Source organism: Daucus carota, chromosome 4 (assembly GCF_001625215.2).
Source record: "Daucus carota subsp. sativus chromosome 4, DH1 v3.0, whole genome shotgun sequence".
Lineage (NCBI taxonomy): Eukaryota > Viridiplantae > Streptophyta > Magnoliopsida > Apiales > Apiaceae > Daucus > Daucus carota.
Genome location: NC_030384.2, coordinates 38,312,543 through 38,382,520, shown reverse-complemented (window position 1 = coordinate 38,382,520; position 69,978 = coordinate 38,312,543). Strand labels below are relative to the sequence as shown.

At 35.6% G+C, this 69,978-nt stretch overlaps 10 protein-coding genes across 13 annotated transcripts in view; 4 read left to right on the top strand and 6 right to left on the bottom strand.

The window, feature by feature from the left end:
* Positions 1-2,692, bottom strand: part of LOC108218840 (branched-chain amino acid aminotransferase 2, chloroplastic) — a 7,950-nt gene extending 5,258 nt beyond the window's left edge. The window contains exons 1-6 of the mRNA XM_017391963.2: positions 2,446-2,692; positions 2,286-2,350; positions 1,976-2,153; positions 778-954; positions 559-690; positions 298-396 (exon numbers count right to left, since the gene is read on the bottom strand). Coding sequence (XP_017247452.1) covers positions 298-396; positions 559-690; positions 778-954; positions 1,976-2,153; positions 2,286-2,350; positions 2,446-2,577 — 783 coding nt within the window. The 5' untranslated portion in view covers positions 2,578-2,692. The remainder of the gene's footprint in view (positions 1-297; positions 397-558; positions 691-777; positions 955-1,975; positions 2,154-2,285; positions 2,351-2,445) is intronic.
* A 2,151-nt stretch (positions 2,693-4,843) lies between these two features.
* LOC108218838 (pentatricopeptide repeat-containing protein At1g80550, mitochondrial) lies at positions 4,844-9,578 on the top strand. Of its 3 annotated transcripts, XM_017391962.2 has the most exons (3): positions 4,844-6,649; positions 6,903-7,251; positions 9,283-9,578. In XM_017391962.2, exon 1 carries the CDS (start codon positions 4,984-4,986, stop codon positions 6,421-6,423), a length of 1,440 nt encoding a protein of 479 aa, XP_017247451.1. In that variant the 5' UTR covers positions 4,844-4,983; the 3' UTR covers positions 6,424-6,649; positions 6,903-7,251; positions 9,283-9,578. The 3 variants fall into 3 exon arrangements, with proteins under 3 accessions (XP_017247451.1, XP_063947403.1, XP_017247450.1); XM_064091333.1 differs by lacking the exon at positions 6,903-7,251; XM_017391961.2 differs by lacking the exon at positions 9,283-9,578 and having other exon boundaries at positions 6,903-7,375.
* Positions 9,579-10,695: 1,117 nt separating this feature from the next.
* Positions 10,696-12,398, bottom strand: LOC108216735 (3-ketoacyl-CoA synthase 17). The gene has a single exon (XM_017389570.2). The coding sequence runs from the start codon at positions 12,226-12,228 to the stop codon at positions 10,798-10,800; it is 1,431 nt and encodes a 476-aa protein (XP_017245059.1). The 5' UTR covers positions 12,229-12,398; the 3' UTR covers positions 10,696-10,797.
* Positions 12,399-31,154: 18,756 nt separating this feature from the next.
* On the top strand, positions 31,155-37,946 carry LOC108215718 (protein PIGMENT DEFECTIVE 338, chloroplastic). The gene is made up of 8 exons (XM_017388270.2): positions 31,155-32,084; positions 33,884-33,958; positions 34,064-34,135; positions 34,382-34,462; positions 34,612-34,709; positions 35,952-36,077; positions 37,168-37,216; positions 37,433-37,946. Exons 1-8 carry the CDS (start codon positions 31,209-31,211, stop codon positions 37,610-37,612), a joined length of 1,557 nt encoding a protein of 518 aa, XP_017243759.1. The 5' UTR covers positions 31,155-31,208; the 3' UTR covers positions 37,613-37,946.
* A 981-nt stretch (positions 37,947-38,927) lies between these two features.
* On the top strand, positions 38,928-41,489 carry LOC108217936 (uncharacterized). Its single transcript, XM_017390849.2, has 4 exons — positions 38,928-39,080; positions 39,197-39,524; positions 39,599-39,763; positions 40,831-41,489. The coding sequence occupies exons 1-4, from the start codon at positions 39,027-39,029 to the stop codon at positions 41,274-41,276; spliced, it is 993 nt and encodes a 330-aa protein (XP_017246338.1). The 5' UTR covers positions 38,928-39,026; the 3' UTR covers positions 41,277-41,489.
* Positions 41,490-41,967: 478 nt separating this feature from the next.
* LOC108216302 (probable methyltransferase PMT26) lies at positions 41,968-47,299 on the bottom strand. The gene is made up of 9 exons (XM_017389029.2): positions 46,999-47,299; positions 45,560-46,518; positions 45,262-45,411; positions 44,005-44,275; positions 43,772-43,882; positions 43,511-43,685; positions 43,168-43,440; positions 42,649-42,843; positions 41,968-42,543 (listed from the first exon to the last, which is right to left on the bottom strand). Exons 2-9 carry the CDS (start codon positions 46,478-46,480, stop codon positions 42,315-42,317), a joined length of 2,325 nt encoding a protein of 774 aa, XP_017244518.1. The 5' UTR covers positions 46,481-46,518; positions 46,999-47,299; the 3' UTR covers positions 41,968-42,314.
* Positions 47,300-48,608: 1,309 nt separating this feature from the next.
* LOC108217958 (uncharacterized) lies at positions 48,609-55,223 on the top strand. Its single transcript, XM_064092395.1, has 8 exons — positions 48,609-48,689; positions 48,948-49,147; positions 50,740-50,851; positions 51,955-52,116; positions 53,136-53,182; positions 53,495-53,621; positions 54,709-54,781; positions 54,869-55,223. Exons 2-8 carry the CDS (start codon positions 48,953-48,955, stop codon positions 54,933-54,935), a joined length of 783 nt encoding a protein of 260 aa, XP_063948465.1. The 5' UTR covers positions 48,609-48,689; positions 48,948-48,952; the 3' UTR covers positions 54,936-55,223.
* Positions 55,224-55,704: 481 nt separating this feature from the next.
* On the bottom strand, positions 55,705-56,942 carry LOC108218058 (uncharacterized). Its single transcript, XM_017390982.2, has 2 exons — positions 56,145-56,942; positions 55,705-55,949 (listed from the first exon to the last, which is right to left on the bottom strand). The coding sequence occupies exons 1-2, from the start codon at positions 56,798-56,800 to the stop codon at positions 55,865-55,867; spliced, it is 741 nt and encodes a 246-aa protein (XP_017246471.1). The 5' UTR covers positions 56,801-56,942; the 3' UTR covers positions 55,705-55,864.
* A 2,309-nt stretch (positions 56,943-59,251) lies between these two features.
* On the bottom strand, positions 59,252-63,744 carry LOC108219048 (ABC transporter G family member 5). Its single transcript, XM_017392293.2, has 2 exons — positions 63,571-63,744; positions 59,252-62,928 (listed from the first exon to the last, which is right to left on the bottom strand). The coding sequence occupies exon 2, from the start codon at positions 61,326-61,328 to the stop codon at positions 59,337-59,339; it is 1,992 nt and encodes a 663-aa protein (XP_017247782.1). The 5' UTR covers positions 61,329-62,928; positions 63,571-63,744; the 3' UTR covers positions 59,252-59,336.
* LOC108219047 (nuclear intron maturase 4, mitochondrial) lies at positions 63,260-68,002 on the bottom strand. Of its 2 annotated transcripts, XM_017392292.2 has the most exons (4): positions 67,716-68,002; positions 67,418-67,618; positions 64,736-67,100; positions 63,260-63,622 (listed from the first exon to the last, which is right to left on the bottom strand). In XM_017392292.2, the coding sequence occupies exons 2-3, from the start codon at positions 67,521-67,523 to the stop codon at positions 64,789-64,791; spliced, it is 2,418 nt and encodes an 805-aa protein (XP_017247781.1). In that variant the 5' UTR covers positions 67,524-67,618; positions 67,716-68,002; the 3' UTR covers positions 63,260-63,622; positions 64,736-64,788. The 2 variants fall into 2 exon arrangements, with proteins under 2 accessions (XP_017247781.1, XP_017247780.1); XM_017392291.2 differs by having other exon boundaries at positions 67,418-68,002.
* Between the last annotated feature and the right edge of the window lie 1,976 nt (positions 68,003-69,978).

The window sequence follows — 69,978 nt, the reverse complement described above, 5'->3', positions numbered from 1 at the left end:
ATGAAGATGTGTAGAAATACAACAATCTGCTTAGTAACCTATTTTGAATTATTAAGCTCAAAAAGTTTTACTTCCAGGATATAGATCACAAATGTAATCAAGACAAAAAAATTATAGAAAGAAGAAAAAAACTAATATGAATTATCAAATATCATGTATAAATTAAAATGAGCACAACTAACACAACACCAACTATAGGATATAATAGCAAGAAACTGAAATAAAAAGGGAAAGAGAAGACAACAGTACATGTACACCCTAATGCATTAACCAAGAACAAAAGATAGCAAAGCTTACTGCAGCATAGTTTCCTATTGTCTTCACACCTCCAGTGCCACCAGGGGTTGCTCGATGCATTTCAGTTTCAATAATCAAATTAATTGGAGACAAGCCCTCCTGACATCATGTGAAAGATAGATAAGAGTAGAAAAATGAAGAATTTAGACCGACATATCCATTCAGAATAAGTCTTATATATAAATAAAGTATGAAAGTTAATAATTAGACTTTAAACCCAACATAAAAAAATGTAAAATACATCTGAATATCAATGTTTACCTTGAAATAGTTACCCACAGGAGAGACGTAAATCAGAAAGGTATACTCAGGGGCTGGTGCAAGACCAAGAACAGAACCACTCCCCATAAGCAATGGCCTTATATATAATGAACCTTTACCAGGAGGAGGTATCTGAGATAAGGTACAAAACATTTACAATTTAACAATTATTGTTCCTTGAGAAGATATGAGGCGACCACAGAGATAGAGTTGGATTACCCATCTTTCATTTGCTAAAACAGTCTCCTTTACAGCTTTCACAAATTGTTCAACACTTGGTGAAGGCATGCACATGCGCTCTGCACCCAAGCTCAGACGCTCACCATTCTCCTCCGGACGAAACAGTAAAACATTCCCATCTTCAGTCTTATAAGCTTTAAGACCTTCAAATAATCCCTACATATTATATTACTGTTGCTTAGACATGAAAGTCAAACAATGATCTTATTGAGAAAGAAACAGGAGAATTACAAAAAATGTTAGAGTCAATTTGATTTTATTAGGTGTAAAAAAAATGTGTCTGCCAAATGCATACACACCCACACACACACAAATGGTCTTAATAAATTAGAACTTCATAAATTCATTCAAGTAAAATCGAAGCACTTTCTTGTAAACTCTTTAGAAAAGCATCCATGAAACCAAAAACAAAAAGATCTCAAATTATTCTCATTATAACCCTGTGCAGAGAAGCCAGAGATAGTAGGGCCTCTTGAAAACTACAGAAACCAATTTGCAATGCTGTCACAAACACTTTTACAAGAATATGACAGTGTTAAGAACTTTATTTTAATTCAAAGAACTTTTATTATTCTTTTTGCTGTAAAATATACTCCCCAAAACCAAGAGTTCAAGCCAACAAACCATTTGTTACACTCTAATCTTGTGTTTCGTTGGGATGAAGGAAATGAGATAGAATGGAAAGAGATTTGAACTATAAAATGAGTAAAGTTTGAACTTTTCATTCCTTCCACCATTCCGGTTCTAATTACCTACTCTAGAGCTCAAACCCACCATTTTGAGAAGAAATTGCTCATTCTCCATTATACATTCATACCCATATTCTTCCCGAATCCTGTCATAAGAAATTTGCACTCGCTCACCCCCCCCCCCCAACCCCACCCCCAAAAAAAAAAAAAATTCTTCCCTTGTACCCCAATTATTTCCTTCTAGTTCTATTCGTTACACCCCATTTCATGTCACACCAGACTCCCCAACCAAACACAACATAACATGCAGACTAATTCCATTAAATATAGTAATCAGGACTTGAACGAGATTGCTAATAACCGACAAATACATTAGAAAATAGAATAAAAAAATATTATACCTAATGACAAGACTAACCCACTCAGTATTAAAAAAAAAACTGTACTTCCACAACATATCCTTCATAAAAGGGGGATAAGGAACTAACTTGTCCGTAATTAAGGATTCCAGCAGACGGGCTCAATTCAATGTTCCCAAACCGTTGTAATTCACCATCAGTGAATGTTTCGCCTTGGGCACATTTCATCATATACATATAATCAGTAGGCAAAAAGCCAAATCCAAGATTGTCCCAGTCAATGTCAGCTAATGGTGATGGACCATTGCTGTCATACATACAGTTATATAACTAAGTTAAACCAACCATCACAACCAGCAACCAGAAATAATTTAATAACAATATCACCTAACGAAGACATAAAAATCTAAATATAGAAATTCAAGAAGTCAACAATTACCTGACAGCAGAAGTGAATTGAACAGCACAAGTTCTAACTGAACCAAAATGAGATTGCTTCTGGAACTGTTGAAAACACATAAATTCATTATTCGTTTCATTTCTAGGATGAAATAGAGAAAATGCACAAATGGGCTGTGAATAAAAGTGAAATAACTTACCTTGAGAGATTGAGAAGAGAGAAAAGAGTGCTTTTTGTCAGTGAAGAGACAAGGGGGCAAAAGGGCTTGTGAAGGGGTGTGAATAATATTGGGGTTGTAAAGGTCTGCCAACAAAGCGCCGCCGCAACCCATTGTAAGTGGTATCTCTTTTTCAGATTCCGGGGGCTGTGGAAGTCTGCTTGCAGTGGCTCTCAGTGTGATGAAACTAATTATAGGCCGCTTCAAGTCAAAGACTCGATTAACTAATTCCACAAAATAAAATTAACCGATTCTATTGGGATTTTAATGGATCGTTTTATGGATTTTAATGGATTGTATCAGATTTTAATTTTGTGTGTATTCTTGATAAAATATCGCAGAGTTGATAGGATTTATGTACAATGCTTCAAAATCCCATTGATTTTGGTGGGATTTCAATAAACTTAAAATACAATGAAGAATGCCATAAAATCCATCATTTTATGAAATGAAAAAAAATCCATCAGCATTTGAATACCATCAGATTTTAATGGATTTTAAATAATCTCAATTGAATACCATCGGATTTTAAAGTATAATTTAAAATCCCAATTGAATACCACCAGATTTTGTAGCATAATTTAAAATCCCAATTGAATATCTCGAGATTTTAATGGATTTCAAACAATCCAAATCGAATACCCTCGAATTTCATGAATGCAAAAAAATGCTTTAAAATCTCAATCCAATACACCCCTCTAAAACGAACATTAGATTGAGATTTTAAATTATTTTTTTATTCATAAAATCTGCGGATATTTGATTGAGGTTGTTTAAAATCCATTGAAATCTTGTGATATCCGGTTGAGATTTTAAATTATGTTACAAAATCTGGTGATATTCAATCAGAATTTTAAATTGTGCTTTAAAATCTGATTGTATTCAACTGGGATTGTTTAAAATCCATTAAAATTCAACTGTATTTACGGGCTGATGGGTTTTTTTGGATTTCATAAAATGATAGATTTTTGTGGGATCTCTCTACGTATTTTAACTTTTTTGAAATCCAACCAAAATCCTTTAGATTTTGAAGCATTGTGCTTAAATCCGGGAAAAAAATATATCTAACTCCACAACATTTTATCAAAGAATCCGTACAAAATTAAAATCACACACAATCCATTAAAATCGGGTCGTGGTCTGCGGATGAGTTATATAACACATGATTCTTAGGGCATTGGTCAGGGTTATAAGTTATAACATACTCTTAATACGTATAATGTTTTTTTACTATTGTACGGGGAAAATGACCACATATAATAATTTTTAAGCGTTGAACGAGTCTCATGTAGCTGTTAAAAAGCATTGTACATGTTAGAAAAAATGTTATAATTCTTAACCGATCATATTTACGAGATCATTTTAGCAGTTATAAACCGATCTCGTGTATTAAAGATCCGGATTTGAAACTTATGAAATATACATGAAGATGATATGCATTATCACGGTGAGTAAATCACATTTTATAAAAATTTAAACTTAAATATAATCTTAAATTTTATAAATGATGATTATTTATTTACAGATGTAACGGGTTAAAGATATTTGTATATGAGTTCGAATCGGATATGAATCATGAACAGTGTTGGAAAAGCGCAAATCGGTTCTAAGCGGTAGGGGCACCTTCTAGCTGTTAAGCGGAATTTTAAGCGGGTTAATAAGTGGATTAATTAAATATAATCAATATTTAATTATAATATTAATATATTTAAAAATAATATTATGTTCTGTTAAGAATCTGCATTTTTAATATTTTTGATAATATATATATATTTTTAATTTTATAATATAATTATAGTTATATTATCAAAAAATTAATTTTTCAAATTAATTTTTTTTTAAAAAAAATTAGCACGTCAACATCATTTTGACCGCTTAATCCGCTTAATTGTCCGCTTAATTTTCAAAAACGCTTAATCTCCCGTTCAGTACAAAATCGAAGCGCTTTAGGGCCGATTCCACTTAATCGGCTGCTTAATGCGCTTTTTATAACACTGATCATGAATTATATTATAAAAAAATAATATAAAATCTAATCTAAGCAGGTATATAAAAATTCATATCCGGAATCATATTTTATTTAAACCTAATTTTTTTTTTGAGATCATAGTCATTTTCTAAACAAGACTTATACTCCATCCGTCCCATTTTAACTGATGTTTGACTTTTTGACACGTGGTGTAAAAAAAATAGTATCTATCTTCAATAAAAAAAATAATTCTTATATCAAATAAAAATTTAGATTCCAAACTTTAATTTGATATAAATTTTATAAAGATTAATTATATTTAGATATGATTTTTTTAACACCTTAAAATACGTGTAAAAAATTCGGAGGAAGTAATATTTTCTGACTCGAGTATAAGTCGTAAAATATCGTCTCCGAGGGCGAGCCCTACCAAAATGTCACTAAACACTCTTTTTGACCACAAAGCCCGCGGTCTGGGAGCGGCCAGAGAGTATTTGGTAGGTTCAACCGTTCAACTAAAAGGTCTGCCCAGTGTTTAAACTACACCAAAAATGAACAAATTGAAACTCCGTTCATTGTCAAACCACTCTCCGCGGTGGCGCCGCCTCTCCTCCGCCGTCTCCGGCGACCATCGATATCCTCGCTCTCACCTCCAAACCTCCCCACACACTTCCCAAACCGCAAAACCTAACTCCTCTACTCACCAAAACCCTAAATATCAAACACCTCAAACACACTCGTCCAACTCATCCAACTCAGTCAGCGAAATTTTCGATGAATCCTCCGTACTCGAATCACTCTCTGGTTACAACAACGACTACAAGCGCGCTCTCGAGTTCTTCAATTGGCTCGAAACAGGTTCCAAATTTAAGCACACTACGAAAACTTTTAATAAAATGATTGACATTTTAGGCAAATATTTCGAGTTTGATATTGCGTGGGAGTTGATTGATAAAATGTCGAAAACAAATAATGTGGACTCATTGCCTGATCATGTTACTTTTCGTGTTATGTTTAAACGTTATGTTTCTGCTCGTCTTGTTAAGGAGGCGTTTAACACGTATAGTAGGTTGGATGAGTTTGGTTTGAAGGACAAGACGTCGTTTAGGAATTTAGTTGATGCGTTGTGTGAGTACAAGCATGTGACTGAAGCCGAAGAGTTGTGTTTAGGGAAGAGGGATGAGGGAATAGGGGAGGTGTTTTTTGATGGAAAGGATACGAGGATTTTTAATATAATTTTACGCGGTTATTTTAAATTGAGTTGGTGGCGGAAATGTAGGGAGTTTTGGGAGGAGATGGATAAGAGAGGTGTGGAGAAGGATTTGTTTTCGTATTCGATTTATATGGATATACAGTGTAAGAGTGGGAAGCCGTGGAAGGCTGTGATGTTGTATAAAGAGATGAAGAGGAAAGGTATTAGGTTGGATGTCGTGGCTTATAATACGGTTTTTAGAGCTGTGGGTCAATGTGATGGTGTTGATGCAGCAATGAGGGTATACTGTGAGATGAGGGAATGTGGTCTTGAGGCTAGTGTTTCGTCTTTTAATGTAATTGTCAAGTTTTTGTGTGAAAATGGAAGGTATAAGGAGGCTTATGAAGTGCTACATAAAATGAGTGGATTAGGTTGTCCGCCCGATGTGGTTACTTATCATTGTCTTTTCACGTGTCTTGAAAAGCCTAGAGAGATTTTGGAGCTGTTTGATCGGATGTTTAAGAGCGGAGTTTTTCCAAAAATGGATACCTATGTATTGCTTATGAGGAAATTTGGGAGATGGGGATTTCTTCGACCAATTTTTGTTGTCTGGGAAAAAATGGAAGAACAAGGATTAAGTCCTGATGAATTTGCCTATAATGCATTGATTGATGCTTTATTGGAGAAAGGCATGGTTGATATGGCTCGAAAGTATGATCAGGAGATGTTAGCAAAAGGGCTTTCCGCTAAGCCAAGGGCAGAACTGGGTACAAAGTTGACACAGTCCCAAGATCAATAATCAAAATCTTTTGGGATTATCCAGAATCTGGATTGATCACAGAAGATGAAAGGCAAGCTAGCAATGTGTTGCGCCAAGCTCCTTGTAATTGGAAAAACTACCTTTAACAGACCACATTATAGACCTGGGAATAATAATTGGTAACACCAATATGCATGAATTATTGACTCACCTGAGAAGTTATACAACCTTGGTGCCAGGAAACCAAAATTGTGAAATGCAAACGGTACAAAGATATCTTGATTTTAAAGTTTTTGGCTCCTGGTTTTCTATTAGTGTTCCAGTTTAATATTTGTTGGTCAACCCTGTAACACCCATTTACTTATTGGCCTAGCCAAAATATGCAATCTTTTTTTGTTTGTTTGTTTGTTTTGCTATCTACCAAATATTTGACCTTTTATTATCTTCTGTTTCTTTATCTTTTGTTGTTGCTACTTTAGACTGGTATCTTAATAGTATTAATTTTACTTGCATTGCAGTGGTAGATACTAGGCTGGTCTCCAAGTTACAATGAACAAGATGAGGAAGCCCTTTCACTATATGGTTGTTTATAAGAATGCCAATATTCTTTGCATGAATTTCGTGCTGTCGACTTGATGCTAGGCAATATGAATATGCATTGATGCTCTACTATGTTGTGTAAACATTCGTTGGCAGCGCTTCCTTATTAAAATCGGTTACTAGTTTATTTGAAGTTGGGACGAGAATGTACAACTGCCTCATCAAAATTAGATACACTTTAATCCATATAAGGAAAAGAATGTGCGTTTATACGGAGTGTATATTCTTGTTTCGCAGAGGAGGACGAAGCAGCTGCTCCTTATGCTTGTAAGCTTGTAGTTTCTTAATATTCATTAAAGATGGCTAAATTTGATTGCGGATGCATTTATAGGCTCATTATGACATTTTGTAAGGCATCCCATTTCTTTGCTATGCAAATCAAATGAATAAATGATATATCTTCAAAACATTAATAACTTTTGTTAATAGTTCCACACTTTTAGTTATGCTACTTAAAAATGTGCTTCCGATTTTGGCAGGGTTATAAGCTTAGCAATTAATGTTAAGTACACATTAGTAAAGGACTAGAGGTAAGTTTACTCTTTTTGTATTTTGTGTTTTAAAATTTATAGAGACTATGTTTGAGCTTTGGGTTTCAAGCAGTAGAGAGCATAGAGTTATTTGAACGTTTCATATATGTCACGTGTCATAGTATAATTACCTTTTAGTATATGACTAGCGGCGAAGAGGATTTATCTTGTCAGTAAGGAACTAGGGGCCAACTTGTTGCTATCTAGTTTTATGGTGTAAGACTATTGAAATTCACTAATTTAAGATTCTTAGAAGAGTGAAACTGTGGTGATAAAAATAACCTCACTCCCTCATGCCATGACTCTCTTAAAAATTACATGGCTTACTTGTTCAGTGACTGCTGACAGTCTGACACTGTTATGCTAAGGGTATATACATTTTAGAAAAAATTCTGCTGTAATTGTCTTGTTATGTTATGTGTGGTTGGTGCTGAATCCGCTCTACTATCTTTAAACCTGCAATGCTTGTTACTCTAGTAATGCTTGACTATATAACGCCTCAGTTGTATATCTTCAGGTTTGTTATTTATTTGAAATTGAATACATAGTCATGTCCTTGTTCTTTTCATGCAGAATATCTTTGGGTTAGTATACTAATGATACTTGTATCATTGTGAACATATATAATTTTGTAGCATGTTATATGATGGGAGAGACATGGGAGGTTTTTTAAGACTATGCTTTCAAAGCTTTTTTGTTATATAGTTATCAAAGATATCACTTGCTCATTTTGTGTATCAACTGAAATCCTTTTGGCATTCCTTCCTGTTGAAGTCTTTAGGACAAATTAAATTCACATTAAGATCTACTTTTGCAAGTTTTGAATGTCCTGAACCTGAAACTTGTCTAGGCAGAGATGTTTGAGTAGTGAAGTTTTGATTCAAGATCTTATACTCACCCTTTTTCCCCCTCTCAAAATTACTGTGTATCTTTGTAATATTCGAGTTTGCATTTGATATCTATTTTCTTACATTTAATTTTGCAATACGAGATGCATATCAATCATGGATGAGGTTTATTGATGATAAAGGTGAAAGCTGAACTTGTTATTGGTATCAATATCCCAAAATATCTTTTTTCACAATTAAATTCTGCAATACGAACTTATTTCAGATAAGGATTAGGTTTGCCGAGGATAGAGGTGAAGTAGCTGATCTTGTTATAGGTATTGATTTCCAAAATATCCATCATGTATGACAATGACAGATACAGATCCTACTGCTGGTATAAAGATCTTAAATATCACTTATTTGCTTCTGCAATGCAATGTACAGTCAAAATTGGCGAGTCTTGTGAACTTCTACTTTTACAGCTTATCCTGACTTCTCATTCATGTATATATGTGTGTATTGGTTGCTACTTCTAACTATCCCAAAATGAAGATATCTTGCTCTATTCTGTGCCAACATCATGACATTGTGGTAGTTTCCATTTTTTTTATCTCTGGGAACTGGGTTATGTTACCAAAGTATGTACACTGTTTGTTTTTGTAGTATCCTAATTGTTTGGGGTGCAGTTGGCTGTTTTCTGGCATGGTTGCTGCTTACTATGCCGTTCTAGCATTTATATTGAAATTTTGAAGCCCAAGGTGTCATAATTGTATATATTAGTACATTGTTAGTACTCCATATGAATGTGCTTCCATTGCGATCCTTTCTCCCGTTAAGCCTTTATGATATCTAGCATTTGGTTGTGATGCTTTGCAACCCATATTGTGTCAATTTGGTACTTGTTATGATTAACTTAAGGATGGCCACTTAAATTGCAGGGCACATCTGCTAAATAGAGAATAGTGGTGTGGAACTGGCATGCCTTATTTTGAATGTGCTCATACTAGACTATAAGAAATAGTCACCACGGGTCAAGGCAAAAGAGAGAATAGTGGCATTTAACTTGAATTGCCTTCCTGTTCTGCAACCGCTGTTTTTTAGGGTTTTCAAATGGTTGTTTAGGCACTGTTACCTAATCTGCAGTTTAGAGTCCAAATCTGCAGGCGTTCATAAAAAAAAACCTTTCCCTGTTTTTTTTTTTTTTTTTTGTAAGGAACCTTTCCCTGCTTTAGTATTGTTTGGTCTGGTAAAATAGCTATAACTGAATGTAGTGCTAGAGGATATTTTTCATCCTATTTTCTTTTGGTGAAGTTATGCATTTAACATAGCACATGTAACCTTATATTGGTTTCGGGAGGTTAATAGAAATAAGAATGGTTTTCTTTGTCGTGCAATGTCATTCTCATTTCCCTCACCATTAACAAAATTAGAATCTGATGATGATCTCAACAGCACCTCAAACTGAAGCTTGACATGCTGCCTCTGTACCTGCAGCCTCCATGGATTGTCAGTTCATATTGGATGGTAACACTAGAAAATGCGTATAGCAAATTGAATCACTCCTGTAAAAATATTACTCCACTGTCAATTGTATACGTTTTTTTTTCACTGCTCGACACGTTTTTTAAACCTCTTATAAAACATAGTTCTACAACTTATTTTTAAAATTTTCTTTTTTTTTGTATAAAAATATAAATGTTATACTTTTATATATAAAAAAAGAAAATCTTAAAAATAATTTACAGAATTATACTATATTAAAATATTAAAATTTGTGCCTCGCTCCCGTCCTTCAATGTATGTTATTGACCGGGACGGAGGGAGTACTACGCAGAAAAAAAAAACTGTGTAAATTCATAAACATGACAGGTGAAGACTAATGAGATCAAAATTTCCACCTGTTTCTTACTCCCTCCGTCCCTTTTTACTTGTCCCTTTTGAAAAAATAACGTATCTTAAGAAAATGTTAGGTGGAGATCTTGTTTTCATACATATCCTTAATAAATGTAATGAATTAGATAGAGTTGTGTATATATATATGCTAGTCAAACATTGGAAGTTGTTACATTTTGAAAAAACATACAAAAAGTTGCTTTGAAAAGAGAAGTGGACAAATAATTTGGGACAAATTTTTTTTTCAAAAGGGACATGTAAAAGGGGACGGAGGGAGTATTGTTGGAGTGAAGATCCCAGCAGCAACAACCATTCAGAACCTTCCTCATACCTTACATTAATTAACTGTCAGCACACTTCATTGTCTACTTTCTTCAGTACTGCTTTCATGAAAATATAATTACCGTGATTTTTGTTTTTCGCTGAGCTAAACTACTTGTATAATACTCAAGGACAAATTTCTGACTGTAAAAACATAATTACATTTGTCTATAATCGTGAGGAAAATGTATTACATATTAAAATTTAAAACCCCAACTTAATTAATCAGCTAAAAACTTCTAAACCTTCAATGGATACTTGAATATAGAGTCATTCCATGGATTATCAATCTCATGTTTCGAATCTCCAAGACACTTCCACACCAAGCTTCCCACCTTGAACCCCGTCCCGAACGCAATCATCCACATTCTATCATTCTTCTTCACCCTCATCTTCGCTTCAAAATACGCCAACTCATAAAACACTAAACTGCTCGAGGTGTTCCCGAACCGGTGCAGACTCATCCGAGCCGGCTCGGTCACCGAGTCATCCAGCCTCAAAACCCTCCCCACCTGCTCAATCACCGCCTTCCCTCCCGTGTGTATGCACATGTGCTCAAACGCCGTCGTGAAGTCCGGCACCGCCGCCTTCGACTGCCCCCGCGACATCTTCGCCGCCACCGCCGCCGCCACGTACCGCACCAGCTGGCTCACCGGGAGGACTCGCGGAGCGAGGATCTTGATGTGTTCACGTAAGTTCACTCCCGCTACTCTCACCAAGTCTTTGGTGAGTGAAATCCCCGGAATGCCCTTCTCGTCTTCTTCTTGAAATGCTGCACGGTACGCCATGTCATCAGCGCCGTGATGAGTCCTGAGTGAGTGAACAAGCTCCATTTTGGCATCACGGCGGCGAGTCGGGTCGTTCGTGATCATCGCGGCGGCGCAACCGACCCGGAAAATGCAGTTCGTCACCAGCATGGACCGGCTGTCGCCGGAGTACCAGTTGAGAGTAATACTCTCCGTGATCACGACAAGCGCGTATTGAATTTTGTGACTGCCACGTAGGATATTCGAAGCTAGATCGATGCTCATGACTCCCGAGCTACACCCCATTCCGCTGAGATTATACGTTTTTATATCGTGTCTGAGATTAAATTTCTTTACGATGTGAGATGTGAGTGACGGAGCAGGGGAGAAGCACCCGCTCGTGACGATCAAAGCGTCGATGCGGAGAGGGTCGATTAGGGTTTTCGGTAAGAGATTCTCTATGGAAGTAAAGATGCTGTCGTGAGATTCTTGGAACGCGGATTCTAGGGTAGGGTTTTTGTCGTCCTCGAAAATGAACGGCGGTGCATAAGTCTCGTCCCCTAGGCCGGATTTAAGATAAATATTACGCATGAAGTCTATCGATTTTTCCGGGAAATTCGCAGAATTTTTGAGTACGAAATTTTCAGCAATTTCGTAGGAAACTTTGTGATGGAATGGTGGCTTGTAGCACGAGTAGTTGAGGAGGAAGACCGGGTAAGGGCGGCTGAGGCGGCGGTGGAGGAGCGCGAGGAGCACGCAGAGAGCGGTGGATAATGAGAGATGGAGGTGAGTTGAGAGTAGGGCAGTGTAAGATAAGGTGGTGTGGAGGAGGATAGTGAAGGACAGAAGAGCCAGAAAGGAGATTTGAAAGAGATGAATATGGCTTAAAAGTGAGTTCATGGTTTTAGTGAGAATGGGAGGCATAGTGTGAGATTAGTGTAGAGAAGGGTTGAATTGCATGGTTTAGCGAGGATGGGGAGAGGAGAGTTTATATAGGAGTGCATGCATGTCTAATAAGTGTAGTAGTAGTACGTTGAATGGGGAGAGTATTAAAGTTTGAAGGGAGGAGAATTTGGTTGACATTAAAATTATACAGCTAGGAGTTGGGAGACCTTGTTGACAAATCAATGTGCTTGTAAGTTGTAAAAAGGGAAGGCAGGGAGGGTGGTCTTTTGTGTTTGCAAGTGGCGTCCCAAATTAAGATAGGGTTTTCTTCTTTTTCTTTAAGAAGTCATAATTGTATATCGGTTTTTCTATGATGCGTCCATTGGCACAAACGAAGCATCAAAATTGATGAATTTGGATGATTTTTATTGGCTTAGCTTCTTTAATTATGATGGACCTCTTGCATTTACAACTAACCACACCAATCAAATCCCTACGATTATATAAATTTTAATGCTTAGCATGTGCTCATGGGCACATACAAGACAAACTCATCGTATATTTATAGGCATGCATGCTGCATTTAGAATGGTGGGAGTCAAAATAATTAAATTACACAGACATAGAAATAATTTAGACTGTTATATACGAATTATCTTAAAAGAATTGTTTATTACTGATATGTGAAAAGATACTAATAAATGAAAATAACTATATTCCTCTCTTTCGAGAAATTCTAAAATTCTCTCAACTCTTAAACTAGCCTTCCGTGTTATCTGGATTTTCATCCGGTTTCACCGGTAGGAAGTCCCCGTTTGTAAAATGTATTTCCCCAAATATTTCTAAATGATAATAAATTTAGAAAATATAACAAATTAGTATTTTTGATAAATTATCTATTAAAAAGAGAGAGTATTTAATAATAAGAATATGTGAGTAAGTTGGTCAATTTTTGACAATTGGCAGAGAGACAATAGTATCATGGGTAGATCAGCAGATTAATGATGTATATGAACATATCTTCGGAACGGCAGCTGGACATTTATGTTAATGGAGGAAGGTTGGTGACTCCCATTTCTGGTATTCCGGTATATGTATCTCGTACATGTGCGGCAGTCGTCTCAAGGACTAATAACTTAGACCACCTTGGGACCTGCGAACGCGGAGACCAAATCAAAGCTTCTTTGTTGCATCTTGCATGCAGTTTTAGAGCTGTAGCCTGTAAGCCTGCAAGTCTGTAACTCGATTTACGCGGCTACTGACTTGAACTCGTTTAACTAGACCCGCTCGGCTCGACTCTTTAAACAAACTGAATTTGGACAAAAAATTTTAGAATTATTATTTTCGAAAGTCTTATACAAAAACAAAATAGAAAAAGTAGATGAATCTTGGTTAATGTTATATCAATATTCGGATCAGAAATTTAACTACTCACACAGACAATTACTCTTCAATCTGGCTTTTGCTGAACCTGGCCAGCTCCTTAAATTTTGAAACTGTACCCTACACATAAGGTACTCGTTGCGATGGTATCAATACTGTAGGCTGCTCGAGGACAAGTTGTAAAGGAGGCGAAGCGAAACCGGGGGCCAAGGCCAACTTATCAACTCATGTGTGTTGCTTTTACTTGTTCAAGACTTCAAGTTTTTAAACATGAGATTCTGACCCAAAAAAAAAAAGTTTTTAAACATGAGATAAATATACCAAGGAATCTCGATCATGATCTCACTGTAGTACTTCAGCTTCACTGGCGTATTTGAATATTTATTTTGTTTGTATATATGAATATTATTGTGTTTGTATGTGAGCATTCTCCTGTAATTTTATAAATTTTTTAATTTTTTCTTTTTCTAGATAAAAATTTCATATTTAAACATATATATAAAGGCTTATGATCAAATAGAACTGTTAGGTCCTATAAAATCACTATATAATCTGATATAGTGATCACAATCTGTAACACAGTAAGACAATATAAGAGATTGAAAGCAGTAAACTCTTATATTCACAAAGCTTGAATGGTTACAAAAACTCTCTCAGTGATTTATAATGTATCACTAAGAGCTGCTAGGGTTCTGTAAAATATACTCGATAACTCAACTCATCTAGAGTAACCCTAATCTGTGTTTATATAGACACAGTTACAAAATCAATCTCTGATTTGATATCCTATAAATCTGCTATGAATTCTATCAATCAAAGATTGCTCCAGTTTTCTGTTTAGTTTCCATAGCCAGTAAATCACTCCTCCGCTTCTATCCTTCCTTGAAGTATATCCGCTTCTGAGCTCTTTCCACGTGTAAACTCTGACGAGTCTTGACTATGTAAACTCTGGTCAGACTTTATCAAACTCTGTCAGACTTTATCAAACTCTGTCAGACTTTACTAAACTCTGATCAGCTTCCAGATTAAACTATGATGATTCCTGTCTTAAAACAGACTTTAAGAATATTAGTAATCATCAATTATATCTAACAATCTCCCCCAACTTGTGCATAAACAAGTTATGTGCAAGATAACAGATAATTGATGATGTCAAAACATTTAAGTCAAATGCAACAGAGTTTAACTATATAACAGAAAACTTTTAAAACTTACAGATACTTTACTCTTTAGCTGCATAGACACCATTTGCTGTCTGTAGATACCCTCTGAGGAGTTCTCTCTCAGCTTCTTCAAGCACTGTAGTCATTTGTCTCTTGATCTCTCTCAGCTCTGGATCTGAAACTCCAGTTTGATAAATTGCAGCTCTGAGATCATAAATCTTGTTCTTCTTCAAGTCTCTATCCAGCCTGATATTGTAAGCTTTATCAGACTCTTCATTAAATGCAAGAGTTCTGATTCCACCTATTGTTTCAATTTTTGCTGAATTTTTCTTCATCTCCACCAGCTGTCCTTTATGATTGAGGTATTTAGGAATGAAAGGTCCAGCATTTTTATTTCCTGTAATCCCCATCTTTCTTCTGATTTGATCCTTGAGCAGGTTGGAGATGTGCTGGCATGACTTGTTCTTCACAAGAAATATGTGTGAGACATATCTCAATTCTTCCCAGTGTTTAGCATAGAGATCTGCTTCAAGTACTCTAAACACTGTTCCATCAGACATGAAGTAGATAAGAATATTATCTCCTCTGTCATTCTTCACCAGCTGGACTGAATCAAGCTTGTCCATTTTGTCTTGCAATACTCCAGTCTTGGGAGCACAGAGAGATGAGGGGTCATCTGGTCTTGATCCTATACTCTGATCAAATTTCTCATATTTGGATCCCAGCCCTCCTTTATCTCTTCCTGCCTTACGATGAGAGATTGGTTGAATTGAGCCCTTTTCAAAGCTTATCTCAGTCATCAGAGTAGGCTTTGAAAATCCAGCCAGTGGAGTAGTTGTTGGTTTAAACACAGCTTGAGCTTTGTCAGAGCTTGTGTCTGTCTTTGCATCCTTATTAACTTGAGCTTTGTCAGAGGTTAATATTTCTTTTTGAGGTTCTGCAACATGAGCTTTGTCAGAGATTGCAGCTTCTAATTTCTTTTCCTTTACAACTTGATCCTTGTCAGAGGTTGTAGACTTCTTCTTTTCCCAGCCTTTCTCCAGACGTTCATCTACTTTGCTTTTGCCCTTGGAAGTATATTCATCTTCAGAGTATACCTTTTTGACTGGTAAACTCTGATCAGCAACAGTAGGTTCCTTAATCAATATCCCTTTCTCTTTTGGCTTGGTAGTTGACTTTGCAGGCTTTTGGATCTTTCCAGAGTTTATAGCTTCAACATGTTCCTTTTTCAGCTCAGCTTCCTCTGCAGCAATCAACTCCAAATCCAAATTGGCTTCTGGATTTTCTTGTTCAAAAACCAATCTAGCAAGCTCTTCATCAGTCATTGGTTTGTCTGATCCAGTCACTGGTCTTTGCCTAGATCCAGATGTGAAGTTATGTGTTGGACCAGACTTTGTACTTTGCTTAGATTGTTTCTGACTGTCAGAGTTTGAAACTCTTCCACCAGTCCCTGCTTGAAATCTCTTGTGCTTGGTGAAATCATCAATATCATCATCATCATCCTTCTTCTTTCTCTTCAGAGTTTGAGTAGTAGACTTGCATTTGACTTGAGCTACTCTCTCCCCCTTTTTGACATCATCCTCATCAGGAATCAGTATGGATGTGATCAGAGAAAGTGAAGATTGGATGGCTTCAAGCTGTTTGGACATCTTCTCCTGAGTTGACTCAATGATAGTCATTCTCTTGTCCAGAGATTCATTTGCAGTCACCAGCTTCTTTACATTCTCTTTCAGAGGTAGCATGGTCCTTTTCTTTTCCAGATCATTTGTCTCCTTGATACTTGCCACCTCTGTTCTGAGACTATCTATGGATTTAGATGTCTGAGCATGAGCAGGATGAAATGTCTTCAGATAAAGAATTGTGCCTTTGAGGCTTGACATAACATCAGAGTTTGTGATTTTATTCTCTGCCATAGACAAAAATTCTTCAGCTTTAGTTGTCTCCAGAGAATGCTGATGGCTAAGCCAGAGTTTATCCCATACTTCATTTGGAGGATCAACTTGAAGATCCCTGGGAAGTGGCTCAGAGTCTGTGGTCAGAGTTTGTAGCCTGGCATTATACTGGCTAGTAGACTCCCACTTTCGTTGAGTCAGAGGAACTCCATCATTTTCATCCTTGCTGTCATCATCATCAGTATCAGAGTTTGCCTTTTCAGTTTCAGGAACAGGATCAGCAACTTTCTCCATAGTATCTTGAGCAGATTTTTCTTTAGCTTCAGACTGTGATTTAATAGGCTCTTCACCAGTCTGAGCAAGAGATTGTAGAGCTTCCATAGCTACCCTGTCAGATTCATCAACTACATCAGACCTGTAGTTGTCTGGAGCTGTATCATGAACTATGGCACCCTCTGGAATTTTCATTGGAGAAGTAGGAATTGGAGTAGAGGGTCCATGATCAGATACTGGAGTATGAAGATCAGACATATTTGCTCCAGCTTCAGTAGTGATAGGTTCCTTGCAAACAATTTCTTCATCTACCTCAGATGAAGTTGAAGATGCTGTAGGAGATGTCAGAGGAACAGCTGTGATAGGAAGCACCATCAGAGCTTGAGAATTTTCAGCTACTGTAGTTGATGGTGTTTGGTCTTCCTCAACTGTGAAATCTGTTATTTCAGTGATTGGAACTTTTGCCCTTGCAGGCTTTTGAGCCCTTCTTTTGAATCGAGCTGGCTTTTGAGGACTGGCTTGAACAGGTTCAGAGGCTGTTGTAGGAGTAGATTCAGAGTTTACAGCATGTACAGGTTCAAGATCATCATATTCATATGCTGCAACAAGTCTTCTTCTTTTCTTCTGCTTTTGAGGAGTAGCAGCTGCAGTGTTTTCTGGGATCTCAGAGTTTAGAGCTTCAGAGTTTAAGTGAGCCTCAGAGTTTACTTGAGCCTCAGAGTTTAAATGAGCCTCAGAGTTTAAATGAGCCTCAGAGTTTACTGGCTCATCAGTGTTTGTCTGCTCATCAGTGTTTGGTTTCAGAACATGTGTGGCAACAGAGGTTCTTGTTCTTTTTGCAGTAGAAGGGGCTGCATCAGACTTTGCACCCCTTTTGGACTTGGATGCAGAAGTTCTGGGTTGTTTGGGGTTTGTAGGAGAGACTGGAGGTTGAGGTTGGTGTGGTTGTGGTTGTTGGTGTACTGGTGGCATATTCATCCTAGCTCTTAATGGGGCTGGAATGTGTAGAGGCCTGAGTACTGGTCTTTTCTCATCTTTAGATATGAGATCTTTGAAAACCCTTTTATGAAGTTTAAAAGGTTTGATCTCATCTGCAGCATCAAAGGCCACTTCTCCAACAGTGGCATTAAACAACAATTGGCAAAATCTTGAAAAATATATAATCTGACGATTTTCATGCATTCTTTCACCAATATTTCTAATCACTAATCTACCAAAATCGAAATTAGTAGAATAGATCAGAGAATACCCAATCTGCAGCATGTCCATTGGAATAGCATCCCAGTTTGTAGATTTCTTCTGGAAAGCCCTGGTAATGCAATCAAAGAAAAAACTCCACTCCTTCCTGAGGCCTGGACGCTTTAATTGACCCAGTTTATCCAAAGAGTCGTAGTACCCCAAATCAATCATCATTGTTCTGAGATTAGCATCTCCATTTGTAATGTACGTAGCATGCTCTGGCAGGTTAAATGCTGTTCTGACTGTGGCTGGAGTAACAAAATACTCCTCCCCTTCATATGAAAATACAATTGATGGTGATCCATCAGCACCACCATTATCATATTTACCCGTCCTCCAAAAATTTATGATTTGGCTTCCTGAGAGTCTGGCAGGAGCGGTAAGGGCTGTGGCCAGGACACTTTGAGCTAAGAGTTGCTGAAAAGGATGATAGTCACTTGGAACATCAGTGATGTCAAGGATGGCAGCATGATTGTTGGGAACAAATTCAACACCTGCAAAGGTAAAAGCTGAGGTCGCCATTAGAACAGAGTTTGTGAGTAGCGGAAAGTGTTTGAGAGAATGTGTGTGAGAAGATTTGAATTTCGGAGAGAAGAGAATAAGAGTTTGTGAAGAGAGTGTGTGTAGGGATTGAGTGTATAAGAGAATAATGAGCAATAAAATCTGATGTGATAAACCCTTCAGATTTTGTGTAGCTGTACACGCATGTTCTCTTTGTTCACATGGACACCTGTCAGTTTTTAACTGGTGGACGAGAGTTAGTGGCATGGAGAAAAGAAAGTAATCATTATGAGCGCAGTAAAACAGTGCAGTTATAAATGCTGATTACACGTTCTCCTATTAAAATGTTTTTCATGTAAACCCACTAACAATACATCCGTTTGAAATACTCCCTTCATATTCTCTGAATATTTGTACTCCTGAAATGTACAAGATTTAAAAAAAAATCAAGATTAAATCTCTCGAATTTTAAACTCTGAGATTTACATCACATAAAAATAAATTTCTAAGTACCTCAGAATAAAGACATGATTTTTAGAAAATTCATCAGAAAATCAGAGTTTGTCATAAAATCTATAGCCCAATAATGTGCTTGTGAAATTATGTGTGTGATTGAACATATGAGATCAGAGACTAGGGAATTTCACAATTTCGTAGTTATAAGGTAGACAAGAATAATTTATTTAAACTCTCAAGACATAGACAATAGGCATACTCTGATGGAGAAATGTAAAATAAATTAACCCTTTTTTTTTTTTTTTTTTTTTTTTAAGGACGCTTTTCAGTGCAAATGAATCACGACCTTTAAATATTATTGTGCACCAGTATTTCTCCAGTAATCAGAGATTGTGACTAGTCACCATAGATTATAAAATCTTGGCAATTACTTAATACCAGTAAGTGTTTGGGTCTTCCCAGTCACTGTCATATAGACATCTAAGATCTCAAAGGAGTACCATGCTTTATTTGCAGGGGTGTATATATCATCAGAGTTTATAATCACTGTCTAATTTACTGAGAGAAAATGCAAATTAGTCAGTCTCACTTATAATTAAGATATGTGAAATAATAGAGTCTCAATGATATCAATGTGCATATAGTGTTAAGTAGTAGCACAAAATTGAGATCAAGATTAAGGAACTGAACTGAGATTTATGATTACTAATTCATATCATGCTTCATAATATCTTCACAGGTTTGTTTTCTCAGAGAAATAAAAATGAAATCATTAATCAAGATTCAGAGTTTACAAACATCAGAGAATATCGTCAGAGAATGACGATCAGAGAATGTCATCAGAGTATAGCACACAGAGTATATCATCAGAGAATGTCATCAGATTTTAACAATCAGAGTAAATCATGGCAAATTTGTGAGTAATACATATTGTAATTTGACAATTGAAATTTGAAAGATCTGACCAGTATGTTTACTCAGTTCCTGATATCATTCCTAGCTCATTCACCAGCCTAGTGAAGGTTGCTTCACTGAGTGGTTTGGTGAATATGTCTGCTAGCTGCTGTTCTGTGGGAACAAAGTGAAGTTCAATGGTTCCTTCCTCCACATGCTCCCTTATAAAATGATATCTTATACTGATGTGCTTTGTCAGAGAATGTTGAACTGGATTTCCTGTCATAGCAATAGCACTTTGGTTATCACAATAAATAGGAATTTTAGAAAAGGCTAACCCATAGTCCAACAGTTGATTCTTCATCCAAAGAATCTGAGCACAGCAGCTGCCTGCAGCTATATACTCTGACTCTGCTGTTGATGTTGAAATAGACTTCTGCTTCTTGCTGTACCAAGAAACTAGTCTTCCACCTAGAAATTGACAACTCCCACTTGTGCTTTTTCTGTCAATTTTGCAACCTGCAAAATCTGCATCAGAGTATCCAATTAGACTAAAATCTGATTCTCTAGGATACCATAATCCCAATGATGTGGTTCCCTTGAGATATCTGAATATCCTCTTTACTGCAATCAGATGAGGCTCTCTTGGATCTGCCTGAAATCTTGCACATAGACATGTGGCATACATGATGTCTGGTCTACTTGCAGTCAGATAAAGCAGAGATCCAATCATGCCTCTATAGTTTGTGATATCCACTGATGCACCAGTATCTTTGTCTAGTTTGGTTGCTGTTGCCATAGGAGTAGTTGCAGCTGAACTGTCTTGCATACCAAATTTCTTTAAGAGATTTCTGGTATACTTGGCTTGATTTATAAAAATCCCATCTTCAGTCTGTTGAACTTGTAAACCCAGAAAATAACTGAGTTCCCCCATCATGCTCATTTGATACCTGGACTGCATGAGCTTGGCAAATCTTTGACAGAGTTTAGCATTAGTGGAGCCAAAAATAATGTCATCAACATAGATTTGAACTAAAAGCAGATCATTACCATGATTCAAATAAAATAGAGTTTTATCTATGGTACCTCTGGTAAATCCATTCTCAAGAAGAAATTGAGCCAGAGTTTCATACCATGCTCTTGGAGCCTGCTTTAGTCCATAAAGTGCCTTGTCCAATCTATAGACATAGTCTGGATGCTTTGGATCCACAAAGCCTGGAGGTTGTTCAACATATACCTCTTCATCCAGTTTCCCATTTAGAAAAGCACTTTTGACATCCATCTGAAATACCTTGAATTTCTTGTGAGCAGCATAGGCCAGAAAGATTCTGATTGCCTCCAATCTTGCAACTGGAGCAAATGTCTCATCATAATCAATACCTTCCTGTTGTGAATACCCTTTTGCCACAAGCCTTGCTTTATTCCTTGTAATGACACCCTCACTGTCAGTTTTGTTTCTGAACACCCATTTTGTACCAACTATGGATCTGTCTTTAGGTCTTGGTACTAGGGTCCATACTTTGTTTCTCTCAAACTCATTTAGCTCCTCTTGCATGGCTTGAATCCAGTCAGCATCTTGAAGAGCTTCCTCCACTTTCTTTGGTTCAGTTTGAGACAGAAAGCAATGATGTAAACACTCATTTGCTGTAGCTGTCCTTGTTTGCACACCTGCTTCTGGATTTCCAATTATTAAATCAGGTGTGTGAGATTTTGTCCACTTCCTAGCATGTGGAAGTTGACCATTTTCATCATTGGATCCTCCCCCTTGATCCATGCTCTCTTGATTCTGTTGATTATTCTCTGTAGCTCCCCCTAAGTTTGTGCTATCAGAGTTTGAATCAGTATTCTCTGATGAGTTTGAGTCAGCATTCTCTGATGAATCTTGGGTAGAGTCTGAAACATTCTGATGCTCCCCCTCAGCAAGTGCTTCATCATCATGAACTTGTAAATTTTCATCAGAGTTTGTTGTATCTTGTTCACAGTCAGAGTTTGACTGTTCATCAGAGTTTATCGAATCAGAGAATATTTCTTCATTTTCAAAATGCAGTTTTTCATGATCATCCATATCTGTTAAGCCCATGATTTTCTTGTCATCAAATGACACATGTATGGATTCCATGATCACCTTGGTTCTTAGATTGTAGACTCTGAAGGCCTTTGTTATCAGAGGATAACCTACAAAGATGCCTTCATCAGCTTTTAAATCAAACTTGGTAAGCTGTTCTGGATGAGTCTTCAAGACAAAGCATTTGCACCCAAATATATGAAAATACTTCAGATTTGGCTTCTTTTTCTTCACCATCTCATATGGGGTCTTGCCATGCTTATTAATCAAGGTTGCATTTTGAGTGAAACAAGCTGTTTGAACAGCTTCTGCCCAGAAATAAGTAGGCAATTTAGCCTCATCAAGCATAGTTCTGGCAGCTTCTATAAGAGTCCTGTTTTTTCTTTCAACTACACCATTTTGCTGTGGTGTACCAGGTGCAGAGAATTGTTGCACTACACCTCTTTCTTTGCAGAACTCTTCCATTGTTGAATTTCTGAACTCAGTTCCATTATCACTTCTAATGATTTTCACTTTGTCTTCAGATCCATGGTCCAGTTGTGTCACATGATCCATCAGATGCAAGGCTGTTTCATCTTTAGAGTGAAGAAAATATACCCAAGTGTATCTGGTATACTCATCAACAATGACAAGAGCATATTTCTTCCTTGCAATGGATGGTACATTAACTGGTCCAAATAGATCAACATGTAGAAGATGATATGGTTTCTTTATTGAGAATTCAGTCTTACTCTTGAAGGATGTCTTTCTCTGCTTGGCCTTTTGACATGAATCACATAATCCATCAGATGTGAGTAGTGATTCAGGGAGTCCTCTCACAAGCTTTTTCTTTATAAGCTCATTTATAGAGTTGAAATTCAGATGTGAGAGCTTCTTATGCCACTTCCAACTTTCTTCTGCAGAGATCCTTGTAGACAAGCAGATTGCTTTTCCTTCAGAGTTTGTAGGCAAGTGGATTTCATAAATATTCCCATGTCTGTGAGCGATCACTGCCACTTTGCCTGTTGACTTGCTTACTATCTCACTGTGTTCTTCATAGAAATCAACATGATATCCTCTGTCACAGATTTGACTGACAGAGAGTAAATTGTGTTTTAGCCCTTGAACAAGAGCTACATTTGATATGATGACATTTCCAAGATTGATGTTGCCATATCCCAGAGTCCTTCCTATGTTGCCATCTCCATAAGAAACACTTGGGCCAGCCTTCTCCACAAACTCTGACAGCAGGGACTTATTTCCAGTCATGTGTCCTGAACATCCACTGTCCAAGACTAGAATATTCTTCCTGTTGCCCTGCAATCACAAAGACCACTAATTGTTAGTTTTAAGGACCCAGACTTGCTTGGATCCCTTGGCCTTATTAAGTTTGTTAGCTTTTGCAGCGGTATTATTATCAGAGTTTGAGCTAACAGACTTTGCAACAGAGTTTGTACTAGAAACAGATTTTGTACTTGCAGAGCTTTTATTAAACTTCTTCAAAGAAGGTTTCAATTGATAATAATCATAATACAAACTATGATATTCTTTGCAAGTATAAATAGAATGCCATAAACTACCACAATGAAAACATGGATCTTGTGGTTTATATCTAATACTACTTTTTCTAACTCCAGACTTTGTAGGTAAAGAGTTAATGTCCTTGTTCTTCCTGCAAAAATTAGCAAGATGATTAGTATTACCACAGTTATGGCATGTCTTCCTAGGTGCATTTGGAACAGGCATGTAGTTATTACTCTTGTCTATTCCAATCTTGCCATTTCTGTTGTTCCTAGGCTCCTTGTTTTTGTCATCAGACTTTACTTCTTTAAGCTTGTTTTTAAGCTGTTTCTGAGTCATCAGTCCTATGTTAACCTGTTTGGGCTTATCAGATTTTAAATTTTTGTTAATCTCTGATTTTGGTTTACTCTGTTTAGACTTAGAGGATTCAACAACAAATTTGACAGGTTTAACCTTAGGTTTTTGAGTTTTAACAAACTCTGTTTTTGATGACTCAGCTTCAGAGTTATCAGTGTAACCTAGTCCCTTCTTCCAGTTTCCACTACCTAAGATATCCTGAGTAGTTTTGCCTGAATTAGTCCATGTTTTAATAATTTCCCTTTCCTTAGCAAGTTCTGATTGAAGAGATGCATACCTCTTTAATAATTCATCTTTGACAATGACAGCATCATCTCTTTCTTTCTGAACTTCCAACATCTGAACTAATTCTTTTTCTAGATAATCATTCCTTTTCTTTACACTTAGAGTTTCAGATTTTAATCTTTCATTTTTTAAAGTCTGATCTCTAAAGCTGGTATGCAAAGTTTTAAGAAACAATCTTAACTCAGTTATATCTTCAGTATCAAAGGCAAGAGTAGAATGAGGTACCTTAGCAGGAGATTCAGAGTTGTTGTCAGTGTTTGCCATCAGAGCATAATTGACTTCTTCTTCTGAATCAGATGTATCTGTCCAGTTTCCTTTCTTGGTGATAAAGGCTTTTTCTTTTTCCTTCTTGGCTTTCTTGCATTCAGATGCAAAGTGTCCCTTTTCACCACAGTTGAAACAGGTATACTTGTTAGCTTTTCCAGCTTTTCCTTCTTTGCCCTCATTCTTCTTAAAGTTCTTCTTGTCATAAACTCTGTCAGAGTTTCTGTCTTTCCTTGAAAAACTTTTGCCTTTGTTGAACTTTTTGTAGGCCAACTTCTTGAAGCTTTTCACCATCAATGCTGCTAACTGCAACATCTCATCATCACTTTCTTCAGAGTCTGAGGGAACATCAGAGTTTGAGTCATCAGAGTTTGATGACTCAATGTCAGACTTTGTGACATGAGCTTTTCCTTTGCTCTTAGCAGCTTCCTCTTGAACTTTCAGAGCAACAGACTTTGATTTTCCTCCATGATGTTTGCTCCTTTGCTCCATTTCAAGTTCATGAGTCTTCAGTCTTCCATAAACATCATCAAGAGACATTTCTCCAAGATCAAGATTGTCTCTTATTGTGGTGACTTTCAAATCCCATTTTTCAGGAAGAGCCAGAAGGAATTTGAGATTTGAATCTTCAAGATCATATTCCTTGTCCACCAGAGACAAGTCATTCAACAGTTTGACAAATCTGTCATACAGATCTGTCAGAGACTCACCAGTTTTTGAGTCAAAGTGCTCATACTCCTGTGTAAGGATTGTTTTTCTGTTTTTCTTAATGGCCTGAGTTCCTTGACATCTGGTTTCCAGAGCATCCCAGATTTGTTTAGCAGTTTTGCACCCAATTACCCTATTAGACATTGCATTGTCAAGAGCACTGTGCAAAAGGTGTTTCACCTTTGAGTCTTTACTAATTGACAGGATGTCCTCAGGGGTATAATCTTTCTTTTCTTTTGGAACCATCTTCTGAGGTTCATCAGCAAGCCCAACAGAGAGCTTGGTGGGCATATGTGGTCCATCAAAGATCCTGTCAAGATATTCTGGATCAACAGAGTCTAAGAATATTATCATTCTCTCTTTCCAGACTGGATATTCAGATGCCTTAAGGATTGGAACTCTAAAGGATGAAGCTTGTGATTTTTCAGACATGATTGTGTTTAAGATCTCACTGTAGTAATCTTAACAGAGCTGGCTCTGATACCACTTGTTAGGTCCTATAAAATCACTATATAATCTGATATAGTGATCACAATCTGTAACACAGTAAGACAATATAAGAGATTGAAAGCAGTAAACTCTTATATTCACAAAGCTTGAATGGTTACAAAAACTCTCTCAGTGATTTATAATGTATCACTAAGAGCTGCTAGGGTTCTGTAAAATATACTCGATAACTCAACTCATCTAGAGTAACCCTAATCTGTGTTTATATAGACACAGTTACAAAATCAATCTCTGATTTGATATCCTATAAATCTGCTATGAATTCTATCAATCAAAGATTGCTCCAGTTTTCTGTTTAGTTTCCATAGCCAGTAAATCACTCCTCCGCTTCTATCCTTCCTTGAAGTATATCCGCTTCTGAGCTCTTTCCACGTGTAAACTCTGACGAGTCTTGACTATGTAAACTCTGGTCAGACTTTATCAAACTCTGTCAGACTTTATCAAACTCTGTCAGACTTTACTAAACTCTGATCAGCTTCCAGATTAAACTCTGATGATTCCTGTCTTAAAACAGACTTTAAGAATATTAGTAATCATCAATTATATCTAACAAGAACCAATCTTAAAATAAAAACTAGAAACCAATATAAGTTAGTGATATTCTCTGTACAATTTAGTGATATTGTCTTTAGGATTTAGTGATCTGTGTTGCTGGAATTAGTGAAAACTTAATCTCCAGATATGTTAAAGTTTAGAATCTCCAGATCTGTTCACGTTTTCGATGGTGGTGATAGTGGTGGAGATGGTGGAGGTGAATGTGGAGATGGAGGAAGGATGATCGTAGCGGAGGTTTGGGTAGCTTGAAGTAGGGGGTTGAAGCGTTGCTGGAATAGTGGCGGCTCCGCGTTTGAAGTTGAGTCGAGGTGGAGAAAGAAGTATGAACGGGGCTGAAGGAGGTTGACGCAGCGATTAAGATGGGGCTGGTGAAGATGGAGGTGGAGGTTGTGTTAGAGAAATAATGGAGGTGGAGGTGGAGGTGGTGGTTATGGAGGGGACGGACGACATAGAGGTGGTAGTGGTTATGATTTATGAAGGAGGCGACGACGGAGGTGGTGGCAGTGGAGGTGGGGTTGGTGAAGATGGAGGAGGGTTTGGTGGAGGTGGGTTTTGTGAAGATGGAGGTGGAGATTGGGTTGTTTAAGAATTTAGTGCTATTTGCTTTAGGATTTAGTGATATTTCAGCTTAGTTTTTAGTTTCTAGGATAAGGAGGTTTCTATCGGAGTAATACTCTATATATAAAAATATTCAGTTTGCTGAGTTTATGACTTACCATTTAATGTCAATCATGACTTAACGTACTTACGTGGGGTTGAGAGTTTAAAGTATTTGTTTGGACAATTTTGACTGATTAATGACTTATGAGTTATTAAAAATATAATAATAAAAATAAAAGTGATTTATAGATAATATATGTTTTATAAGTAATTTTTGTAGGAGAAATTTTTTTAAAAAATAATTAACTGAAAAAAGCACCTCAAATGTACTTCTTACTTTAAGTCAAATTCTGACTTTAAATCGGCTTCTGACTTATTTTTGATTTTAAGTCGGCTTCTAACTTATTAGATAAATAGACATTTTTCAGCTCAAAATTGAAGACATGGCTTTGAGCTTAATCGGTGCAGTTACAGAATAAGGATTAATCGAAAATTAACTAAATTGATCGGAAATTAATCAAATTGATCGAAATTTAATCAACTTAACGAGTTACTGAACAGATATTAATCATTGATTAAGTGCGATTGATCACTGACGTATTAGAACAATAGAACTGAGGTAGCAAGGTTTGCAAACGGGCGGCAAGTGTGGTTGTAGGGACTGATGAAAGAGAGGAGGCAAGAGGCAAGGAGTAACTTGCAATCCAAGTGGCCGCTGACTTGCTGTCACACTCTTTATTGCTCTCAACATGAGTGTATTTTATTACTGCTATTAAGCCAACTTGTATGCGTATATCTCAGTTTTTTTTATTATGTGGTCGAAAAGGAAAGGAATGTATGCATTTTCGTGCACATGCAACACACACTCATATTGTATATTTACATATTAATGGTAGTGCTTGATATGGTGATATTTTGGAGAATCGAAAAGATTGAAGATGGCAGAAAGATATGCTTCACATGCATATACTGTATATATCATCTCATCTTCTTTGAAGTGTGTGAGTTATCTGAGCAAGTCTGAGACCAAACATGCGGGTACATATATTGCAGGTCACCCTCTGAGAACTGAGAAGTACTGTAGTCATTAAACTTGCAGAGATTTATGTACATTTATTTGTATCTTTTTCACATAAAAACATCATTCTGCAAATTCATACCCAAACAACATTTACTCCACACTGTTCTCAACTTCTCTCGCTTTGACATGCAATTTATTCGCTCACATATTTACATAAATGTGTGTTGATATTAGGCTTCCAGAATCAATATGACTAGCCCGACATATGGGTTTCCTTTTAATAAATACACATGCACTCTCGTGTTGTGAACTTTTGTATGCACACAGCTTGATCGTGGAAATATGATTGCTGAAGATGGAACCTTCCACGGGGACTGAGCAGTGAGGAGTTGACCTTTCCGCCGGAAGGGTCCTCATGATTCGTAAACGTCTACCTCGTGTCAGTCTGATTCGTTAACGTTTTAAATACTTCTTATCAAGAGACGGGGATGACAGAAAAATCCGATCTGAATGGATACCCGACTGTTTCGACTCGAATGAATTTACCGAACCCGATATTTTGGATTTGAATTTGCATTTAAATTTGATTTTTAGACCCGAACGAATTTGGATTTGGATATTAGGTGTTCCGTATCGAAACCCGACCCGAAATCCGAACCTGAACCCGATCCAAACCCGAAACCCGAAAATAAATCCAATATCCAAATATATATGTATGTATATGTACATGTATATGTATAGAGTATACTAATATAATTTTTTTCAATTTCAAATATACTAAATTTTGTTTATAATATATAGGGGCTTACTCCACTACAAACTAAATTAGCCTAGAAACTAGAAACTAGTATCTGACCAATTTTTTATCACTTATTTTAACTGCAAATATCACTCGTTTGTACATCACAAATCACTATTTCCTATACAAGAAATCTCAGAAATATAGATTTATAAATATACATATATACAACATATATCATCATCATCTTCACTCATAACACATTGATGAACTTCCGGGCATCATTATAAACTCATTCCACTGCTACCGCGGTCACCTATACCCACGATTGACCTACCACCGTTTGTCACCATAACTTGCCATTACTAGTGATTATTTACCACCACCACACACCTCATCTCATCATTTTTTTACCATCATAGACCTTCTACAACTATAAATGATCATCAATAATCGATAACCACTAGTAAACATAAGTAAACTTTCTCAATTATCAACAATAAAAATCGCTAATTTAACTGCATAAAATAGTGATAAATAGCGTATAAACGAGTGATATCTGTAGTTATAAACAGTGATCGTGGGAGTGGTTTCTAGTTTCTAGAATAACATTAGTTTCTATTTAATATATATATAGGTAGAGTGTGAATGTGTATATTCTTGGGTTACAGTGTCTTTTTTTTTTTAACTAATAAATTACTTTAAAATTTCATACTCCATATAGTGAAAATTTGTGTTTACAAATTATTAACTACGGTTCGAGATTTTATTAATGTGTAACAATTTATTATTTGTGTAGTTTAATTTCAAATATAATGAAATTCAAGGGTGAAAAATCAAAAATAATATTTTTACAATACTACTTACAATTCGGGATTCGGGTTTTGGATAAACCCAAACAAACCCGAACCCGATTCGAAATCTGTGGATTTGGATTTGATATGTGAAACCCGATTAGATTTGGATTTGGATTTTAAAAATAATATGGATTTAGATTTGGATATCTCAGATATCCGAACCGATCTAACCCGTTGCCATTCAAGACGGCTTGTGCTCTGGATTACACCGGTTCATCTCAATTCTTTCGTCGGGTTTTCTCTGATGTGTGCTGAGCACACAATAATCGCTGTATTTTTATAAATATAGATGTACCCCACATTCATATCAAATCCGTCGATAAAAATCAACCACACTCATCAAATTTAGCCTTATTGATTATTTAATCACATTCACATCAATTCCATCAATAAAAATTTATCAAACTGATCAAATGTAGTGTTTATTATGTGACCCAGTGCTTACATTGAAAAGGCTGTTTTTTCAGTTCATAATTGTTCTTTAAAATGCTACTTTCTCCCTCCGAATCATTTCTTCTGTATACTTTCTTGTCTCGTTCCATTCTTTATACAAATTTTATTGAAAATAAAATAAAATTTTATAATATAAAGACCAACTATTTTTTTCTCCATTCTATTTTATACATTAAATATCAATCAGTTCTATTACAATATTGAAACATGTTGATATTTATATCGCCAGCTACTAAAAAAACATCTACCCATATCCATGGTGTATCGTTAATTCGTTACTAAAAATTAATTGGGTTGACAAATAATAACAGTTGCAATTGGTACCACCGCCGTGGTAGGTCGACCATGGTGAAATCATGATTACATTTCTCATAAAGACGGTATATATTAGGGTTTTGTTCGCATCATTACTTTTACTTTATAATTTTCTATACGGGGAAGGTTTGGTATACTTATTTTTAATCAAGAAACTATACAAATCTACAAAAAAAGAATTCAGAAGTTATTATTTTTTAAGTACGTCTTCACAGGTTAAATCCTATACTGTATTGTGAGCATGATTTTAATATAAGATAAATAAGTGGATTCATAATGAAATATTTGATATCCAAATATTTATTTTTAAGTTTTATAAACTTAATGATGAATATGAGTTTGAGAAATCACGAATAATTTGAGAGGACTATTTTAACATATTATATATGAACAATTTTACTTAGTTACAATTACTGGAAAAATGAAACTTAGAAATAGGAAAAATTATTTTTCCTACTGAATTATGATAATATCATAAATCGCAAATTCACGCATCCGAACTGATTTAAATCGAACCAAACGATTTGATTTAGTTAGTTTACGAGTCACGTGTTTGTTTGAATTTTTAAAAATCATAATTACGTGATTTGATTACTGTTGGATTACAAATCTGAACCAAACCGAACCTCTCATGTGCTTTGAGGATTAACTAATTTTATCATTTTTGCATAATAATAACAATAAAAGTATACTTTTTTTTGGAAATGTATTTTTTGCGAAAACATTGGTTTATACAACATATTGGTATCAAGCCATTTTATTGTATAATATAATCTACTAGGGCTTGTGGATAAAGAGAGATCATATACTTATCTCCAAACCCATATTTCGAAACTTTAGCCCACTTTGTTTTCTTTATCCAGGGCCCAAACTGAATAAGCAAAAAAAGCCCATTTACGGTAGACATTTTCCGGTCTCAAATAGTTTCAAGACTACAATTGGATAAAGGCATACAACTCCTGTATGTATAGGCAGAGCAAGGTGAGGAGACAATGTCACTCTACCTTCATCCCTGTAAGGCTTTACTGTCTCACAATATCTTCTGCTTTGAATCTACCCAAAACAAAGCTATTTCAAGCTCTTATTTATGCTCAATTGCTAAAACTAACACTTCAAGAACTCATAGTTCAGTTCATGGGCATTGTAGAAATTTGATTGTTAGTGAGAATTTGCCTGTTTTGAGAAGTACCCATGTTTCTTTTAGCTCAAAAGATGAAATCTTTACTGAGTTACCAACCACCCATTTTGGTGAAGAGGGTGGAAATGAGAATGTTGAGGAGGTTGAAGAGCTTGAATTGTTGGATAAGCCATTTGTGAAGAATGTTAGTAATGGGTCTGTTGTTGAAGTTGAGCAACCCGAGTTGCGTAATTTGGATGAAGAAGAGGTGTTGGAGCCTTTCCTGAAGTTTTTTAAGCCTAGGGAATTGGGGGAGGAAGTTTATGATTCAGAAGAGAGTGATTTTGAAGAGGAGGAAGTGGAGAAGGTTTCGGTTGAGTATTACGAGCCTAAGGCTGGTGATTTTGTTGTCGGTGTGGTGGTTTCGGGTAATGAGAATAAACTTGATGTTAATATCGGGGCTGATTTATTGGGTACAATGCTTAAGAAGGAAGTGCTTCCCTTGTATCACAAGGAGATGGAGTACTTGTTATGTGATACTAATAAGGATGCTGAGGAGTTTATGGTTCGAGGGAAAATGGGGATTGCAAAAAATGATGAGGCAATGGGTGGTGAGTCGGCTCCTGGAAGGCCTGTTGTGGAGCCTGGAACTATTTTGTTTGCCGAGGTTCTCGGAAGAACACTTAGTGGTAGGCCGTTGCTCTCTACCAGAAGGCTGTTTAGTCGCCTCGCTTGGCATCGCGTGAGGCAGGTTCTTTTCTTTCTTTAAGTACATGAATTTAGTATATGTTGTTGGGCAAGTGCTATAGTCTTTCCCTTTTCAGTCAAATTGGGGCTTCGTTCTTATGATCTTATATAAGTTTTTATAGAATGGATTGTGAAACCTGTTTTAATACTTTTATGTTAAAAAAAGAAGAAAGAAAGATAGTTGAGATATTATATTCGTGCTAGTAAGTATTTTATGCGATGTAATAGTGTAGAAAGAAAGAAATACCTTAATTGTTTATTGCAGATTTGTGTAGAAGCCTAATATGTGAAGAACTACTAAAACTATAAACATTAGCATATTAGGCTTTCTTTAGACATTGTACCTCAAATCGTAAATTGAGCTGACATTATGTGGTAGTGTCTCTGCAAGTAATGTTGCAAGCACTACATGACATTTTCCCTGCCGTCCAAGTGTCCAAAGCCAAGATGTTGATATTTTTCTGTAGGGAGTGAAATCTGGATTGCATTCAGACAATTCTGTTATATCCTATATTAGAATATTACAAAATAATTTCCTATATTTTGGCTGCTTCATTTATCTAAATTCCAAACTCTTCTCGTTTTTTGTATATTTTGTTGTTGGCCAAGTGATTAGTATATTTGGGGCATAAAATGTAAAAAGACATAAGAGTTTTGGAGGGATAAGTTATTAACAACTTGAGGCAAAGGAATCAACCACAATGTCAAAAATGTGACTAAGTTCATTTTTGTTATATGAATCGCGGATTAGGAAAATTATAAGAATATCTACTACTCAATGCCTACAACAGCTGAACATAATCTATTATATGCAAACAGCAACAGACTTTGCCAACCTCAACCGCGTATCCATATTACTAATAATACTAATGTGTCGTGAGCTTCTGAAAGATTAACTATGCTCAATTCAAGGGAAATTTCAAAAATTCATTGGCAGAATTTTTAGTCTTCCCAACAGCATCTTTGTGCTATCTTTCCCTTCAGTTAGACCCTATTACCTTTTATGCTTGATTCAGTTATATATATGCGAGGCATACTGGGTAGAAGTTCTCTTAGATATTACTTTAAGTATGCATGATGGGTAATTGATGACACTAGACTTCAAGGACAAGGGAACCAATGGTTTCGGGGGATGGGCAGTGTGTGTGTGCTGCTAAAAGCGGATCTGTGGACTGAGACCTTCAAAGGGGGGGTTCAAATGATTACATGCAATGATGCAAACAAGGACTTCTATGATATTTGTCTTCAATTAAATTTTTATATTTAGTGTTTGGTCTTGTGTGCTAGGTATCTACAGTAACTGAGATACGGAATTGCCTAATTTAATAAACCCCCCCTTTTTTGGCTTATTTGTGATGCTGTGAATTCTTGACATAGAACATGTATTTCATTTCAAATTTTAGATTTCAAATGACATGATTTGAGGTGTCATTTCAAATTCTCAACTTCATACTGGTATGAAATGTCTTGGATTTCAAATGAAATCTAAATCCATCTTTTTTTGTGTATCCAAACATGTCATTTGATCAAATCCAGAATTTCAAATGAAATTCAAGTTCGCAAACAGGCCATTAGATTATTTGTCTTGTTGGTTTATCATCCGAATAACCACTTTCGAGCAGAAAAATCTATAGAATTTCTACTGCATTTGCGAATTAAGAAGCTCATTTATCTTGTATAGTGTTCGAAAACATCTTAGATTTTTTCTTATTGTTCATGCTATTAAGACACCATCAGAACTTTTTTGTGTATCAAGTTATGTCTTGTGTGAGCAAACTTGTAATATTACATATATGTATGCAGATTAAGCAGCTGAATGAGCCTATAGAGGTTAAAATTACCGAGTGGAACACTGGTGGTCTGCTTACAAGAATTGAGGTTTGGTCTATAATATACTACACATCTTTTCTTTATGTTTTTGCAGCAAACCCCACAAGCAGACACATATGCATTGTTCTCACAATACTGAAGTTGGTTTTGCAGGGTTTACGCGCTTTTCTCCCTAAAACAGAGTTGATAAATAGGACAAACAAATATACTCAGCTAAAAGATAATGTAAGTGAGACTTCCTTTTAGATTTTTGTTATTTAATCTTGTATTGTATTTTCTGGCCGATATATGTTTTGCACTGTGCATGTAATTGATTGGAATCCATGCTTGATTGATGTTCTAATTATTTTTGTGAAGTAACTACGCATGTTGCCTTTTTAGGTCTTCTTATTTTGCATCCATTTGCATACAATCTTTACTTATTATATTCTCATATATAACAGTTACATATTATATTTTTGGCCGGTGTAGGTGGGACAGAAGATACATGTGCTGGTTACTAGGATAAATGAAGCTACCAATGACTTAATTATTAGCGAGAAGGAAGCATGGGTTGGTTCGCATTTGGCACTGGGCATTACATGCTACTTGTGTTTTTTGTTAATTATTTTCCATTTAATTTGTTTATCTCTATGTTTTTTTGGCTTTTCTTCAGCATACAATCTGCCATTTCTGTCCCATGAACGTTTTGCAATTTGCAGACAATGTTGCATCTTCAAGAGGGAACACTTCTAGAGGGAACAGTAAATAAGATTTTCCCATATGGTGCTCAAGTAAGGATAGGCGAGACTAACAGAAGGTTAGGTGATTCCATGATTCAGTTTCATATTGCAAACTTTTTCTAGATAAGTACTATTCACATGCATCTTGTACAATATTATATTTTTGTGGAGTTTATGGATAACTTAGTCCCCGTCTGGAAAGTTACAGGCACTTGCACACTATTGATTCAAAACAGTTGATATGTTTTATTTATGGACGTGAACTTAGACCAGGGTAGAACATGATTGGTTTTTTCTTGCAAGCATACTCCACGGAATATTGTGTCCCCTTCTACATGTTATAAAGTTCAAGTATATACAGAGTGAAAAGTGAAAACAATGAATTATTAACGAAGAGCAGACTGATCACTTACTTGATTATTGTCGCAGTAAATGTCTGAAATTGTACTTTCATAAGTTTCCCAAAATACATCGTATACTATCATGTACTCCCTCCGTCCCACCAGGTTCTTTACAGTTACCTCTTTTGGACGTCCCATCCATTTCTTTACATTACAAAACTTTCCCAAAATAGTTAATGGGTCCCACCACTTTATCACTTTTCCTTCCTTTTCACACTACTTTTACTCCACTATCTCTCTTTTATATATTAAAAATCGATGGGTCCCACCACTTCACCCACTTTTCTTCCTCTTTTTCACTACTTTATACATATTTCTTAACCTCCGTGCCCAAACCCAATGTAAACAATTGGGTGGGACGGAGGGAGTATCAATGAAACTGCACATAGTAGTATGGCTAGGATTTTTAAGTAGTCATGTTTAGAAGAATGAATTTTTAAAGAAAAATAAAAGTCAATCTAGTTTCCTCCATGCCATTAATGTAGATCTAATTAACGATTTGGTGATACTTGCGAGACCATGCATAGTTCTATAAATAAATTATCAGATAGCTCATTGTAACTAATTAAAACAATAATAAGCACGTTTTTTGGGAGGGAGGGGTTTGAATCATTGATAACCTCTTTTTTGTGGCTACATGCTTTTTAGTATCAATTAGGATCCTGTACGTGTGCAGTTCGTATCCTATATGTTTAGCAAGAAATATGCCACACACATACAATTAATATTCTTCATATTATAGAACCATCAATATGCAAAGAAGCTGTAAAATACACACTGTAGGGTCGCTCGGTCAGATCCTACAAGTATTATAAACTCGGACATAAACACCCTTTATAATTGCAGTTGTATGACTATACAAAATTCTTGGAGGTAAGTAAAATTGTCAATAATATATTCTACATATACTTTATTCAGCGGATTACTGCATATATCAAGCATCAGTCGAGCTCGAGTTGCTTCAGTGAGTGACTTGTTAGCAGTTGGCGAGAAGGTCAGAGTTTTGGTTGTAAAGTCGACATTCCCTGACAAAATTTCTCTCAGGTTTCCTCCAAACAGCCTCCCTTGTAATCGTTTTTAAGTATTGGCATGCTTTATTTGTCCATATAATGGTAAAGTTTGACATAGAAAAGACAGCCTTGTGTATTATTGTCTCCTTCATGGTAATAAAAACATTAGAGACCAAAATTAGATATATTATTAATACTGGTGAAACAATGAGAAGCTCATGTGGTTGGACACACCTCAAACCTTGTCTTTTTTTTATTCTTTCTTTCTTTTCTTTTTCTGCATGAAACATACCTATTCAATATGTCTTGTTTTGAAGAATTCCTTTTTTGATTAGGATTTAATACATTAGCAAAAGTCCCAAGGTGATTAAGAATTAAATAGATACTTAATATTCACTTGATTCCCTATCTTATTTGGTGAAGTATATGGTATAGTTACCGATTTGAGGTGGTGTTATAGGCAATGTTTTTAAAGCTGACTTCTGTGATGTGTTGTATCACAGGGTTTATGTGGAGGTTGGTATTTAAGGATTGAACATATATTGTACTGTGTAATTTAGTATTTACAATCTTCATGGATTGGCTCCAGTCTAATTGTATTGTTAATTTGTTATGTCACAGAGGCTCAGCTGAGAAGCATGAATATTTAATAAGCAAGCTTAGCCGAATTGAATTGAGCTCTTCATCTATATTTGCATATCAAACCGAATCTATCTGTACCAAGAAGTATATTTTATGTGGTTTCAAGTTTCAACCGCACTTCTCCATTTACTCTATGAACATTGCAGTTTGTCCTTAGACTCCTAGTTAAATTCACATTCCAAGCTTAAATTTTACCTACTTGAAGAAAACAGTATTATCCCTCGGCCTTCATGGATATGCAATCCATTATGTCTGTAATGACTTTTTTTATATCTATTGCCGTGAAATCTCTCCATCTTAAATACAAAGACGATGCCTGTTGGTCAAGGGATACTGAAACATTGTCTGTCCTCTATCAATTTGACATTGAAAGAAATATTGTGTTTTAATTGTTTTAATTCTGCTTGTGGAAATAAATAAGTAGATTGCTTTCTGTCACTTAAAAGGATTGCAAAAAACTCATTTATCTATGTCTCATGCAGTATTGCTCAACTTGAAAGTGAACCTGGCTTATTTATGTCGGATAAAGAGGTAAATATACCAGTTTTAGTTCTCCTGCATCTCTCTAGTGTGGCTTTTAGGCATTGCGTTGAAACTTAAATGTCTTTTCCTATACTGTGCTATGGATTCAAACCTCTTCTTCGTCTGCCATTATAATTTTATTGCATAATAACATCATTGCATCCCCAACTGTTGATATACACTAGTTAATTGTTATACAATATTCTTCTTATTTTATTGTTACAGAGAGTATTTTCGGAGGCTGAAGAAATGGCAAAGAAGTACAGGCAGAAGATGCCCACTACTGCTTCAGTAGCAAGGAAGCCAGATCAGTTTCCAGCTGACACCTTATCATATGAAGATGAGGAAAAATTATACTCAAATTGGAAATGGTTCAAATTCGAAATGGATAACGAACCAGAATGACCTAGCAATCCCAAATTAAATCAGAGGACATTATTGTCAAAGAAGAAAAAAATGAAGCCAACTCCAATAGACCTCTATCCTGCGCAGAAATGATCATGGACAGGTATTATCAGTCTGTTGGGCGAGCATCATGCCATCATCCATCAATTTAAATTTTGCAAAGTCATTAATGGTCAATGGTAGTTATGTAGAGACGATTCTCCAATTTTTGGTGGCTACTGGCTAGATAGATGTAAATGTGCAGTAGCATGTATTTAGACAATACTTTATGGATTGATGATGTATATGTCGCTGTCAGTCATTGATATGAATCAAATATGTTATGCTCTAGTTATTTAGGCTGTGTTCACTTGGATGGAATGGAATGAGGGGAGAATGGAATGAATAATTATATAGAAGTTTTATGGAGAAAGAAGCAAGTATGAGATAATAATGACTAAATATGAATGAGTTTAAATTTCTTGCGATAAAAATTGTGAGGAAACATGATGTAGAAATGGAATGAGCATTCTTTCTAAAACATGTGAGTTACAAATCTAGTTAAAATAGTAGCGATGGAATGATTGAAGGAATGAAAAATATAGACATTTTCTCTAACCAATACCATGTTAGAGTACAGATTTCATTTCATTCTTCCCTCATTCTATTCCTTCCAAGTGAACACAACTTTTGTGTTGAACTTTGATAGACTCCAATGTTTTTTTAACTAGTTCATAATCAAAGGAAATATGTATTCAGCCTTTATGAACAGCACAATCTCATTAAATTATTTTCTATTTGGGCAATGACTAAATTTTGAGATGCTTGAAAGAGGCCAGGGCTACTGCTACTCGGCTGGTTCTTCCACCAACTGGCTTTTTATATTGTTTTATACTTTCAGGGCTTGCTCATGTTTTTAGCTCAGACACCTAAATTTTAGGGGTTTTTTCGAAAAATATCCAAGTTGCAAATTTAATTTTCAAGATTAGGGTATAATCATATATGCAATCCCAATTGCAACTCTTTCAACTTAAAAAATAATTAATTTGAATTTTAATTAGAGTTGCTCTCTCGTATACAACTTTATTCGTATTTTTGAAAATAAGTTGGAACACGAGGATATTTTTGCAAATTTCTCTAAATCTTATAACATTTTTATTACACTTTTTTCTAACATCGCCAATAATTTTAAATAAAAATATATATATATACTGACAAAATATATATTTGTTTCTACTATATTGAATATACTTTTATAAAAAGTATATTTATATAAATTTAGATCAATTTTTTTTGTCAGGAAATTTAGATCAATTTAATTTTCCTACGATAAGGTGTCTCCCTTTGAGGGAAAACTGAAAAGCACAGTAACAAGCAAATTTCGCATCAAATTCAAATATCAGGGTACAGGCGCGCTCAGACAAATCAAAATCAAATGCCGTCAATCATCTTCATCGCTGTTCAGTGCTGTCAATGCTCAACTATGCAGGCAATCTCTCTCTCTCTCTCTCTCTCTCTCTCTCTCTCCCTCTCTCTCTCCCTCTCTCTCTCATGTAGCTCTCTATGTGCATACGGTGCTGTAACTGTTCCCATACATACACACAGGTGAAGCAGAGGAAGAAGAGCAGCAACAAATGGACTTGCGTTGTCTGCAACCAGAAACAATCGGTTCTCAAAGTCTTCGCTCAGTCATTCATGGCCAAAGACGTCCGCAAAATCGTTCAAACTTTCAATATGTCTCGCCAATTAGCCGATCAAAATCAATCTCTTCAACTCGATCAAGAAACCCTAGCTTCGACGTCTCCGAAACACGATAATAATACTGACAATCAGACGAAGAAACGGACTGATTGGACCGAGTACATTGATCCTGAAGATGAAGATAATAATAACGATAATGATGATGATGATAATGATGATGCTCGGAGTTCAGGTGTACAAATTGTGTTTTTTATACAATGTGTGTGATGATTTATTTTAGGCGGCTAATAAGGTTTAATTATGCAGGAAATGTGTTTGATGCAAAGTTTGTTACGGAATTGCCTAAGGCGGTGTTTAAGAAACCTAAGTTGAGTGGTTATTCATCTTCGTGTACTGGAAAGAGGAATGACAAGTCTTATAGGCCGGTTTTTGGAAAGAGGAAATCTTCGTATGAGCAACTTGATTTAATAGGTAATGCTGCGTAATATGTGACCAAATTGGATATGTGGTTTAATTGTTTGATTTTACTTGGCGGTGTTGTTAGTTTGAGTGACAGTGCAGGATTTAATAGTAAGTGTTTGTTATTTAGGTCAGCTTGGATTAGTAATTGTGTTCTTATATGAAATAGAAGGTGAGATGCATATGATATTATTGCCAAAAAATCCGAGTTTGTTGATTATTTCAGTCATGAAATCTGTTATTCCTATAACATGAAAACCACAAAAAGGATACAGCTCTGCAAGAAATTAACAATATACAAAAAATTTATTAGTTAATATACGTGTACTTATAATGCTAATGTGTTCTTCCATGTTGATTTATCCTAGTGAATGCCTCGATGAACAGGTGTATGATATACTGATAATGCCTTTTGGTTTTATTTTGAGGTATATATAGGGTTAACTGGTGAAATTTGTTTTTCCTTATAGCTCAAAAAATAAGAAGTGTACATCATGTGCAAGTAAATAACAGTCTTGAAGTGTAGTCATGTGTATTTCACTGGTTTTACTCGCCAAAACACTATGTTATTCATTTTAATAGTTATTTGACATTCTTTTCATCTATGAAGCATTAACATACATGGTGGTGAGCTTTATGTTTGTAGCTTAAGGTTTTGTAGTAGTTGGTCTCTGTCGTTTTCATCTTTCACCGTGTGAGAAAGTTGGTGGCTACTTGAGTTGTGTCCTACTAACTTTTCATATCCATTTTTTTTTTCCCAAGATGCTTATATGAAATGGAGCTGCCACATTCTGATACTGGTAAAATGATTGACCGAAGTCTCAGCTGCAAGGGCAGCCTTTAGAGAACAGAAATAATTGATATAGTATCAGTAACTGGGCACTATTCCTTGTTTTGAACCATGCTTACTATGCTTGTCTTCCCATTTCCTTTTTAATTGTTTTTTTAGCCTGAATGAAATGTTTAATAGTTCTACTTGTTTGGATGGGGTAATGTATGGAGGTGATTCTGGCTTGTGATTATACCATTTGGCTTCTGTGTCATCTTAAGCCTTGATACTACTCACTTATGTTTTGTAGAGAGAGAACCAACCAAATCTGGGGGAACAATAGTGGACCCAAACCAGAGGGCTTGTGCAAACCAACCTGCTGACATGTTTCCCCATAGCAATATATTGAAAGGCCGACTTTCGGATGACAAGCGTGAGCCTTTCCGTGCTGCTGCCCTTTTTGCAGAAAAGGAGCTGATGGGACACAAATATTCAGAAGACACAGGAGCATCAAAATGGACAGATTACATAGGTGTTAACGATAGCATTGGAGCTAAAGCACCATCAGGACTTGAGCCAAAGGCTAGTGTAAGTTCAAAATGGGCCGACTACATTACAGAAGAAGATGATGATGATAATGCTGACTTGATGATCCCATCTCAGAAGAATCATCCGGGTCATTGGAATGATGTTTCATTTTGCACCTCTTTGTGTGATCAGACTGCTGAAGATGATATCCATCCAGATTTTCATTGATTAGTTGCGTATTTTGGCACTGATTGATGTAAAAAATTCAAATTTAAATCCAAACTGTGCAAAAAAAAAAAACAGCAGTAGCTTTTGCACTTTGGATTATATTTTTCATGTTCTTTTGGTATTCACAGCTGTAGTTAATGGTATCTTTCTTACTTATTAACCAACTCTTTACTTGATTCAGAAGTAAAAATTTCAAAGGCTGTGCTTTATTAACTTGATTCATAGTTTCTAGTTTAGTCCTCAACTCTTTTCCCAATACCATATCAGATTCATTTCAAACTGATTAATCTCCACCTATGCATTTTAGGGCTAGTATTCTATATCTTAGAATAAATTATGCATTTATGAAGCCACTTCCGCGATTGTACTTGAGTAAATCAAACCATGGACCTGATATAATAGAGGATAAATCCTAACCACTTAGACTACCCAATTGTTCTCATAAAATCATTGTATTAGTTACTGTGCTTTCAAATAAAATAGAAATTAGTTGCAATCAAATTTGGCATATACTATAAAGGAGGAATAATATATTTTAAAAAGATCAAATGAAGACTCGATAATTTTCCTAGTTTTACGTGTGGTACAACAAGAATGTGTTTCAAATTAACCTTTGACAAAGCTTCAAACGAGTAAAAGTGAACAAGAGTTGACTTAGATCTTCCTAAAAGCACGTAGTTTTGCTGCTTGATTTACAGAAACATGCATCACACACCCAAACATATATATCTTCACGCCTAGATATTACAGAACAGATATATGTTTCGATATCTCATCAATAACTTTAACTGTATAATAGTAGTACAAAAAAACCAGACCGCCACACTAATCCACTTGAGACCGGGATACACAAGCCACCCCAGAATGACCTGTCACCATGCTAAGGCAACTAACAGCTGAAAAGTTTACAACCAAGACACAAGATTTGATACATAAACGAAGAAAAGAAAACGTACTACTAGTTTCAGTCAAAAAAATGTCACACCTATTCTTCCTGTTACGAGAGAGAATGCAAGTAAACTATGGTGCCAATTTCCACTAAGCAATTGCGTATGGTACTACCACCGCCTCTTTTGGGCGCCAGATGCTCTTTTGCACACACATCACTCCTTCACCGTCCTTAGAGAAGGTCATTCGGACCTCCCAATGCATAGACTTGAATATGCTTTCCAGTTCGTTGATGGTCTCAACTGTGTCCCGCACAATAAGGTTCCCTTGCGGCCTTAGAATCCGATCAACCTCTACAACAAATGCCTCAAAATTACATCTGCAATACCCATAATAAGAAAATCATTAGCACTGTTATTTGCTTGATAGACTAAAGGTGAAATCTTTTTAACAGGTATAATCTTGTTTGTGAGAAGATGCGCACTTCTGTTTTATATTGGAAAAGATATGATCTGCATGAAGAAGATCATATGTTCTTGGGTAAGTGCTAAATGATTGACACCAGTCGTGGTATATTCCAAAAAGCCCCCGGTCAAATATGATTGGTAGTGTATCAGGAGCATCAATGTTAACTACATTCATGACCCAGACATTCATGTCTTTCAGAGCAGCAGCAAATCTGCAGCAGCACAATTACATTTATCCACATTAGTTAACATGATAATTGATGAAACAAATTGTTACAAATTCAGAAATGGAAATTAATTTCATGGTAGAAATGTTAGCCAACAATGTTAAAATCATGTAAGCAAGTAACTGGACCATGAAATCACTTGCGTATCAGGCTATCAGCGTATGGCAATAAGTAACTCATAACTGGACCCCGCACATTATCAAACCAATAGTTTGATATACAAATTCATTCTGCTTTGTACATATTCTGCATAGACTTGGTTAATGTTTTTAAAGGAGGAACATGGAACCATGAAAGTGTTTCACTTACCCTCCATATATGGCTCTCATATCCATCACATTTCTCACAGTAGACCAGTTTATTCCCATCCCACCAAGATATGATTTTGATACTACATGTTTCCACTTTACATAATCTGTAGTAAAATCATCAGGTGCAGCTTTTCCATAAACTCCAATCTGTGAACTTAATAACCAGTATGGTGGCTTCTCTGCCCTTGCTGGCCACTGTTCTGGCCATTGTGACCCTCGCTCTGATGCACCAACAGGTACTTTATGCATGCATGCTTGTAGGGGCACATTCCTGGAAAGATGTAATGAGAATACAAAACAATTGTTAAATTTAGATTTTTAATCAGCAAAGGAGATAATACCAGGCTGCATTTGGATCATCAGATTCTTTGCATAGTGGTGGCTCCATCTTTGATCTTGTCTCGTAGCACTCATTCGAACTAGGCTTTTGATAGATAGCTACACCTATCCTATTCACTCTATCCTTACTGATAGACATAAGTTCCCAGCACAACGCGTTTGTTAGTCTCTTCATTTCTGCCAATAGTTACAACAAGAAGTGCAGAATATGAAGCCTTATAGCATACATATGGCGAGAATGGATTAGGCGAGAGGCCTCATACCTTCCCAAATACCAACATCTTCAGCAAGTTTCTGGTAGACAGGTGTAGCAGACCATACAAAGAAACCGCCAGGACGGAGCATGCGATTTAGTTCCAATAAAAGCTTACCCCCTAGATTTCATGTCAAGCAATACATAAAATATGATGGGTCAATGAGAGCACAAGGTTCCACATGAAGGCACCCTTTTTTCATACTAAGTCAACAAAATTGAGGAAATAAAAGTATGAAATACCTTCAATATGCCATGGAACCCTACAGCGTGCACAATGAACAATATCAAAAACTCTCCCAGGAAAAGGAAGTCTCTTTGTGCCCATCACAGCAGATATAGCAGGAATTCCTCTCTCAAGTGCAAATTGAACCTGGGCTTCATGTTCATCTTTTGGCGCAAATGACATGGTTAGCACATCTCTATCAAAAAGAAAACCTCCAAAGCTAGCAACCCCACATCCAACATCCAAAATAACACGTGAACGTTTTCCCCAGGCAATATCAGGCACTATCTGAGAGCACAAGAGATACATCATATATGATACATCCATGTTAAAAACATTCATTGTGATTAGACGGCAATCAATTTCTGTTTTTGAAGGACAGTAACTTGTCATTGAGATAAACCAAAAGACTCTAATCTAACAGCTCTAGCTCTAATGGCCGCATTTTTGAGTGATTTCTTTATAAGCCAATATAACCTAAAACATGTTCTTGGAACTTGGAATAATTGTGGACTAAATTTATGTTGCCGTCATTCAGTTGCCACAATAGACCTAATTATTAAGTCCCATGTGACATTGTACAATTATAATTTTGTACAATAAAAGTGAATGACAAACACCGATTCTGACCAGTATTGAAAGTCATGAATCAAGTCATCAAGCTTGGTATCTGATATTCATATACAAGATAAATACACCAACTGCAACCTCAAGAGTCTACAGAGTGCAGGGACTTGTGATTTCTCATGCTTCTTAAGATAAGAGAATTCTTCGCTATCACAAGAAAGTTATTGAACTTGTAGAAAAACACAGAGGTTGCACCAAGTTATGATTTCTTACAAGTACAAGACTGATTAGTGGTTTCGACTAAAACCTCAAGATTTGGCAGAGTTAGTCTCTAAAATGGTAATTGTCAAAGCTCCATTTAAGGAGAGTTTTTATATTTGAAGCACCTGTGTATGTCATTTCTTGGAGAAGTTATGGTCTCTGGTTGAATTGTCACTTAAAGGGATTGTTATGGAGGTCTACTCGTGCGAGTGATGGGGAGTTTAGAAGTGTAAGATCCATTAAGTGGCTTTATTAACACCTCAAGGTTTTGGTAGGGTTGGTCATTCAAAGAGATTCAAGCACAAAGTAGAACTTACCAACTGCGGACCGAACACCAATTAAGATGATGGAAATAACTATCACACAAGTACGATTATATATAAATATGTGCATATATGGGTGACCAGTGTGGTTCTATAAAGAAGTGAGACTAGTTAATTCTTAACCTGTTCTATGAAGTCAATGTAGTGAAGAGCACCATGCTTGAACTGGGTCCCACCACCAGGAAACACAAGATATTTTCCAGTAACTTTAACCCAATTTTGGTGTCCCTTAATTTCTGCCAACCTTGTGTGGGGAACGTTGTGGTACCAGATCTGAGGGGGGAAAAAAAATCCATGCAAAAACATAGCAAGACAATATCAAAATGAAAGAAAATAAAGACTGATATATTATGCTCTGTAAAAGAAGAGCTCTACAAAATATAGAATCATTGGGAATAAGCCATTAATCTATGCACAATACCTTTTCTCTGCTTGTGGGCCACTGAATTGAGCGTAAATATCCTTCAGGAAGAGAGACAAGGCAGGTTGGAGGGTCATCTGGACAGTGCCTCTCCCTATGTTCATAATGCTTAGTAGATTTAAGCCTCCTGAGAGCTTGAAAATTATCAAGGCACGGGATGTAATCTGATCCAGCGGTCGCATTGCAAAGTTTCCAGCTTAACCCAGTTTTCTGGCCAGGTTCTGAAAATGCACTTGTTTCTTTCTTTGACTCTGCTGCTTGCGTCTCCCACGCCCCATCCTGGGTCATAGTTTCATTCAGAAGCTCTGACTGAGCCCCAGATGGAAAAATCTCCTTTTTCTGGTCTGTTTTATCCTTTGACTTATTCCCCTCTGTATGAACTTTATTCAAATCTTTCGATGCTTCTAATTTATCTTCCCGTGAAGCCTCATTTAAGTCCTGTTTCCCACCTGAATTACTTTCATCTTCTTTTTGTTTGTTTTCCACATCTTCCTTTCCATATGTCCCTTCTTCTCTACTCTGATTATCATCTTGCGATTTTTTTAACATATATTGGTTTTCATATAAGGGATGTTCAGTCGTTTCAATTTGAGAATCAACTTTAGTACTATCCCCTTTGGTGGCATCCTCGGGTAAATCTCCAGGATTATCCTCAAACTGTTTGGATTGGTTTTCGTAACTCCCATTGCTCTCACTGCTGGTATCATCCTTATTTCTCTCACTGTTCTCACTATATTTTGCTGCCACCTCAATCTTGCTCTCTTCAGAGGTTTCAACTACATTTTTAACAGGAACCATATACGACGATGTCATCATCCAAACTCCAGCAAAACAAAGAGCAACAAACACGACAAAAGTAATAGAAGAACAATAATTAGTTGATTTTCTTCCATCAAGCCTAGAATATTTCCCCGATGCCATCCCAACTCGTCTTAAATTATTACTTCAGAATCACGTGCCTGCAAAACAAACATGTCAAACCAATCCAAACTTGCACAATAATTCTAATCAATCCTCATAAAACAAAATAAATGACTAAAGGAGTACTATAATATGTAACGACCCACGAGTAATGCTCCATTTATACAATTGTATTTCAACGGAATATATATGTCCGTTTCTACACAAATGCTGCTACCCTACGTAAACCAAGCATCGACAACAGGTATAATTTGACAGTAATCAAGTTCACTGTAACGAGATCAATATTGTGACTATACTGCTTAAAACCACTAGGTAAAAACAGGCAGATCAAGCAATAAGCATGCCAATAACAGCAAACCAAAAGTTCAAAACAGCAATCAATCAAGTTGTTGAATCAAAACAGCCATATGTTCCCGAAACAAACAATGCGAGCAGAAATCGAAACAGTATAACAAAAATAAAAACAATTACAAGGCAAAGATATAAAATACTTAAGAGTTGTTTAAAAACAAAACCTATTAACAGATGAAGAATAGTTTAGCTACTGTGGTCACCCCTTCATGTCGAGAGAGAGATAGAGAGAGCGAGAGAGAGAGAGAGAGAGAGAGAGATGAGCTGATAGTGTATACACACAAGCACTGGCAGTGGAGCGAGTGTTAGGAAGTTTAATTGCAGGTGTGAATTTAATCCTCCTCCGCGTATATCAAACTATGTAGTGTACTTGTATATGTACGTATATACAGAGAGGGAGAGAGATGATCACGTATATAGTGTGATAGAGCAGCTGCAACGGATGTTACGGGAAATTTGTTGGTTTGCGTACATATATACACAAAATATTAGAGGAGAATAGGAGATGGAGAGAGACTGAGAGAGAGCCCGTGGACCCAGAGCGACTCCTTTCTTACTCATTAAAATAATTTCTTCTGCCCCTCCTCTTCCATCCTTTTCCGCTAAAAATACTCATTTGTTATTACTTTATTATTATTTGCGTAAAATATATGTAAATAAATAATGCGCAACTCGTAAGTGTTTTGCGTGGTGTTCGCTGATTATTGTTCGGAAGGAAAATTAATCAAAAGTCGGTAAAATCTATCAACAAACGATGAAAAACGGTGAATTATAAAAATACCCTTTCGCTACATAAGAATCAGGAGGAACAAATACTTTGAAAAAAGAGACTATTGTAGTTTGTAATACTTAACTTTGATTCATTGATTGGCAGATGAGTATCCATATTTTGAACGAATTTTCTATGGTGTGCCCAAGGGCACACAATAGTCACTAACATCGATGAGAATACTAGCTTTTGATTGGTGGATGAATAATAAATGTAAATGACCCCCTGCATTCACATCAATTCCACCAATCAAAACAAGCCATTTTCATGAAAGTTGGTGCTTATTGTGTGCCCTTGGGCACACATTAGAAAGACCGTATTTTGAAATGTGACGGTAACACTCCAAATTTTATAAAGTCTTGCAATTTGTAACCGTCTCGTTTAAAATTTCCATTAAAATTAGACGGGAGGTATTAGTTCAGCGATATTATCGTACTTGCATAATATAAATTTTAATTTTCATAAAAAAATCTAATAATTCGATTTTATTGCCTAAAATATTTTTTTACTTTATTAGTAATACTCCCAATTATCATTACTTAAAAAAATTAAATATATAAATTTCAATCTCAATAAAATTACCTGAAATATGTTTTTCTCGAATAATAATTTCTTAAATTGTAAAAAATCTAAGGTCATATTTTGTTTGCATAATATGATTTTAAAAAATACAATTAAATAATACTTTATTTTATTAGAAAACTGTATTTTATTATTAAAAAAATTATTTTTTTAAAATATAAAATCGAATTATTATACATGTGTTTTTCGTAAAAATCAAAGATTATATTATGCAGGTACGAAAATGCCTCTGAACTAATCTTTCGTATTTAATTTTAAATGAAAAATTACAAACTGCAATACATTATGAATTTTGGAATGTCAATTGTCATATTTTAAAGTGTGGATACTCATGAGCAAAAATTAAAGGTTACAAACTGCAATATTTTTTTAAAAAAAAACCTGAACACCCCATAAATTTTTGCAAGCAAAAGGGCCCTTTCACACTTTACTCGCACAGTACACTGTACTTGTCCCTGAAGATCAAGAGCAAGAAGCACCTGACATTGACAAGCCACCCAGTAGGTACCCACATAGTCACACACACACATGTATATTTACCTTTTATTATGCGTAAATTTATGATCGCATGAACTATCTAACAACTGCAGTAATAATTCAAATTTTGTATCATCATTTCTGTGTGTTTTAGCTTAATATGTAAAACCCTAGAATATATTAAACCATGAATTTTAAGAAGGCAACAAAACTCGTACACATAATTTCATGCATTATGTAACAATGTGGCCAAATGCTGATCATTTTTCTATTGATTTTTTCCAGCTTCAATGGGAATAATAGGAGATTTTAGACCGATCATCTGGGAACTGAAAGCCGAGGGACTGGTCTCGAGTTCGAAGCCTGCGCTGCCACACATTATGTATGTGGATGCTCCGGAAAATTCTGAGCTGCGGATCGTGGTTACTGACTTCAAGTATAGTACTTGGATGGCTGTTAAGTCTGTTATTCAGCTGGAGAATATGGTGAGTTTTTTTTCATTTTTTCTTACCTATTGTTTTGGTTGTAGAACTAGAAGAAATCGTAAAGTACTTTGTGTTTTGTGATGATATTAGTTTTTGAACTAGTGTCTAGATGATCCATAACACTTGATTCCTGCAAGATATAGAAAGACCGGGGCCACTTTGCAAAGTGCAAGAGGTGTTAGGAGGAATTGGTCAGAAATGTGGCCGGAAAACTTTTTTATATTTTTGCTTGTAAAAGTTGTCTGAGCACATTCCAAACGACTATGTATATACAATCGTCCAAACTTGGCCGCCAAAACTTTACCTATGCAAGTTATCAAATCTTACCACACTTCTTAGAGTACAAGTCTTACCATTCTTGGTACCCCAGGAAGCATGAATGTGAGTGCAGGTATGGATGTGCGCGGTACGGGGATACAGAAATTCGGCAAATTTAAAAATACGGGGATTTAGGTGTGGAAGGATTCGACAAATATAAATATATTAAAAATATATATTGTGTATGTATTTCAAGAGTTACATTTATATTTAAACCAAATAATCAAATAAATAAGTTCATTGTGCTTAACAATTTACATAATAATTATTTGACAACATAATTGTTGCATTATTAAGTGTTAAGTGATTAAGTAATAAACTAATTACAAAATTAATTATTTAACAAGAATCCCCAAAAATCCCGCGCACCCGAGAATCCCTAAGAATCGAGTGCGCGGTGTGGCGGGTGAGTGAAGTATTCCTGCTTTCCAGCTGGTACCTATCTAACTAACCTCGTTACCAAAAACATACCACTAATAAATAATGTATTGATGCACAAAATCATTTCATAATCTACATTGTCTTGGATCAGCCAATGTCCATTCTTTTGCTTAGTGTTTAACCCAAAATCTTCGGTCGGATCAGTATGGTTGCTGAATAACTTCCAATTTGCTTTCCGTGATTCAAAGAGGCCTCCATATGCAAATTAAAGCATTAATATGTAGCCTCTGACAAAACTTCTTCATTTTATTGTTTATTTGAATTGTAAATTACTGTGTGGTACTTCTGAAGTAATGATTACTTTCTTGTATAATTAAACTTATATTTTGTTTGATGCAAGATTTTGGCAACTGCAGTACTGAAACAAGTACCGATACCTGTATCACTATCGAGATTGAGAAATCAACTGGATATAGAAAAACAGAATAAGTAATTTCCGCTGAATTTAGAGATTTATAGAACATTGATCAGTATATTAATAATAAAAACATTTTTTTTTACTCTTTTAGTTTGTTATACCAGAGATACAGGTCAGTGACTTGGTGTAATCTACAAAAATACACTTTCTTCTATTAGTTGTTGTTATTATACTTTTTGCCTGTCCAACTGCATACTTTGTGTGGGGCTTGCTAGTTTGGTTTTAAGTTCTGACTTCTGTTTAAGAAGCCTTTTTTAAAATCTGCGTATTCTCTTAGAGATGATAAACAGACTAATTTTGATCAGATAGGAAGATAGAAAAAGAGAGAATATTACCAAATCTGAATAGTTTTTATTATCATCTTTGCATTTAGGAAATATCTTTATTTCTGTTTTTATGTTTATCTCGTTTGCAGAAGGTTAACATTGGATATGGGGGAGAATTTTCTTCGTTTATTGAGTATGTCGGGACTTCACTTAAATCAAGGGATACGAAGATTGTTTTCGAAGGGCAATCAATAGAAGACGGTAACTACTCGTGTACCTTCATCAAACTGATTGATATTAGATCTTCCAATTTTATTACTACGTGAATGCATAAATATTCCAAATCCCATGCTTGGCATGATAGTCATCACTCATCGCAATGCCCTATAGTTCTTGGGGGTGCTATACCGCCATGTCTTAGTTGCTCCTATAAAGGTTCAAATTTGAAAAGGTTCACAAAAGAGCTTGTACTTCCAGTATAGTGCTTCCGGATATGGCTTCTACATGGAAACTTAAGAATTCTATGCAGATAAGTTTGATTTTGGCTTTTGAAGTTATGCAGTTCACAATTGGTCGAGTTGTGATCTATATATTGTGAGATTTCGCATCAATTTCTTTTCTGAATATGGGTTGTGTTTCCTTTTGTCAAGTCAATAAGTTTTGCCTACTTTTGGTTTATTACAAACTTTACTTTCAATTTTGCACTCCGTAAATATTTGGTCTTTAAATTCTTTAGCTACTGTCCAGAGACCTAAATTTATTTATCTGTTGCTCTTGACCCCCACTGAAATGATTGCTTATGGTTGCCGTTAATGCCAGTCTGTCCAAAACTTTGCAACCTTTTGTAGATGTTGAATTGTTATGTCCCACTTTTTGCATTCCGTGAATTTAGGGCTGGGAATGTCTGAATCGGCAAGGAATAGACACGGTTCTATAAATGTTCAGATTGATAAATATATGTAATATTTCCTCTGTCCTGTTCTGAGAGATGCTTATAGAAGTTGTTCAGATACAATATAAAGTATTCATAGGAACATGAAATTACAGTGACTTCCTTTTATAATTATTTTTCATCTCTCAAGCAGATAAAGATTATAGATTAAAAATAAATTGAATTTAACGGTAATATCGATAAAGCAGCAATTATTCTATTCTGGAAATGTGAGAACATGCAATTTGGACTAGAAGTATATAAAACTTAGAGGAAACACTAGAGGAAGTATATCGGTTTATGGCTAATATTTACGTGTTGTTCTGACTTCTTTTAACTGAAAAGTGTGTACCTATTAAGCAGGATTGTATTCAACTGGAGGCTAATTTGGCTGTCTGTGGTCCATGTATTTTAACTACTCCTCTTTTCTCAGGTCCTGCATATGCAAAACTAGTTGGTCAAGAGTCAAAAGAGATGCCACTAGTTTGTTTTCACCTTAATAAACTTGTGGGAGCTGCTGCGGTTGAGGCTGCGGGAAATGTCTCGCAGGAACTTTTCAAAGAATATAAAAGCAAACATGAATCACTTGTAAAAGGTTTTGCTTCTCATCTCTCTTCATTATAATATTTTTATTTTTGCATCAAAGGATTATCGGTATCATTTAATTTTTTATAGAAGGTTTATGTTCTTATATGTATAAATTGCAGACTCACTTTTTTAATTTTGCGCTAATTTGAGACTTCAAAACTATTTCAGCTTAGGGTATTGAATCAGTTTACTGATTAATAGGCTGTTTAGGAAATTTACAGGATACACATTTAATAAACTTAACTATCATTTAATTCAAGAAATTATTACCATTTCAACTAAACAACTCTTTTCTTTAATTGCAGATCCATCAACCTAAACTAAATAACATCGCTTTAATGTGACTGTATATTCCTCAGTAAATTTTCTTTTATTTCCCCTTAAAGTGTTCCGATGATTAAAATCACCATGGCTAGATTGCAACTATGTATTTGATGTCTAGTAACTTTTTTTGCTGAAACTCTCTTCTCTGCTAACTTTTATTACTCTCTGTTTTTTCGCAAGTAACTTAAATGTATTCTCAAGTTTTTGTTTGATATTGCTCTTCTATGCAAACTTTATTTTTACTTGTTCTTTTCACATTCTTTAGTTCTCATTAATGATGTCACATTATATTAAAACTCTTGGCTGGTTGTCACTTGTCACAATACAGCAAGGAGGCTGGTTCCGTTGAGCCTTTTATAAGGTTTTCTTTCTAACTTCTTGATCAACAACAATCCCTTGCACAACCCAGTGTCCCAGAGAAAGGAAAGAAAATCACTGGATAAAGGCATGTCTAATAAGAAAACATGATTAACCTATATTTTAGTAATTTCTTTTTAGGTTTCTAAATGACAGATACTTCAGAAAAGGAAATAAAGTGGTTTTTTGGGCAATAAATCAGTGAGAGGGTCCTCGTTTTATCATAGGCTATCTTACTAAATCAAGGGGTTGTGGATCGCCAAATTCTAAGACGTGCTCGATCATATATTTTAGTTCATCCACCTTGTTCCTGGAACAGCTAACATTTAATCATCTTGTCTGCAGAGCAAGAGCGCCTATACCATCTGTCAGAAGCAAGAACTGCTGAACGGGTAGTTACAATTAACTTAATCTCATTTAAATGTTTATGTTTGTATTTTCTTATTTCTGTTTGACTGCATCTATTTTATTAAAAAGAAATATTAACTTCTGAAAGAATCTTTTATTTTGGTTTTTAAATGTTGATTTTTGTTATTTGTGTGCCAATTGCATTTATTACCAGGGATGAATTTTTTCATCATGCATGTTCAGTGATACAATTAACTTTATATCACACCTTTGATTACATATATGTTTCTCTCTTCCTGTATATTATGACCCAAATTTATTCTCATGTAAGATGAGTACCATTTTTACAATTTTAGAGAAAAAGCGATGATCTTCAGAAGGCTCTTGATATGATTATGCATCCTAAAAGGCTCAAGACAAAACACATGAATGAAAGATCAACCTCAGATTCTCTTTCAGTGTCCACATTGCAACAAACTCAAGGTGCACAAATTTGGTTTCTTAATACACATTTTCTTCTTATTTGCTAGTACACATGTTCAGATTACTTACATCATGCAGGGTAAGTTTTTGACAAGTTGTGGTTATTTTATAATAGTTGATTTACTAGCTTTGTCAGAATGATTTAAAAATTTCTTTTTACGAAGACATAACAATATTTTCTATATCTGTTCAGCTCTTTCTTCTATCTTTTGCTATAGTAATCTTTACTGGATAATGCTAAATTTAATATAATTTATTCTAATTATATATATGTGAGTTGCATCTAAGTGCTGGCTCTTTCATTAAAAGGAGATTGTTAATTAGTCTACAATTATCATTTTTCCATCTAGAATATTAAATCACGTTGTCTCTTTTTTCATACAGCTGTAAGAAATATAAACAGAATTCTACTTTCCGTATAGAGTGTAGAAAACAATATCATAGTTGACATGTTAAAAATTCCGCCAGATAATTGGAAAATAGTTATAGAAATGGTCTATATGCTTAAAGTAACTAGTTCTAGGATAGATTTAGTCCTAATATATATAATTTAGCTCAAATTTGAGTGAGTTGGTTAGATATGGAGAACTAGAACTTATCAACCTGTGTACTTGTTAAATGTTGGGAACCAAGTGAGTAAAGCTTCTGTAAAATATTTTAAGATGTTAATGCTAGTAACATTAACACTGGCCAATAGTATTGTCTAGAGTAACTAATAATCTTTCCTAATGACATGATATATACATGGATTTCTTAGTGTCACAGTTTGTAAACTCAGCAACTGCAACTGTGTGGTCTAATTATATAGAGTTTTGATTGGATTGGTTTAACAAGAAAAATAATGGACTCGTTGTCATTGAGAAACTATGTAAGTGCCACCCCAATCTCTTAAAATATTGATATAGTGGTTTAGCATGGAATGGTATCGGAAGACACTCCATAGAGTGCAACTTTTTTCCGGCAACATAAACCTACAGTCAGTAGTGCAGTTTGCATGGTGCAGTTTCTGTGGGTTTTAATATGATTTGGTTTTGAGATCTGTTTAGTCTTTGGTACGTGCGAATCAGTATCTGTTTTGCATTTCCAGCTGTTGGCAAGGAAGCGGATGTATCCAAGGAATCAACAACAGTCAGTAACAATGTTGTACCAGCTCATCACAGGTTGTTGGGCAGTTCCTAAACTATTTGAAGTAGTATTGATATTTTATTTCTAGGGATCTCTATTAACAGTCAATGATTTTTTTGCAGGGAAAAATTACCAGAAATTTCTCCACAGAATATAATCCTTATAGATGATGATGATGATGATAAGTAGTCTTGCTATGTATCCACAATGTTGAATGTAGGTTGACATATAATTCTTGCTGAAAGGAAAGTAACAAGGATGGTCTAGAAGGGTTTAGTGTAACAATAGAAATTTGCCCAAGCCTTGCAGGTTTGTTTGATCATCTACAAAGAGTATATCTGGTTTACATACAATTTAACTAGTACATTTACCATCAATTGAGCAGTCAGCAATCGGTAACAGATTGTTATAAGCATGTTATGAAAACTTTTCCATTGGATCTTCATGTTATTTTTCCAATTGGCTTTCTGTACTTTATTTTCAATGTGTGTACTTATATTTGTTTTTTAGAGTGAGGATCGTTCTAGCTATTGAATAGTTTTTAGCTCGTTGAAATTGTGGCCTGAGCTTGGAACTTCATGCTGCATACTTTCCTTATTTGAAAGCTTCCACTGGAATTTCTAGGAATTTTTTTGTTATATGCTGGCATTAGCGTCATTGTGCATTTCTTTTTTCCCATGATTTCTTTCACGGAATATTCCTAGACAGAATTGTGTCATAGAGTAGTGAAGACATCTTACTAGCTATTATAATTTACAATTTAAATTGTTCTTAGAACCAACTTATCCTTAGATACTTGGAGCTAAATTTATGTTCTTATTCAGAGCAATATACTTTTCCAAAGTTACATTACTATTTATTGTATTTTCTCATTACCTACTCTTTCTGAATTGCTTTTATTTTTTCACTAAAATGGTATCTGATTGCGATGCATTAAAAAATACAAAATAATGCACCATTGTACTAAAGATATCTTAATAGCATTACATAAGATACAATCAATCACAAGATCCATGTCACAAAATGTGACGTGAAATAGGTTCTGGGGCCATTGATTTTGGTAGAAACTGCCGTGGAGCAGAAATACTTGCTACACATTATGACATTAAGAGTCTTGTTCAACAAATGCTCCATATGTGTCTTCTTGATTTGCTTAAATGATTAGATGATACGTAAGCTGGTGTAATGTAGCTATTTCCATTCCTGCTTTGACAAAATATGTTGGTGAATCTGCTTGTACTAAAAGCTTCTAAAGAACATATATGATGCAAATATCTTTCCTGGTGTGTGCATGTGACTGTTTATTTCTTATGTTCTATACATATATGGTATTCTTATTCAAATTATACCTGTGTACATATAATAGTTTGCAATAGATCAAAACCACTGTGAACATACCTGTTATGAATGCTTCCACTGCTGCGGCTGCTACTATTACTGCTACAATTGTTAATCTTCCTTCGTGAAACAAGAAACATCATGCTCCACCACTCCTTTTCCACTGGCTTCTTGGATCCATCAAACGATGGCCCTGGAGAAGCCCTGGAGCAAATTCCTGATGTTGATTTCTTCTTTGCGCTCAGACATGCTGGGAGAAACATCTTTAACAGAAAAACTCCACTATCCATGCTCTGACTGCGCACCATCTTAGTCCTCTCCACACACTTCTTCTTCTCAATCTTCTTCTCACCTGCATTCATATTTGTCCGATCATCTACTATATCCCTTAAAGATAGTTCAAATGACGACTCAGGCATGTTCTGGACCATATTCGTGATCACCCTCCGATCATCTACCATAACCTGTAGCCTAGATGTCGGGCTTCTAACACTGTACTGGGAATGCTGTTGCAACAAATTGGTAGCCTCATGTCTAGTACTAGTAGCCCAGAATGTCGGAGAGTAGGCATCAGAATCACTCGTTTTAGTCTGAAACTCTAGACCAGAACTCCCAGAATCAGCATCCTTATCATACTTTTCGACTCTCTGATCATCCCAGAAGTTAAATTCTTTCGATTCAGAGCCAAAATCACCATTTCTTTGAATGTCAAGCATAATCAGAAGGGCATTGAAAGGAGGAAATGATGGTTTGTGAAGAGTGAAAGATGCAGGTGTAGTCGTCTGGCATGTATATAGAAAGTGAAACAGAGTATAGAGTGTATATAGAAAGTTAAACTGAGTCAAAGTTTCATTTTCCACTTGCTATTCAAAAGGACTACTATCAAGTTATTGCCGTCTAAAGATTAGAGAAGACAAATAGATACGTGATTTATCCTTCGTTTTCTTCCACTTGGGTTATTACAAGTTTTTTGTCAAGTACTTGTATAGTATATTTTTGTCTTTATTTTCTTGGTAACTGACTGGAATTGATGTCGCACTTATATTTAGATATAAATATATATACAGGGATCGGACTGTAGAATTTGAGGAATAAATATTGATTCGACTGAAATAACGAAAACAATTATTCCACATTCTCGTAAATATGTGTATACCATCCGTAAGGAGTTGGTGCAATGGAGTGTGATTCGGTTTGTTTCTGAGTGGAGAAGTAGAGAATTCATCTCACATATAAATTCCACGAAGAATAAACAAAAGTATGCAGAAGATTCTTTGAATATTTGGTGTTCAAAAATAAGGCAGTCAAATTGTTAATTCTTACAAAGTGCAGAAACAGCTTTAATTCAAACAGGGCTTGTCCTGGTCTACCGTAGACTCACGGCAGATATCTGTACCTTGCGCCTTCTAGATGGTAAAGATAAACAATAAGTTTAGACAGGGGTTCAACTTTATTAAATTTGCAAATTACAACGATATAGATTAAAGTTAAAACTTCGAAGAAACTTTTTTTAATCAGGGATTCGATTGAGATTTTAATGAATTGTTTTTATGGATAAATTTTAATGGATTGTATGTGATTTTGATTTTGCATAGATTTGTGATAAAATGTGGCAAAGTTGATGGAGATTTTTTAGGATTTAACGACAATGTTTCAAAATCTCATGGATTTTGGTGTGATTTCAAAAAATTTAAATTACACCGAGAAATCCTAAAAAATCTATTATTTTATGAATAGAATTTAAACAATCCCAGTTAAATATTATCAGATTTTAAGCATAATTTAAAATCCTGATTGGATGCCCACTAGATTTTGTAGCATAACTTAAAAACCCAGTCGAATAACCCAAGATTTTAATGAATGTAAAACAATTCCAATTGAATAAACTCGGATTTCATGAATAAAATAATTTCTTTAAAATCTCAATTGAATACACACCTTTTAACGCAAGAAATATATAAAGTGATAATTATTTTGATCATGTCATAAAATTTGCTTGGTTTTAAATTATAACTTGCAGATTGCATGATGATTGAATTTACTTGCAAGTCGGAAAAAATTGGGCCCTTTCCAAACAATATAGTGGCCGGAACACGAATGATAGTATGTTAAAAAATCAGCGGCCCTATGGGCTTAGTACCATGCAGACTGATGGACAAAATTGGATGTGTGAAAATTTGTTATGGGATATGGTGTCCGCACGGGCCATTTTGTAATGTTATCGATTAACATCATACAGTCTCTCATACAGTATTTTTTAAGAAAAATTAAAAAATAACTCTAACAAAATCATAGTACGTGTTTTCCCAATAAGCTGAGCCTGACAGTATGTATGAAAAAGGTTCAACACTCAGCTCTTTGCACGAAATTAGCACAATATTATTTGATGTAAAATTTTGAATCTTATATTAAATTTCATCTAACTTCAAACACATCGCATTTCTAACATAAATGTAACTTCCATGTATCTCAAACATACAAGTATATTTTTTTGATTCAGTTCTTCTACTGTTTTTTTTATTCTTTTTTATGAGACGATAATTATATGACATCTTTTATTTTGGCACAAAATACAATAAAATTAAGAATTTTAAAGTTTAATTTGTAACCAGACATAGGATTAGATATGGAACACTTTTTGGTACTCCTTAACTTTCTTACACTTATTTTTAGAACTTTTAAGCGCATGTTTAATTTTTTATAAATTTTTAGATCATGATTTCTCTGAATCGCATAAAGTAGGTGCCTTGAGAAATCGCATAAAGTAGGTGCCTTGCAGATACAATACAAAGTAGGTGCCTTGCAGATACAATACACTACATTGCCACATATTATTTTTTTTAACAGAATATGAATTATAGCCTTACGTATGAGTATCTGTTTCAAGATATTCTCGAAATGAGCTAAGATCGAATCCAGGACCTGAAACGACAAAAAATAAGCTCTTAACCACTACGTCGTCCAACCGTGCTCCATTGCCGCATATTTTGATATAATGAGTCTTGAAAATTACTAGATGACACAAGCTGGCGACTTCACGGTAGCATTTCTCAGTTGTGTCAATGTACACTCGTGATCACTTTTTTTTTAATTTCTGTCACTGTGTGCATGTGTTGCTCGCTCATCTTCTCGCATTTCGATGCCACAATCATCATTTTCACTCACTCATCAGTAACAAGTAGTCATATTTTTATTTCCAAGTTTACATTACAATTATCTGAACAAATTTGCAGAATCAAAAACAAGGGTTGATCATATCATACAAGAAGTCTGTTTGAGACCCTTCTGAGAGCATCTACATCTGAGAATCACATAAGAAACGAACCTATAAATCAAAATAAAACACACCATAATAATCACATTTTTCCATATACTTTCCCCTCCATACCCCTGTTCTCTTAGCAAATCTTGGCCTCTCACCATGCACTTGCCAAACATATACTCCAGACACTTCCCTTCTCCCCCTGAAAACTCATTTATCAGCAGCCCTTCAAATGGATACTTGAACAGAGATATGTAATGCATGAACACCCAGTACTTAGGCATCCCACTCTTCGTCACAAAGTAGCCCGAAAACAGGAAGAAAGACCCCATCACACCGCAGATCACTGAGTTTCCGACAATGAAATTAGGCACCAGAGCACTGAAACAGACTACAACTGAGTTGGCTGTGTAGAGGATCAGCCAGATGAGTAGCAAGAAGTGACAGAAGGCCATCAAACTCGGGTTTAGCCCGACGAGCCAGTACAGTGGCAGAGTGAAGAGAATTGCAAGGACTAGCAGAAATGGCAAGTAAACAAGTCCATTAGCTATGGCATAGGATGAGACTCTGTAGCTTCCACAAGATGTTTCCTTCATTAGGATTTCTCTTTCTTGCAAGAAGATAGGCAGGGCTTCTATTGTGCTTGTGAGCAAAAAAGTCAGAATAAATGCAAATAAACCAAGCCTCTCCTCAGATCCAACCAGATCATCTTTTAAGTCATAAAAGATTGAGCCCAATAAAACACCAGCTATTAACATTTGAAATGTTCTGAAAACAAAAAGCTCCTTAGTTCTGAGAATGTTCTTGGAGAATCTTTGTGTGAGGATTAGGGTTTCTTGGAACCTAGAATTCGCGAAACCGATAGGAAGATCAGGAACTCCAACATTCTCAAACATCACAAATTCCTCATCCATTACCCTGGACTGTTGGAATAGTTGTTGTAAAGTGCACTTGCCAACTTTAGTTTGCAGAGTGGATGAAAAATGTTGAGTTATAACATGACCTGTTTCTTGATGATGAACTCCTAATTGGCTTCTTGAAGATTGGAGATGTTGGATTGTTTCAATAGACTCTATGGCAAATTCAAGAATGTTTACCTGAACAGGGAGTTGAAGTCCCATTATGCTTAACCGGACTCCGAGCTGATCCACCGAGCCATGGTGCAAAACTGATCCATTAGCCAACAACAGAATTGAATTGAACAGCTTCACAATTCTAAAACCTGGCTGATGAATGCTCAGCACGATGGTTCTGCCTCGAGTCTCGGCCATGGTCTTCACCATGTCAATGATTTGTAACGCGGAGTTACTGTCCAGGCCTGATGTAGGTTCATCAAGAATTAGTACTTTTGGATCATGTATGACTTCAACACCAATGGAAACTCGCCGTCTTTCACCTCCTGAAATCCCTCGGATCCGGTCATCCCCAACGCGTGATCCGGCCACGTGGCACAGCCCTAGCTCTTGGATCAGTGACTTCACTCTTGATCTCAGCTCAGACTCCGGAAGCCTTAACCGGAGTTTTGCACTGAACATTAGGGTTTCTTCAACAGTGAGGAGTGGGAACAGAATATCCTTCTGTGTAACATAGCCTGATAGCTTCTTGAACCTTGCTTTCTCAACAGGCTTCTGATTGACAAAGATGGAACCACTCTGAGGGTTCAGTTTTCCAGCCAGGATCTCGAGCAACGATGACTTTCCAGCGCCGCTTGGCCCCACAATGGCGAGGATCTCCCACGGCTTGGCACGACAAGTGACATCTTTGAGGACATGGCGAAAGCTAGGGTTTGTTGCATTTTCATGATGACCACCCTTAGGTAATGTTTGTTCTTCAAGTTGAAGAACTTGCAACTCATGCTTACCTTCTTTGCTAGTGATCACTTTAAGTGTCTGGTTCTCGTTCAGGTTCTGGTTTCGATTCTGGCTACGAATCGTGTAATTGATGCCAATGGCTTCAATATCACAACCTTGTAATTTCTTCATCGAAAAGAAGAAGAAGAAAAGAAGAATCAATGACCTCGATCTATTAATATTTCTCACTTGTTTTTTGGCTTCTTGAGCTGGGTACTAGCAGTACTAGTTTGTTTCTCTCTGTGTAGTTTTGTATGGCTAGTAGCTCATATATATTCAATGCCATTGCATGCGATTAAAATAATATGTTAACGTGACCATTATGTCCCCCAGTTGTGAAAGAGTTCACGAACATTTTGTTTTTGCCAAGTAAGATCCCTCCTTTCTAGGCCATGGAAATTCGTATCTATATATTTCACGGGATTTATGCAAACTCTGCAAATGTAAGACTATCCCAATATCCATATATAATAAACCTATATGATTTTTCAGGTAACAAATAATGTAGGCTCGATCGTCGAGTCATGCATGTAAATATCTTAACCGAAGCCATCGATATTTAATATTTAGCTGAACTAAATTTCTCGACGAAAGTCATCGATATTTAAAATTTAGCTGAGCATGCATGAAAATTTTTCGACGGAAGTGATTGATATTTAAAATTCAGCCGAACTGTCGACAAGAAGATAACGTCTTAATTTGTCTTGAACAGTTGATAAAGTGAAAAAGATCCTAAATTCCTAAGCACACAGTGAACTTCACGGGCTCTACCCATATATTTATCTTAAACTAGTGGCTGTAAGAGCAGCTCAAGAAGTACAAGAATTTGTTGTTTTAGGTTTGAATAATCCCATGCATTGCTTTGTTTATACAATCATTCCTCATCACTGACTTTTGTTACACTCCAATTATCATGTCCATCATCTTCAATTAGAATCCTATTTATATGTGGTTGAAACTAGATTAGTTGGTAAATAGAATTTATATTACTCTTTATTCAGAGATGTGACTTGGCTGATCACATGAAGACTAGACAGAATGCTACAAAATTAAAACTACAAATGAAGATAGCTAGTTACTGTTAAACCATCAATGGTCCACATACTAGCTAACTAGCACATAACAATATTATTGGTTGTTATTAACCTAGGCCTCACATTTGGTTCACAACTATTGATACGATCAAAAGTGGACATGTATTTTGAAACGATCTCGGAGTAACAGCATCAGAGTCTCGCGTAGTCACAGTAAAACTGGAAAAGAGTGAAATACGAATGCTGAATGTGATGCGATGAATCTAAATTGTGGATGAGAATAGCAGAGAGAGATTTCCTGTAGAGGCAGACTAGAAACTGAAAAGTTTGAATTTCTAACAAGTAGTATTCACAGGTTGATTGAGAAGTTTTGTTTGTGACTATATTTATATAGTGTTTGTGACACCCGTGAACTTGCTTATATTGCTCTGTGCCTTGTTCCAGGTCCCACTACTGTTTGGTTTCTCCCATTGATACGCCCAATGCCATCCATACATTTTTATCAGGTTAATCAAAACAAAACTTCAACCCGTGACATCAATTTTTTCCAATATTCCTTTTCTTTTCACTTTGATGGTTGAGTGACTTGAGCCTAAATAGTCATCTTATACAATATGCAGGTCGATGTCTTACCTGTTTGTTACACACACCGAAGCAGTGGCGGAACCAAGTTTCCGAATCAGTAGAGGCTAAAAAACCTGCTCAGTTTCGAGATCAGTCGGACCAAAATCATTTTTACTGATTTTAACTAAAAGTAAGGTTCATATAAATAAAAAAAAATGTTACTTTTTGGAGGTTAGTCAAGGCTAAAATCATTTCTTAGTCACAATAACTAAAAGTCAAGGTTTATATAAAAAAAATCTTTTTTAATTTTCGAAAATTAGCTGATGATGAATGATAAATAGTTTGTATAGATAGAACTTAGAAGTATTTATCAAGATTCAATCCAATCAATTTCTAAGAAATATTTTGTTCCATTTTTGCGAAAGTAAAAGTAAAATCTAATTTTAGTATATAAAGCAAGTATGGTGAAAGTATAGCAAAAGTCAATCAACTAGTGTATCAAAGATAAACATCATAGAGCAATTCTATGGTACAAGATTTTAAGTGAAGATCCTAAATTTTCCACCCAATTACTGGTGCATAAAACTCCTACATCAACAAAGATATGTACAAGTTCATAACAAAGATATGTACAAGTTCATGATGTACTTAATTACATTCTATATAACCTCATGTGATTTTGGAAAGATGAAAAATAAAGGATCAGGATGTATTGTAGTCATAACCCTTGATTGTTATATAGTATAAAATTAAGACAAGTAATAATTAGATCTAACCTTTTCTTTAATCCACGTTAAGCCAAACTTCCATATGGGAGAAAGGCTGTTCCTGTATAACATCAATACAGACAGATAGATTCAAGTGAGAAGTGAGCTAACAAACTATATCTCAAGTATAGAAAATTCAGAAGAGTGGGAAAACAGGGAAGTACAGATAAATAGATTAATTAGTAATGTCCTGTCTAAACTTGGCATTTTGTGTTTTTATAATTGCAATATTAATAACAATACTCAATAAGTTTTTCACATTGTGGTTGACTTGATTGGTCCCTGCAAGATTAAAAGCCAGGGGGAATATCTCTTCATATACTCTGATATTCAATTATTTGGTTCAACTTGTGTTAAAAATAAGTTTGGGTATTATATCGCTTTTGTAATTATTATCTAATAATTTGGATAAATTAAGCATTAAAATATCCAACATGGGATATCTTTTGACAGACCACCATATCACATTAATTCCTTTAATGCAAGTAAAATATATAACAAGAAAAGGACCGGCTGATAGCCTAGTAGTGGTAAGGTTCATTTTCCCCTTTTCACCGACGGTCCTGGATTAAATACTCACTACTCAATTGCTGTAATACTAAAAATATAACAAATTAAAAAGTTTATTTTCTGGGCACTTTATGATGAGGAAACCATTATCAACCCTAAGGTTCACACAAAGCTATGGATGTGATTTCCCCATGCATGCAGCTACCAAGCAAACTGGCACTATTGCTACTACAATACTAAGCACAAAAACTATGCATAATAACCTAAGTCCTAAGTGCACTTGATGAAGGCAACAAAGTTAATGCTCATATCGATCAAAGTATAGATATTTTGTAAATTTTAATCAATTATTTGCACAAAATGTTGTGAGTACATATTTTTGAGTACAAAGATATAGTTTAGCACTTTAGCTCCTAATATGGTTTGAGTGAAATAGTTTATAACATTTGCTGCTGTCACTGATCGTACTTAATTGGTAATAGTGTGATCACCTGAAGGCGTGTCTGGTATATATACTATAGAAGACATCTAAAGGTTATATGTTGGGGGACTAGTAGAGATCATAACACTAACTTCTATAAATATAACGAAACTCTGTCGAAAGACGAGAAGCCATGGAGTCGAGCAAATAATTCTAATTTTCAGAACTTGCATACTTACATACCTCATACTTCCCTCTGTGTGCAAAAAAGTTTTAAATATAGAGTACTCTGCAGCTCATCTCCAAGCACCAAAGTCAATAGAACTGAGAGAAATATGACCAAGATACAAATCCCTCACGTGCTGCTTACACAACCCAATTCGCCTTCTGTTTAAGCTGGGATGGATGCATGTTGCAAACCCTGTTTTCCAGCCTGGAAACTTTTGCCGTTCCATTATATGAAGAGAGTAAACACATGGTGCAGCAGCTGTGCAACCCATAACAAAACAGCAGCAAGTCCGTGATTGACTCACCATTCTTGTTAAAGATAGTACACACAAGCCACCATAAGATATACCATACATTAGTGCCTCGTCGTAATTGGGTTGCTGCGCTTCAGATGATCCATTTAATATATCATTACCTATTTCTTCGGTTGATGGAAGTCTGCTAAGTTCTGAATCAAATTGTTTCTCTATCTGACTTTCGTGTATTCTATACTTTGCGGCCAGTGTTCGAATGCATGACTTCCTTACAAGATCCGAAACTATCAATTTGACTTTACTGAAATTATCACACTCACTAAACCATCTATCCCATCGAGAAGCTAAGCCACAAAACCAGTCAATAATCTGCTCATTATCTTGTAAAATGAGTGCATGACATGTACGAGCATGCCCATTAGAATTTATCAAACCATATCTTACAAGACGCTTCTTTATGAGATTTACTGGAGAATATATCTTCGTCATAAAAACAGATTCAACAGAAACTGATTCCGGCAAGAGGGCAGCAGTTGCTGCTGTTTCAGAAGTTATATACTTTTCTGCCTGCTTCTGGAATGCATTGAAAGAGTCTACTAGTTCTCGAGGAAGAGCTGGTTCAGCAATATATTTTGACAATACAGATTCTACACTAACTTCAGATTTAGCATTCACATCCTGCATCCAAATCTTCAGCAAGACCTTGTACCAGTGATCAGTTTCCATCCCAGCTTTACGAAAGTGTGAAATTTGGTTTAACACAGAGCAAGGATCAGCTAGATGTTTAATCTCCGATTCTTTGACTTTTTTCAATCCATGAGCCACCCATTTTTTCCCAATCCTGACCGTGCCGGAATCCCAAGACTCTTCTTTCTGTAAAGCAAATAGCCTAACCTTGTCCCTTAACTTATGAACCGTTCTTATTGCAGGACTCTCCTTCATACTTCTTTTCACCATAGTACCAAGAAATTGAACACCTCTTGTACCATTACAAGGATATACATCCATACAATTATTATTAACATCCATGTGGAGTGAATTATGCAGGAAGCTTTTAATTTCAAACATGAAAGCACTGGCAGCTTCTTTCGGACCAGAAATAGCTATAAATATCTCATCCATGACGCGACAACAATGTATCCGCATATTTGATTTTGACTCAGCAGACTGGGTACTGTTATCCTCTATCTGTCTCCTAAACCAGCTTCTCAATTTCGAGTCTGACCTATGCTGGTCACAATGAGTGCCTGCACAAAAGGACTCATATCTCATTGACAATCTGTAAACTTCAGAGTCAAAAAGATCAAGATATATATTCATTAATATTGGGGACAATAACCCTTCCTGCGGAAGACCATGGCCCTTTGGGAAACCCCCAAAATTCAAATTGAGGACATGAGCGTCAAACATGCTTCTGATGATAGCATATAGAGTAGAGTCTTCAATTTTCGTTTCCATAGTTGTGATGAGTTTAGACAGTATGCACACATCAAAATGTTTGTGTACAAGCAAGGTGAACCACCAATCAGGATTAGAGACTTCTTTACGGATGTACTTTAAGGCTGACAAGTGACCCCTTCCACTTCGACAACCATGTGAAGTCTTAGAGAAGTAAGGCTTGAAAACAACTTCCAAAGCTATTCTAATGGCTTCTTGAACAACCTTCAACTTAAGATTTGGAAGGACAAGCACTTCTTTATCGGGTCCCCTCGTCGAGATAGAGAATGTATTAGCACCTACATCAAATTTTCCACGAGAAAGCTCTTCTGCCATTTCTTTAAAGGGGATTGTATCGCATTCTAGTTCTAAATCTACATTTGAGCTGACCCTTATACTATTGTAAGCATCAAACAGAGTTTTTGGATTGGCAATTACATTTACCATAAGATTATGATATTTTCCATCAACATATTGTTCCTTCACCCTTCTCTTAATACAAAGTTCAAAGTGTCTCTTCATCTCCATCCTAGTTTTGGGTTTTCTTTCATTGCGATTAGACGATTCCGCAAGTAAATAGGCTAGGTTCTTCGCCAAAGCACTTTTACTTGCCACACTTTCATTGTCGTCGTTAATGGCTGCTACATTTGAATGAAGTGAACGGCATACAAGTTTACTTACCAGCTTCCCTGCACCAAATAATGAATAGTGGTTGACAAAGTAATTAAATACAACATTTCCTGCCTAAATAAATCAACAGTGTCATGCTACACAAGCATGAACAATGGCAAAACCAGGGGGTGCTGGCGATGCTCCAGCCGTAACTGAACTTTGAAATTTATCAGATTTTTTTATTATTTCACCCCAGCAGGGTTTTTCAAGTTCCTCTCGGAAAAAAAATTTAGTGCCGGAAAATTATACCAAACATCATATGATTATATATATTCCTCACAAGTTTTAGAATACGCGGTAAGTGGTAATCAAGTATGCTGTCAAAAGAACATACCCACACCAACAGCTGAAGAATCGACACAAGCAACACTCAAGGCTTCCACCACCTGAAACTTTGTCAGGTATCGCCTGAAAGCAATTTCAAAACCTGAAAACTGCATTTTCTTCACAAATCACAAATCGAAATCTTCATTCACTCTCATTCTCATCAACAAATTCACCATCCACCTTGAATAATATCACAAAAACCCGACAACTGCAAAGCCAAAATAGGCACACCCAAATCAAAACTTTTAAAAAAAAAGGGCTTGTCAAAAACCATTAAAAGTCTACAAAATTAAAATGCAGGCTACCAAGTTCAGTAATATAAAAAAAAGTAAACGAGTTCTCGGAGGCATTTTAACAAACAGCTTGTAGGCATAGAAACAATGAGAGCTCTAATAAACAATATTGATTTAAAGCACAACATGGAGTTTCTTTATTTCATTGCGGGTAGTTAATTTGGATGCAGAGGTTTATATATTCGACCGGGAAATTGTTGGTGAATTTTTTAATCAACCGTTTTATTTTGCAGTTGATAATAAACATGGAATATATAATTGGGTTTTCATTTGGCGGGCTGGAGTAGGATTACAAAGTGCTACGTATATCATAAGCCCATATAAATGAGTCAGATGATATGACGGGCCGGAACGGTCTTTCGAACTTACTGTATAAAAGTTGTTTCACATTTCTCAAAAACAGGTCCAATTTTTTTTCCGCTTTGAAACTTAAATAGGTCCAAATTTGATCAATTAAAATTGCGACCAGTACAAAATTTAAAATCTGCTTATAAGACATTTCAGATTTACGTCCGATTAGGATTTTAATCTATTGTTTTAAGTCTATGAATTTTAATGGATTGTATGTGATTTTGATTTTGTGCGGATTCTTGATAAAATGTTGCAGAGTTGATAGGATTTACGCACAATGCTTCAAAATTCCATTGATTTTGGTGGGATTTCAAAAAACTTAAAATACACTGAAGAATGCAACAAAATCCATCATTTTATGAAATTCAAAAAAATCCATGAACATTTGAATACCATCAGATTTTAATTGATTTTAAAGAATCTCAATTGAATACCATCGAATTTTAAAGTATAATTTAAAATCTCAATTGAATACCACCATATTTTGTAACTTAATTTGAGAGCTCGATTGAATAACTCGAGATTTTAATGGATTTCAAAAATTCTCAATCGAATATTTCCGGATCAAACCATTAGTTTGGTAGGTGATCAAACCATTAAAATAAGTCGGGCTTTTTCAGTTAACTGGGACATCTATCTCAAGCGCTTTAAGCGATGTTTTTCTTTAAGGTTACAGGCTATTTTTTTTTTTGAAACCTTAAGGTTACAGGCTATTTATTATAGAGTAACGGTAACATGATAGACAAAAAATTCATCTGATAAAGTTTTATACCCGTTAAATGTAATTTTTTTTATACCCGTCAAAAAATAATGGTGAACCATTTTACGAAGAGATCAATTATGAAAACAACGGATCGGTGTTTTTTTAAATCTGCTTAGTGCAGATAAAAGATGGAGGAGTTCCATTTATCAGTTCAATTGAAGCTGTGGTTTTGTGGGACAAATTGTATTCCCAGATGGAGGATATATAACGCGACATATAGGGGCCGTTTGGCCAAACTTAAAAAAAGTGCTTCCATACTTAAAGTAAAGAAGTAGAGTGGAAGTGAGAAGTAAAAAAGTTAATAAAGTGTTTGGAAAAGAAGCAGAAGCTGTGAGAGAGAAGCTAGCATTCTCAGCTTCTTAAAAGTGCTTTTACTTCTTTACACAAACGGGTCAAGAGAAGCAGAAGCCAGAAACAGCTTCTGCTTCTATGAACCAAACAGGCCCATAATCTTGTCACTAGGACCAACCTTGGAGGGGATGAAATCAGGTATGATCTTCCTTGTCTTATGATCAAGTTTGTTACACAGCACAAAAAATATGATTTTCTATGGACTATTGAACTTTTGAAAAGCTCAAAATTATATATTTCAGATTTGATCCTCTGAAATTTGATGAAATGTACAACCGTATATAGTGGTGGATTAGGGATGGACGGGACACATTAATTTTTTAAAACTCTAATGAGCAAATGAACCTTACGACAAGTCCTCATTTTACCTTTCAATTTTCATGAGAAAAATATAAGAAAAAAATATTAACAACAATAAAATTATGATATCAAATCTTGAAATTAGGAGGCACATGAGAATTATAATTGTATATTTTTAATATTACACATATGAATTTTATATGAAAAATATTGTTTTTTAAAAATTCAGGGGGCATCTGATCCGGAGGGCACAACGTGCCTTCGCCACTGACCGTGTATCGAGCAAAGGAGTTATGCCATCTAATTTTTATACCCGTTAAATGTATGTACCAAAATAAATTATCCAAACACATAAATCAGAATCACTTTATCCTTATAAATAATTTATTATTTATAAATAATAAACATGTTATTTTTTTTTCCAGAATAAACATGTTATTAAGTAAACCAAATTATCTGATTTTTTTTTTAACGAAGTAAACCATATTATCCCTTACTCTGGGCTTCCTC

Bases quoted from the DNA above. Each gene is read 5' to 3' on its own strand.
- LOC108218058 (XM_017390982.2), bottom strand. From the start codon at position 56,800: ATGCTTGACATTCAAAGAAATGGTGATTTTGGCTCTGAATCGAAAGAA. The intron at 55,950-56,144 runs GTATGTTCACAG...TTGTCAAAGCAG, and splicing joins AGTGGAAGCATTCATAACAG to GAATGGAAATAGCTACATTA.
- LOC108218838 (XM_064091333.1), top strand. From the start codon at position 4,984: ATGAACAAATTGAAACTCCGTTCATTGTCAAACCACTCTCCGCGGTGG.
- LOC108219048 (XM_017392293.2), bottom strand. From the start codon at position 61,328: ATGAAGAAATTACAAGGTTGTGATATTGAAGCCATTGGCATCAATTAC.
- LOC108219047 (XM_017392291.2), bottom strand. From the start codon at position 67,523: ATGCAGTTTTCAGGTTTTGAAATTGCTTTCAGGCGATACCTGACAAAG. The intron at 67,101-67,417 runs GTATGTTCTTTT...TATTTGGTGCAG, and splicing joins TTCTTCAGCTGTTGGTGTGG to GGAAGCTGGTAAGTAAACTT.
- LOC108217936 (XM_017390849.2), top strand. From the start codon at position 39,027: ATGCCGTCAATCATCTTCATCGCTGTTCAGTGCTGTCAATGCTCAACT. The intron at 39,081-39,196 runs GCAATCTCTCTC...ACATACACACAG, and splicing joins GTCAATGCTCAACTATGCAG to GTGAAGCAGAGGAAGAAGAG. The intron at 39,764-40,830 runs GTAATGCTGCGT...TATGTTTTGTAG, and splicing joins TGAGCAACTTGATTTAATAG to AGAGAGAACCAACCAAATCT.
- LOC108217958 (XM_064092395.1), top strand. From the start codon at position 48,953: ATGGGAATAATAGGAGATTTTAGACCGATCATCTGGGAACTGAAAGCC. The intron at 49,148-50,739 runs GTGAGTTTTTTT...TCTCGTTTGCAG, and splicing joins TTATTCAGCTGGAGAATATG to AAGGTTAACATTGGATATGG. The intron at 53,622-54,708 runs GTGCACAAATTT...TTGCATTTCCAG, and splicing joins CACATTGCAACAAACTCAAG to CTGTTGGCAAGGAAGCGGAT.
- LOC108215718 (XM_017388270.2), top strand. From the start codon at position 31,209: ATGTCACTCTACCTTCATCCCTGTAAGGCTTTACTGTCTCACAATATC. The intron at 34,136-34,381 runs GTAAGTGAGACT...TGGCCGGTGTAG, and splicing joins ATACTCAGCTAAAAGATAAT to GTGGGACAGAAGATACATGT. The intron at 34,463-34,611 runs GTTGGTTCGCAT...TGCAATTTGCAG, and splicing joins TTAGCGAGAAGGAAGCATGG to ACAATGTTGCATCTTCAAGA.
- LOC108216302 (XM_017389029.2), bottom strand. From the start codon at position 46,480: ATGGCATCGGGGAAATATTCTAGGCTTGATGGAAGAAAATCAACTAAT. The intron at 45,412-45,559 runs GTATTGTGCATA...TTCCCCCCTCAG, and splicing joins GGCCCACAAGCAGAGAAAAG to ATCTGGTACCACAACGTTCC. The intron at 43,883-44,004 runs GTATTTCATACT...CATGAAATCTAG, and splicing joins GGTTCCATGGCATATTGAAG to GGGGTAAGCTTTTATTGGAA.
- LOC108216735 (XM_017389570.2), bottom strand. From the start codon at position 12,228: ATGCCTCCCATTCTCACTAAAACCATGAACTCACTTTTAAGCCATATT.